We start from the raw sequence: 72,089 nt of genomic DNA, 5'->3' as shown, positions 1-72,089 counted from the left end.
GTATCTATATTATTATGTTTCATAATATTATTTATTCTATTTATTCTTTATATTATTTAATATTTAAACTACATTTATCTATAATATCTTTAATCGTAATTCCATTGTTGAAGAAGTACAAAATAAATAATATAATGAAATTAATTAATATGTATTGTGCATTACTCTATATAATGTTGTATAGGTAAAATCTTAGTGCGTTCAGTTTTAAAACATTTTAGTGGTTGTATAATATAAAAAGTCTAAGGATCATTACTATTTTAGATATATATATATAATATATATTAACTATAAAACTAAATAATGTTTGATAGCTTGAAAACCCAAAAGTACGTATAATGTATATACACATTTAATACTTATACTAATATATATATATATACACTCAAACTATAAAAGTAATCATAATAATGAAGATGTAATAAAAAAAAAAAATGTTTTGATGTTCTATATTTATTAGAAAAGTATAATAGATATAATCTAATTTTCCATGTTTGAACCGACGACTCCGCGGGAACTAATTTAGTTCCATAAAAAACAAATAGCACCTTACATTTATTTTTTATTTTTTAAAATTTAATAAATACTATGTTTTAAATTCAACTTCACTTAATTATTTTCATTTGATTGATGATTTATTTTTTTTTGTTTTAGCATTTAAAATTTAAAAATTGTTTAAATTAATTTAATTTATAACAATATTGTTATTAGATTATATTATTCAATGATGTGTTATGAAATATTTAATATCAAGTAAAAAATTAAGTGTTTTCCGTGATAATTTATAAATATCGTCATTTATGAAAAACATTTAAAAATTATTTAACAAAACTATTTATATTTTTTTGATGAATTTATTATCAATATTCATCAATATAATATTTGAAAATATTTATTGGAATTTATAAATCTAATACAAATAATTAAAATGATTATTGAATTTGGGTAGAATTATGATGGAATTCAATTGCCATTATAATTTATAATGAATATGCTCATTATAGTTAAAAACGTTATTTTTATTAAGCTATTATAAGATTCGTTTTTATTATTTTCTACATGTTTCCCCCTTAATTTATACAAAAAAAGTCTTACTGACTATTGCAAATAATGGATATAATATAGGTATTATATGTAATTTTATCAGGATAATAGGTAATTAATTATTGCTGCGCATAACGTGTAACGTATTAGATTTATCTTGAGGGTGGTAGTTTATATAGATTACATAATCATTAAAATTTAGTTATTATATAGTTCTTATATATTTATGTTACATTTAATTGGGAAATTAAAATAAATTATAAAACTTACCGACACCGTTACATTTAAATCCAGGTATTTTAACGGTCTTGCACAACTCAAACAAAATTGTGCGACAATAATATTTACAGACCCTTTAGGAATAAATAATAAAAGGGTAAAAAAATATTAATAGGGTTGGTGTGTCAGACTAAATAGAGTGGGGGTAGGCTTCCATGTTTTTACCACCGTTAGAAGAACGCTGGGGGAATAAGTCAGTGACCAATCGATAGTCGCCGTTGGAGCTATAATCGCGACTGGAGGGGTTAGGAAAAACATATCAATCGGCAGATCCCTTCCCTTGACTAAAAGACCCATTGATGATGCAAGGAGACCCCGGCGTTCCTTAGAAGACCGCTGTTCCATGTAATCGAACAACGATTCAAAGTACACACCACAAAGAGATATCTGCTGCTGCATTATACCGGAACATATTATGATATTATTATGAGAGACTACAAAGCCAAGACAATCGGACCGTAAACACTGTCCGCCATCTTTCGACTGGTTTACAGGCTAATTAAATATGTCTCATTTATTGTTTAAAATTAAAATCCCAACTACCGTATTACTTACTTGAAATATTAAGAAAGCTAAACGGCGAAGTCCTTAATCCGTATATAATTGTTATTATTTTTAATGAATTAAGTCTGAACACGCATGTCGAGTAAAAAACACTATTAGTAATCCTAAAATTGTTGGAATTATTAAATAATAAATAGGCGTCGAGGCTATACATTTATTATTTTTTATAAAAGAACTAATAAAAAAAGTATATTTTTTATGTGTATGATTATAAAATAAATAGTTAAGTATATGTATTATATGCATACCGTAGAATAAGCGTAATAACTATAACTGCAGTTTAATGTTCTAATCATGATAATTTGTGTATGTACGCAATACGCTATTATAAATATATTAGTGATTACAATTTATAAATATTTTTAAAACTTTAATACTTACCTTAGACTAAATTCTCGAACATAGTAATTTAATTATTAACATTTAAAGATAACTAATGTATTTTATAAAATTTAAAATTGTGATATTTAAAATAATTTATTATTAATTTTCATTCTATCGTATATCTATAATTATAGATAAATAATTTTTATAACTAATTTTTTTTACTTTACCAATCCATAACTTTATAAATTATAATCAAACTAATTGCAAATAGGTTAGGTTAGTAGTTATGTAATTAACGGCCAATGGTTCTGAAATCGTGAAAAATCAATAATAATAAAAATAAAAACCAATAAATAATATTAATAAACAATGTAATTATTTATACAATCATTCTTTGTGTATCATAACAATTTATTCATAAAATGCAGACTTGTTTTATTATTAAGATTACAATTTTATAAATTATGAGTTAATTGTCAAGAAACTTATTTATTAAATATTTCATATAAAAAAAGTGAATCGTTTAAGTGTCATAAATATGATATTGCTTACATTTTTTTTATCGTTATTACCTTTTAAATTTTTACTTTTTTAAATTATATTATATGTATATTATTTTATAAGCCAAAATAGAAGTTTTTGAAGTGCTTTGATATATAAAAGAATAAAATATTCTAAAATAATATTTTGATTAGGAATATAAAAACAAAAACGTATGATGTCATTCAAAAAAAAAAAAGCTTAAAAACTTGTATTATACATAATATATATTATAGGTATATATATATTTTTCAATGTTTTTCAATGATATGAGTTGTATAAAATAAAAATATTTTCAAAAAGTTCTTTCTTTTTCAAAGCGATCTCAAAATAATAAGCATAGACATACTAATGGATTATTACTACGAATATCAGCAATTTAGTATATGCATACATATAATTTGTATTTTAATATATATTGTCTCATTATAGTTATTTCTAGTAATTTATTTATATTTTATTGTTGTATACAAAATATTGCTAGACTATAATTTTTTAAAAATATTATACAAACGTTGTGGTACTAAAATGATTTAACATACTATTCATTTGTGTTATTATGAATGATTATTAAGATGTATATCATTTTTATTTTACTATTTTTAAAATATTTTTAGATCATATAGATTATAGATGTCTGACATTTCATAATACTAATCTATTATACCCCCAAAGTTCGATTTCATTCAATAATATTTCGTATTCAAATATTTCTTTTTACATTATGCACACATTGTTTAGCAAAATTGATTCATCGTATAAATAAATAGGTTACAAAAAATAATTACTGTTCAATAATTCATTTTATCTGAAGGGCTTGTATACTGTTTGTTAGTCAAGTTATAATAGTGAATAATATGTGTATTGATAAACATGCCGAACGAATTACTACAGGCTGGTAATACATTACTCGTGTATTAAACAACCTTAACATCTAACGACCTACCCTATTTGAAAGTTTTGTACGTCGTTTTGAAAACCAACTACAGGAGAGGTTTTTCTTTTCAAAAGATCCTTTCAGCTTTGTCTACCAATGATTTCGTATATGAATATACATGTATATTCTTTAATGTCTATTTAAGGGGAGATTTTTCCCCACCTCGAAAAACCAAACCAACCCGTTTTTAATTAACTGCTGTGCACAAAAACATACAACTTGCAGTAGTATATAGGTATTACGTTCATCAAAACTAAATTTCTGTCTAAGGCGTGCTATTATTCCTATTGAACATATAATCCGTTTCGTCAGTATAATATATGTAAACATTAATTCATTTTTATGTATACAATTACTCTTTCATAAATTATATGTGAAATAAATTAATAAATATAATATTAACATGTTCGTAGTATAAGTTTTTTATTCACCGAAAAAAATTAAAAAATATAAATTTTACCATAGGTATAGGTACAATTAAAAAAAAATTTTCAATTGGGAAATATTTTATTTGAAATGTAAAAAATTGAAACTCATGATAAATAATGTTAGTAAAATGTGATTGATCTTACACCGAGACAAATGTATACATAGTATAGTATAGATCGGTGTACTGTTTTATTGATGGTTTTTTCAATTTTATAAGTTATTAATCTGTTAAGAAATAATTCACCCAATTGTACGGGTAAACAGTTTTTGTGTATTATTAGCTACAATTTAGAACAAAATAATAAAATAATGTAAAATTAAACTATGTGTTCATATATTATAGATAACACGGTTTTACTAAATTACTACAAATTGGATAATAAGTAGGTTCTCATCGTCTCTTTAAAATAACGTAAACATAAAAATTTGGATAATTTAATTTAAAGTAAATGAATAAAAAAAAAGTTAGACTATTGCAACCTATTCAATTCAATATGATACATCAAAATATTATAGAATAAGTACTTACTAAAATAAATTCCATTTGTGATGTTGAGCATCTTTTATATAATTGTTAATTAGATATTCATTATTTTATTATATTATACATATTTTTATGATAATTAACTAATAAAATAAAATATTTTTGAAAAAATTAGTTTTTTCGATGTATCAAATTAAGTTCTGTAAATTAAATATGTTTGTAAAACAATATCTAACATAGGTATAAAATTATTTAATTGAACTGAACAATCGCGCAGAGTAAAATTAATCATGTGATGTAGCTAAACTTGAGGTTTTATCGACGGCATTACTCTCAATGACTATAATATTCTATTAGTGATGATTATGTACAACTGACCCGATAACAGTGACGATGCGTCGAACAATGTGGGGGAACTATTATATTATGTCCTTTCAAAGGGATGCTGGTCAAACTGGACCCGCAAAAACTGGTCCATGAAAGCAGATGCTTTAAAAACGTTATTATTATAGTTCTTTAAAAAACTGACATGAATAGAAACCAGTTAAACCGGGTGGCTTCAACATTCGTGCGGATTTTTTTTTTAAACGCATAAGATAAATGGGAGAATTCCATATCGAAAGCCTTGTAGCTAGAATTTATTATTTCAACCCTAAACGCGTGTTAACTATATCGGTATACGCATTTATTTTTACCGGTATAAATATCGCATGTTTCTAAGTGTAAAATAATATAAAACTTCATAAATCACTGAATCCACTGATATTGATCTATAAACTTTTAGTAAAAAACTAATATTGCATGGACGAGTATCTTGTACAAAACAAATATAGGACCAGCTGTGTATATGCAGAGGCGTAGGTAACTAGGTCTTTGAGTTTGGCAAGGAGAGGAGAGAGTGCGGGCTTGAAACTTAGTTATTTTATAACGAATATAGTGAGTTGTGATATGGTCGAGAAGTGAACGCCTCCACAATCCCTCTACGTCACCCATCGAAACGTTAAATAATTTTCTAACAGAACGTGATTTATATTACTTCATATATGTATAGTGTGTATATTATAATGTTTGAGTTAAAAGAAAATGATGCAGTAGCCAGTGGGTATAGACTATAAATATTATAAATATTCAATATCTATATTTATTATTACAGAATATATTACATTAGTATATATATAAAGGACATAGGTAACACTATTAATTGTTTTGTATTACTTTTATTGATCGATGATTGAAAACTTACGTTTTAGATTTACTTAAAGTTTTTAATTTTTAAAGATTCATATACTATGTACCTAACGTTATAGATGTTATGGTAACAATACGAATACCGGTAAAACCTATAGAATACACAAATAGTTTGATCAAATCCCGAATGATTTTTGTAGTTCAGACTTTTACAAACGATATTTTGTAAATCTTAGGATAAACAACCAGTGTTGGTAAAAATCCAAAATTTTTTACTAATTATCATGTGATATTTTTTCCCTTGCTTTATAAACCTATATAGAAAAATAAAATAATTATGATTATTTAAGTATATTAGCTGCTAAATTAGCTACTACCTACTATGGAATATTAAATATAGATATACACACATTTATATTATTATTGATTATTATATATTGTATTTTACTCTTTTATTATTATTACGATTTATTATACTGCGATCTACTCAGGGAATTTTAATTTCAATACGTCACTAAAAATGATAAAAACATTTTTGACATTACTAGTGAAAAATAAATATTACCTATAATGTATTACCTATTGAATGAAATCAAAAAATCAAAATCTGTTAATGTTAAAAAATCAATTCACCTAATCTAAATGTGTGTACCTATCTAATATACTAGTATAAGTAGTAGCTAATATATTTAAATAATCATAATTATTTTATTTTTCTACATACGAGGTATAAACAAAGGGGAAAAATATCACATAGTTGGTAAAATATATCGAACTTTCATCAACGTAGTTTATTCTAAAATTTACCATATTTTGGTAAAAGATCAAACTACAAAAATCATTCGGGGTTTGACAAAGTATTTTGTATATTCTAGGTTTTAACGGTATTTATACTTGTACCATAATATATTATGTATTATACATATATATGTGGTATTGTTAATATGCAAATAAGATTAAATTTTGTTATTGTATCTTAAATTATTATTTTTTCTTTTTTTTAAATCGTATTCGTTTGATACATAATACATTTGTTCGAGATGTAAATAATTCTGGGCATTCACATTGTGAGTTGTCTCGGTTTGTTATTTCTAAAAAGTTTTAATAAAAAAAAAAAAATATACAGTTCTATAATAGTAATTACTAATTACTCATTACTGTAGCTTAACCACTCACTCAGTAATAGAAAATGTAACTAGGTATCTAAAATTTTATATTTATTTATTATATTACTGATAGCCTTAGCCACTCTAAATTATTTTAAATATTTATATTTTTTAATTGATTATTTAATTATTTTTGCAACACAATTTGATTTCAATCAGTTTTATTTATATTAAATTAAGTGAAAACATATTCAAAATAGTATGTAATGTATTATAAGTATTAAGTTATTTATTTAAGTACCTACTCACTTTACATACGAACTTATAAAAAATAAAAATGTCTTATGTCACTTTATTTATAGTTCATATTTATAAAATAATCTAATATAAAACATTGATAAAGCCAGTTTAAAGATTTAATCTCAATGTCTTATGATCTTATGAACTTATTATTTTTAAATTAATATATAATACGATAATATTATAAACATGTATATTGTATATTATATACTATTTTTTTTTCCAAAATACTATAGAACTATTTTTTTTTTTTAAATAGTCTTAAGAGTTTCACTTATTTTACGGTGCTAAAATAATTGTTGAGGTGGAGGGTAAGTCGTATGATATGTAGTTATGATAAAAAAAAATGAGATAGATATACGTTGAAGTGTTGGACATTCTTATTATTATTTCATTCGTTTCGGCGTTATATAAAAAGTAAAAAAAAAAAAAAAAATATTGTATTCAAAAACCATTATCAGCAAAATACATTTCTTCGCAGTTTATTTTGGTTATAACAATTTTCCATCAAATTACCGGGAGGACACTTTGTTATCTGTATTTACATATATAATTAGTGTACATAAACTTGTATGTACACTATTGTTATTAGGTAGGTATACTAATTACTTTTTATTCGCCACAACATGGACATTAAACAATAAACAGTGATTGGTAATTGGTATTAAATATTTGAAATTGGATTTTGTGTTAGGTACCTAATACTGTATCGTAATATTTTTATGGCATAAGTACAGGTTTTTTATCCCTAATTAAAACTAGGTACTGTGTCTGCCAGATCACTGCATATTATAATTTTATGTTTGTATTTCGTGTTATTATTCAATACAATATATCCATGTCATCTACAGTTTGCGGCGTATTTATATGAGCGAAGAGGAATAATATTTGACCTCCCTTCATAATAAAAAAAAAAACTAAAAGGATCTATTCTTTAAAAAAAAAAAAAAAACATGTTATAAACTTATATTTACAAAATATATAATAATTAAACATATACTTTTTCAATAATCAATAAGATTATTTTATTTTTCTTTAAGTAGTAAGTACTAAGGACTAATCACTATTGAAATAGTTTCGAATTATTTTCAAACTAAAATTACGTTTGTTACCATGGTTCTGTTAATATTTTATTATTCTTAAACCACGTTAACAATTCGTATTTTTATTACTTACCGCACTGTTATTAGTGGTATTCGTGGAATTTTAACTACGCATTGGAAAAAACGTTTCTACATATTTTCTGGTTTAAATTTTATTTTTGTCATAACATTAAAGGTACATATTAATATGTATTACATTTTCAGCTTAATGAAATTGACTGCTGTCCGTGATAGTAATTTGTATAAAATACGTAAGTAAATATTATAATTATTTCTGTATAATGTAATGAATTGTATTTATAGTTTTACTTATTTATTTTATCAAGTACTTCCAAAATTATAAGGCATTTGCCATTTATTATTAATCATTTTTTCAATATTTTAAAATTGTCTATATTGTTAAATAATTTGTAAGATGTTTGAAGGAAACAATGATAAGCTTTTTTAAATAAAATACAAGATAGGCACTAGTCACTAGTCTAGTTTTATAGTGAAAAACTAGAAAAACCCATTGAAAAATATTTTACCCAGAGGCCAGAATACGTTAATGTTAGAATTTATAACGCCTTATAATTATTATATTAGTAAGTAGATGATTATAATATTTCATTCATTTAGTTAATTTCCCTCCAGCCTTCTCCATTATGTAAAAAAAAAACGTTTTTATGCTTTTACAAGGTAATACATCCTCTAATATCTATAATTCTAAGGTCTAATATTTTCAAGTTATACTAAATTATATTTCATTGATATTTAAACATTGTACCTACCTAACATATTTTTATCTAAGAAGTATCGTAAGGTTAATAGTTGGTAGCCAAGTTATATAACCTACCTGACAACAGGCATTACTCAGAATAAGATATTCAAATAAAACTATATTTAAATGATTAAATGATTACCTATTTAGCCTATTTAGGTAACATTTTGTCCAAATGATATTTTATAATTATTCGAATATTTATCAATAGTTTATTTCAATTGATTAAAGATTAAAGATATTAAGATTTATTATTTTAAACACGCTAATATTAAAAACAATAATTGGCTTGATATTTTAATAGTCACACCATTATCAACTTTATTTAATTCAGAATAAGTGTATAAATATTATAAACAAAGTATATTCAAAATAGTTTTGAATACCCTTTGTTTATATTATTAACTTAATATAGTTAGGTACTATAGAAGGATCTATAAATTATAATTTTGTAAAAGGTAATTGCGGCATTAATGAATAGTAGTAAATATTAAATTATAATAAAAATAAATAATAATTATAAAAATATTAATATACAGATTACAGAATTTTTAAATTAGTTTTCAAAATTATTTTCTTTTTATACATGTCATATAATAGTTTATTAAATTTCGATAAATTAGTCATAGTTGCAACATTGCAAGTATTATAAATTATATGAGAATTAAATAAATAGATTACAAATCAGCACAATGTTTGATTAATAAATTATTTAAAAAAATTGATTTAGTTTTTATATACCTAATAAAGTCCACACTAAAGTGTCTTTATTGGAAGTACCCTTAATTTCTTCATTCAAGTAGGTATATATTAAATTCATTAAATATCTAAAAAAATTACATTTATTGTAATAATATTTTTATATTATATTGTTTTGAATATTATAATAGAAACCTAATATTTCTAACCCATGGGTTATATAAATAAGCAATATTAATAAACAAATTGATAATTCGTACAGAATTTTAATAATTTACTTAATATAAATTTAATTTATTTATTTATTAATTTAAAAATAATAATCTACTTTTATACTATTATTAAATTCATAATATTTGTCTTTATAGGTGGGTTCTATAAATTTATTTATTTTTGTTTTTTTTTAAGTACCTAAGCCTGTTGCAACAGTGGCTATAAGATGATATAGCCAAGCCAATATTAAATTATATACTACCTAATAGATAATGTAGAAACTAGAAGTACAACAATGCACAAAAATATTTTTTTTAAATAATCTTATTTTAAACATTATACTATATCATTAGATACCAAGAACATGAAATATTTTATATACAACAAATTTCTTTGAATAGTTTTTAAAGTACAATAAATAAATTGTGTATTATATCATTAACCGCTAGGGGCTTGTTCAAAATATGATCACTATAAGCGCTACCCATATTGACTAGGTGGTTTCAATTATTTGTTTTTATTTATAAAACTAGATCGCGCTGTTGTATACATTGCGATTCGTTTACTTTACGTAACATTAATTATTTATAAAGCATATTAATATGAATAGAGGATATTCAATTATAAATATTATTTTTATTGGTTAATGGGAATCTTGGACTGCATCCTATAAAGTATGATATCCTTCTTTTAATCATTTCCTTGGGAAATAAATATAATTTCATTCGACTGATTCGTTCGTCAAACCCCTTATGTAATATTATTAATTTAGCTTTAGATTTTATTAGTTTCATGGTATTTTAATTAAAATATTTACTATTAATATGAGGAGACTATCACTTCACATTTGTTATTAAATTTATTAGTATACCTACCTACAAATATGAAATAATATTTACGATACTATAACATTGATTTAATTATTTTATAATTGACTGCACAAATTGCAAAAAAAAAAAAATATTAAAAAATTCTTTTTTGTCACTTCAGTCAGAAAAAGATTTTTAATTTTTTATTATTGTTGTATTGTTTTTTTCTAGTTTTAATTTTGTAATGTTTTAAATTTAAATTTTTCGATTTTAAAATGGATTAAGTCTTACTGTGATTTATCATATTTTCGGGGTTTTTACTTGAATTAAAAAGAAATTAAAAGAAAATTACTGATTATCATTTAAAGTATTTTATTAATATTAGTCAGTATATATATATATTTTTAAATTGTTTGAATGCCTGAGTAACTTTTAATACTATTAATTTTCAATCGAATGATTTTATATGGACAAGTTAACAATTTTAAGCAAAATACACTCGAACCAAACAGAATTTTATACTAACTATTAAAATTTTATGATTTTGCATTTTAAAAAAGTCCTCTCAACACTAAACAGAAGTAATCTGAGATTTTGTGTCCCGAACTAAAATACTGAACTTATCAACTCGCGCACCTTTTTGTACTAAATGTTTTTTTTAACCACATAAGTACTTACTTAGTAAATAAACCGACAGGTAATTAAATAATATTTCTTCGGAGTCTACAATTTCAAATAACGGGAAAGTATTATAACACGTATATTACTTTTATAGGTATTTATTATTCAGTGAATAGTAACCTTAAGTCATATACCTATTCATATTAAATAATATTTCCTTTTATAATATGTACAATAAGTAATTAAAATAGTAAGGCACAACGATGATGATTACATGAAAAGTAAGTCTCTGATTAATAAAACCTAGTAATATACGTAAGTAGGTATAATATTACGTAGGTATATAATTACTGCATGCATGACTTGGCATATAAAAGCGTTTACCACTTTTATTTCGTCCTATAGCTTAAAAGTGAAATTTTAAAAGTGATACATTTCGAAAATATCTGAAACTTTTATGTCTAAAAAAAACGTATTAAATATCGAGTATTCGAGTCGAAACTATAACTCTCGTAGCAAATATTAATATTAAAAAATGTCCATGTATTATATATGATTTAATACATATTAAAAAAAAAAAAAATTACTAAACTGTTATGTAGTAGAATGATTCTCATTTTTTAAAATCAACCGTATTTTATTTTTATTTTTATAATAATATATTAAAAATTACTAAATACTAATTACCTTTATAATGTGGATAATATTATAAACTACGTACTACGTCTGTACACGAGTTGGGTCCAAAAATTACAGTATCGTACATATTAGTTGGGTGATGGATTTATTTTGGTGATATATACTAGTTGAATCGTGGTTTTTTGATATTTATAAGTCGTTTAGTCGTGGTAATATTTTCGACATGCATTAAATATTGTACATAATGATATGGTGTTCGTATAATATAATTTATCCATATTATAAAGATATGTGTGAATAAATTAAAATTGTTCAAATACTTTTAGAATGTAAACAATAATATTTGCTTGAAAAAAAAAAATCGTAGACAATGGATATGAATCCAATTACCTTGCATCCATTTTATGATCATCTAAATGACTACGTTAAAATTACGTGACACAATTGTAGTATTTTCCCAAAAATATTTAAGATCTAACTAAATTAGTGTTATGCCTAGATAATTTAAAACTCAACTAGTATAGATACTTTTCGATTTCGAAATAAACGGTTAAATAAATTACGATTAAAAAAGGCAATATAATAAATTAATGTAAGTACTAAGTGTTTTATATTAAGTATAAATGATAATATAGTACCTTAAAATGGTAAATATTTTCGAATAACTATATTTTATATATTAATGTACGAGTATACTAATAATTATATTTTAACCAAATATTTCAGTAGATAGGTAGGAACTCATAATTTTATTCATTTAAAATAATATTTAGGTACATATTGTTAATTTAGTTTGGAAGAGTTTTCTAGTAGTAACTTTTGTAGACTTTAAAATGATCACAATATATTAAAAAATCTAAGTGTCATATTTAAGGTATTTATACTGTCTTCCCTAAATTGAGGTTTGCGTATGTGTGAGGGGATTCGTGTATGCGTTTGAGGTAGTATAATATTAATTATTATTATTTTATTAAAATTATTTACGGATTTCATCATAAAAACTACTAAAAACTATTAACATACCTAGTACTTTAATTAAATCTATTTGAATTTGTTTTTTCTTATGGAATTTGCGATATTTTTCCAAATTATCTTCGTTGGTTTTGGCATACTTTGTAGTAAATAATAAATATATTGCAAAGATATTATGCGCATTACTGCTTATTTATCTTTATTATACGTGTCCATTCATCAAGACTTTCGTTGATTGCAGGTATTGTTGATTTAATATCTTTTTTTTTTTTAATTTAGATCAAGCTAGACTTCTAGAGCTATTATTGTAATGATCCATAACCTAACCCAAGATGTACTATAGATAATTAAATCGTAAACTATTGATAAAATAATCACGTCATTAGTTGTATAATGTGTTTTCCAAGTAATTAATATAGTAATACTTATTATATTTAATAATTTAATACTATACATTGGATTATTTTATCCTAATTTGTAATCACTTTTTCTTTATTACAAATTATTATATAACCAGTAATAAAATCAAGTGTGTATATAATTATTAAATACTTTTTCGGTAATGATGAATACGTTATAGTTGCTTTAATTTCTATACCTAATATATCGAATTGTTTTTAAAACAAGCAGTACAGAAGTCGGCAACAGCATTTTTTAGTAATATTTCTATTTTAGTCTTACGTAAGGATCATGTCTCCACAAAGCTTGTACTAAATGACAATACTATTTATACACGCAGTAGCATATTGACATATATTACATTGTATCATACCTTGTACATTTATAAGATTGGTAGTATTGTATGGAGAAGAATCGCAATACTCGACGATTGCCGAGATCGAGACGCACGCACGGCGTAGAACGACAGATACGCGGCGGCGCCCGTCTTCTTTAAGGGGGTGTACAGTCATATTGATTATTCGGCTAAGACGGGTGGCGCGTGGGTTAGTGCTAAGGGACAGCCACCCCCTTATGCCGCTGGTTCTTCAAGATGGGGGATGGCAAAAGGCGCTTCTTGCGAGGGGTGGTCTATTTTGTGACGCGGGCCAAGAGCCGATGGTATAATATCGATCCATTTTCACACGCACACCCTTCATAATATACAAGCACGTATACTATTTTAAGTTCTATATATTTTACGATCAAATTTATTCAACATAACGTATCGAATTCATAAACACGACGTTTGGACCTCCTTTGATCGATATAGAAATCTCTAAGCTAATATATATAAGAAATAATATCACAATTTAATACACTTCTCACTTTTGTATGACAGACTAATTATTGCCTGATAAGAAAATCTTAAACATTATTATGTCAGTCGTATATATTCTAGTGAAATGTCAACTTTTTTTGTTATACTATTTGTTACTTTATGTTTCTATAGTAAAATAATATATTCGTATACAACAATTAAAGATATATATTTAAATGCTGTCCTTCAGAGGTTAACATTCATGTTTTTACGATTAGAAGAAATTATTAAAATTAATTATTAATATTATTATTCTTGAGATAATTAATTTTACATAATTAAAATTGATATTCTAAAAAATAAATTTAAGTTATAAGGTGTCTACGTTATGTATTTTATATATTATTATTTATCACTATTGATAGAAACAATTCTATTTCGACAAGTTCAATAATGCTTTAATTTCTTTAAAAATATATATAGTTGAATACTTTATTTTAAATTTAAGGATTATAATTGTAGATAGTCATTATTTAAGCATTTAATTAATTCAATATTTTCATAAATATTGTTTAAAATATTACGATGATTTATTTATATCTTATAAATAATGTATTTTAATACATTTTATTTTTAAATGTCAACTTAGTTTAACAGTAGGAACTTACTTTTTATAAGAGATAAATAATAAAATATTATTATTTAAGTAAAATGATGTATTATAAATTAGAATTAAATTTAATTAATGATAAAAAAAAACTGTATTCAGTTTTATTGCAGGTATTAAAATCGTTAAGTTATAGAATATCAAGTATTGTTAAATTGAATTAAAAATACAAATGTTTTTATGTTATATGATATTGTGGCATACAATTTTTTTTAGTAATTATAATAAGTTATAATGATTCTAACAGTTATATAATTGTAAATAATAAAAATTTACTTTCAAAAATGTTAAACACAATAGTGGTGGGTATTGATAATTAAATACATAAATGCGTACGTCTACTGACCACAATAAACATTCAAAATAAAAATTTTAAATGATAATATTCTCTGTTTTAATTCGTTTAATTAAATGCTTTACTTTATTCGAACATAATAAGCGGAGGCCATTATCACGCGCGCGAAAAAGGGTCCACTTCTTCACCCCCGCAAACCACCCTTACAAAATCATGAGGGATAGTCAGCAGCCATATTTTGTGCGTAGCCATAATGAGAAATGTCTATAAACTTCCTTTCTCTTAGATTCGAAATTGATGTGCTGATTACTTGTATATAGTTATATACTTATATTTATATAATTATATGGTTAAATTTTAGTATAATGCATATTATAGTTTTTAACTGATAGCCATAGCAACTAGTCACATATATATGAAAAACATACCTTAAGATAATTACCATTTTGTTACAATAGGTTATAATTTTTAATATATAAAACTTAATTTGTATGTAACAATGTTTGTAAATGTTTACAATATATTTTGTTTATTTTATTAATTTTTTGTTTTTTTAAAAATACATGAACACATATTATTTTTCAAATACACATTTAAAATAATAAATTCTGTTAATCGTTGAGTTTATAAATTTGTTCGTAAGTTATTATTTACGAAGCAGTAATATTAAAGTATATTATAAGGTACTACATATAAACTATTATAAACATAATATATTTAATATATTCTATGGTATACGTATGTAAAACTAAAACTAATATTTGTATCTAACTACGTCATGCAAAAGTAACTCAAACTCGGTATTTATGAATACAAATAAAGATAATAAAACGAATTCATGTGCAGTGTACTAAACTATAATTATAACATGAAGTAATAATATAAATATCATTAATGAAGTAATTATTTTTATCGATACATTTACTTGTGTGGAAAATAATAATTATTTATTATATTAAATTACCTACTAGAGTTATGTATTGTAGGAGAAAAATCACTTTAAATAATTTATAATTATAGTTATACGGTCTATAAGTATAATCTATGATATATACTTTGATATTATGATAAAGTTCAGCTAAAAATTAGAATGTAATACACAGATATTTAAAAAATCAATTATGTTTATTTAGTATTTAAAGTAGATATTAAACGTATTTAGTATCGTGTATAAGTAATATAATACATTGTACTATATTTTGTATTTGATATTACTGATTCATGTTTTGAAATGTTAATATTTACAATATATACAAATAATGGCTTGGGTTATTTAATTTAGTGGGTTCGGCTCAATTAATTGCGAATCGTTAATAGCTTTTCACTTCAGAATATAATATTCATGTTATTTAAAGGTACTAAAATTGTAAAAATAAAAATCGGATCAGTATAAGGTGAATATTAAAAAAAGTCATTGTGGGATTTTGAAATATATGTATATTGTATATGTATATGTAATGTATACAGTATACACTATACCCTTTATTGTTTCGTGTTGCAGGTTTTATTTTTCTCTGGATGGGACGTTCTACTTGTTGATTCCAGCGGTCACCGGGGTCAATCAAGGGTCCTGAACTGGAATATAACGGGTTTGAACAGATAAAAAAAAAAAGAAAATATACATACAGGTTCATATACAGAGTGACAAGGGATAAACGTTTGTTCCCACGATACAGCATCAATGATCCTGTGACCAGTGCATAATAAAATTACTATACAAACCACGTAAGTATTACAAAACAATCATACCTATAACGTATTTTTACAAATGCAATTTTATTAGTTGTTATAACTTATCGTTAGTGTAGTGAAAAATTATAGATATTCTATTAATTATTATTAATAGATCGTATTTAGTATGAGTGAATATTTATATTTTAATGACCTTACAACTTAACAGTACTTAATTATAAATAGACGATTCATTTTGTTGTATGAACGAATCTATTAAAAGGTTTTCATAATAATTTATATGATATTTCGTTTGTCATCAACATTTTATTTATGTTCTTTAAAAAAAAAAAATAAACTTTATAAAGTAATAATTAATAATGTAATGCATTTAAAAAAACATTATACAGTTGCAGTGTACGGTTTTTAGTTTTTTCTACTGATATTTTGTTTTATAACTTTGGTGCCAATAACCCCGTTAATTATACCTACAATGTATTGACATATTATTTTAATGCAACGTTAAATATTTAAGTAACATTTATGGTACTTATCTACTAAATAAAAATTGAGTAGAGTGGAAATATTTTCATTTTGTTAAAGTTTGCATATTTTAGTTATAATTTGAAGTTTTTAGTTATTAGTTTAGTTGTTTAGTATATATATTTTATCTTGCTTATTTATTTAAATTAGTACACATTTATAATTAAAAAAATGTATATTTGATTGATGATTTATTTTTTTGGTACCTATAATATACTTACTTCATCGTACATACGATTTAAAAATTATTAATTAAATTATATGTTTCAATATTATTTAACTTGAATTATTATTATAATATTAAGTTGATTTATTTTGTATTAAAATAGGGAAAAAATAATACATTTAAATTATATTTTAATATTTAATAGATAAGAATTCTTAAAACGATTTAATAAAATATTATATTGTCACTTCTTTATACATTTTACATATTTGGCATAGGTAGGTACTACTAAATAATTATAAGGCGTTAAATATGGTAGATAACGATAATTCTTGGGCTGAGCTCTATCACTGGGTCGCGGCGATTAAACAAAGTACACACTCGCAACAACTAACTAAAGTTTGCCTGCATGATAAATAAAAATGAATACGTGTTTACGATCAACCGGGTTAACCCCGTTATCTTGTCCTGCTATTTTCCACTGTCCATTATGATTATAATTATAATAATAATAGTAATAGTAATAATAATAATTTGGTGTTTCATTATTTCCTGTGGTGACGTCTAGTACGGCAAAATCCTGAACACAAATATTGGTTTTCCGTGAAAGTTTCGTATACTCGGGACAGCGCGGCGACGGCAGCGGGGAGCTTATAAAGGGTTCTCAGGAATATATCCGCCCGTAGGAACCGAGAGCAGGTTTAAAAGGATTCGCGTATACCATGCCATGTGTTAGACTGGGAGAGACTTGCGTCGGAGGGTGGTGTGGGGAGGAGGCGAGAGGGAGTTCGGCCTGTTATTATGTGGAGTTTTGGACGCGATGATTTATGAAGACCGCGCTTATTAAAGTCGCGCGCGACGTGCACAGCACATTACAGGGACGGCTTAAGTCCCGTGACGCCGTTTATTAATATTTTCCAGAGAACTTTGGTTGAGGATAGTATTTTCATTAAGTTCTTGGAGACAACTGAACTATAATGTAAAATTTGGAAGAGCTATATTAAAATGGTCTTATGTTCTTATAAGCATAATACCAACCCGAAAATGTATTAAAAAAGTCAGTATAAGGTTAAAAGAAAAAAATAATGATGAACTAAGAATGGGTGACACATTTTTATTATTTAAAAAACAGACGATAACGTTTCCAAGTATTCAAAATCACTATATATATTAAACTGTATAAGTTATACTAAAAGTTATTTAATTATTATTGGATTATAATATGATTTATACATTTTCGTTCTTCGATGGATGTATTATTATGTATTTACTAAATTCGTAAAATATTTTATGCAATTTATAAAATACCCGACTTGCTTTATTAGCACATAAAATCAAAATGATTGTGATTTGGGACTATATAGCTAACATATATATATATATTTTATTTAAAATTAACAAAAACTATATTGCTAATTTAATAGTAATTTATTGAGTTGATATTAATATTATTAAAAAATGCTTATAGATCGGTTGTACAAACCATTGGCAAATTATTTTTTTGTGTAATAAAAATAAAATATATTTAAATTATTTATACAATAACGTGTACAACGATATATTTCGCTTTCTATAATATGACTATTAATTATTTACCTGATAATTCCATAAAAATGTATACCACCTATATTATCTAATATATTTAGACCCTATATTGAGAATATTTTTTGCATGAATCGTTTTAAAATATTTTGTTATAGGTTGATGCACTTTAAAATTGTCTAATTGAAATATTTTACTACATTTGTAATAGTACATACCTATAAAGTTAGTTAATCAATCAACTCTGATGAAGTAAAAATATTCGCAATGATGTTCTAGTTGTTATTAAATTTTTATTGATGTAGTTTTTCAGTAATAAAATAGTTTAAAATTTTCTTATCGAGTGATTACATTTTAGAGTAGTAGTATAGTCGAAATGTTATTTAGAAATTGTATTTAATTAAACTTTTTACTATTTTTGATGTAACTGAATTTTAACTCTCGAATACCTATTATTAGTAGACAAATAACATTAAATACCTAGTTTAATTTTTAAATAAATGCTATAACTTATGTTATCTTAAATTCAATTGAAAACTAATATAGGTAATACGTCCAATATCATAGATGCTAAGGAAGGTGTTTAATAAATAAAATAAAAACAAATCATTAATATCATTAATCATTATTTGGTAGTACATAAAAGATTTGTTGTAAACAACAATTATATAATATCACATATATTGGTATTAATATTTAATGTGGTATTAATAATTGATTTTCCATATTTATATAATTTTTTTCGTCAACTTAAATTACATTTTTTAATAAAAACATTGGTGTTTTATTTACATCGTCTTGAAGTTTTTCATTTGTGACCTAATTTTAATATAGTGGCGATGAATAGTAATTAATTTTGCACATACGGGAAGTCGAGTATTTAAATATATATAGAAAAATACCTTTAAAATAATATTTAATGTAGGTACCTGCCGATCAAAATAAAATATATAACTAAAAAAAGTATTATAATAATATATTTGTAATTATCGAAATGATTACAATTGTGTAGATACCTATGGATACGTTTCTTCCATTAGTTGAATAGTTAACATTCTATTTGTAAATAATGAAACACAATGTATAATACATTCTACGGTATAATAAATAAATAATTTAATTATTAAACTAAAAACATTTGTTTATTTTTTTATTCTAAACTCAAGTTTTTGTCTATTTCTTCGCAAAACTTATGGAAAATTCAAAAAAGTCCGTTGGGCTTAGAATGTAAAAATGCTACATTTTAGAAATTATTATTATTATTTATACTTATGTACTTACTCTTCTAACCATAAAATAACCACATTTATTGAAGTCCGTTTATACATCATACGTTTCATAATATGTTTGTGCTTAAGAGCACATACAGAATTAGGTATAGGTACTACGAGTATTATTTGAACATTCCGAGTCCGACAACATATTTAATATTTGATCTAGTAGGTATTTTAATAAGATAATTATAATGTTTTAACTAATTAAATGAAACAATTAAGTTAAAATATTTTAAAATATTAATTAATAATAGTTTTAATTTAAAATTATTAATTTATTGAGATTAGGTTTAAAATGATTTGCAAATTATGTCTGTCTATCAGCTATCTAGTAATATAAAATAATTAAAATGTAATTGTAGATTTTAGCGGCGTATGGCTTGAGTCCAATTAAAATAATTAATTGCAATGAAGAACGCGCCCTTAAAATACACATCGGTGTATAAACTATCCCGTAGGTAACATGATACGTATATTTGTATTATTATTAAATTTGTGCTTACCAACTTCTAACGATAATTTTTTTTTTTATAATTTAAATATCACATATTTTGAGTTTAATATTGCGAACTATTTTTAAATAAAACCACTGTTATTGCGCGTCGTGTGTGTACGAATTGAAAACGGTAACTGACCATTGAATCATTGATTAGACTCATCCCGCGTTTGCTTCAATAACTAGTGGAGAACATAAGATTTACATGATCATAAAAATATTGTGTTTTCCCATGGGTCTTCCCACGGTCTTTAGTTTGATGTGTAAGAGGTCAATATGGGATTCTAATGTCCAGCGAGACGCTAAACCAGTTTTATAGACACAGCATCCATCGTCCCAGGAACGGGTTTCGTAAGGGTCACTATAACCAGGAGTTTCAATACGGTGGTGGGTCCTGAGATTGTTTCAAACCGGTTGATCTGGGAAACGCATCTTATACGAAAGCAACCCTTTTTTAGGGTACAATTACATTTTTGGTAGTGTTATAGTTAGAGTTATTTTAATTTTAATTTGACACAAACAATATAAAAATTAACCGAATTTAGAATTTAAAATCATATTAGACACTTAAAATAAAAACTGCATTTCTATTGTATATTATTATATTATGTTAATAAATTATAATAATACAAGTGCGTAAATATAATTGTACATGAAAAATATTGAAACAACATTTTTTTTTATTTTGTTTTTAATTCGGTCGGAATAACAACAATAACACGATTTAACAGTAAATTAACATACACTGCACATCTAGATAATTTAGACTGTTATAATATGTATATACATCGTTTTCCTACCTACATAAAATATTATTTTGTACACCGTTATTCAGTAGTATCTTGAAATTACCTGAGCATGTTTAAAATGGTATGTATATTTGGGGTACTATACTAAGTTAAAATATAAGTATCAGTTATATTTTATGAGTCTCACATATAAAACTTAATGGGCGGGTGCCTCCAAGATAATGTGCTCCCGCAGCACCTAAGAGATATACAGCCTATTTAACTTGGAACGGCTAGTTGTCAGTAGAATACCCTCCATATAACCAACAAAAGTTCTAAACGACTTACAGCTATTCGGGCTCGGCGCAAGTGTCGTATAATCTCAAATTTGTATATTACCATAAAAACTGCATCCCTCTAGATAGCATCATCGTGCATACAATACAGGATTAAACTTCATTTCGTCTTCAAGCATAATTAATTTTATCGGCATGTATATAGTTTTATACAATCCCTTATTGTCCAATGAAAACACAGGGACAATGGTTTAGAAAATATGTTGGATATCGCAATGTATTTTAAATTAACGACTTGTAGACATTATAATAGGAAAATTTGCTGATGTGTATAAATTGTCTTGATTTTTAAATTCATTATTTTACAATAACGATTTTATTATACAGCTGTAAAATTATCATTAAAACAAACTTTTGTTTTAATTTATTTAAAATAAATTAAAATTAAATATCTACTTTATCTTATTATAATACTATAATATAGTATACATATTATGTATACTAGTATACTATTGCCTAAATATAACTATTTTATTTCTATCATCATTTTTTTAAAATTTATTTCTTATGATAGTATACTTATTAATTACACTAATTTATTTTATAGTTTGAAAAATGTATCGACCAATTTAATGTTTTTAAATGGTTATTATACGGAGCATTATATGAGAAATATTGAAAATACAGTACAGTAATATAAAATAAATTTGAAAGCATACGCTGTTTATTCTGAACGTAAGTCATTTTAATTATTTTAAATAAATTAAGTATACTTATAGCCTAACCTGTTTATACCCACTTAATAATTTTATATATACATATATTATAAATAAAATTTCTATATTGGAACAGAGTTTAATCAAATTAAAGGATGTTAATATTAGTAAAACAATTCAACATATTTTTATACAAATTATAGATATTTATAAAAATATACTAACGTTTGCTTTGTAGATGTTGTATAATATATCAATACATTTTTTATTAAAAAATCTAGCTATTAAGAAAGAATATCAAATGTATTAAGGTTTAATATTTTTAATAATTGCACATTGTTACATACTTAAATTAGTTCTCCTCAAACGTGATAATTATATAATAATTTGTATGTGTATCACAAGAATATACTTAATTATATTACATTATTCTTGTTTGTTTACATATATGTAAAAACACTAAAACATTAATACAATTAAAATATAGCCATTTAGGTAGGTTATAGAATAATATGTACGTAGGTTAAATAATAGTTTTGAATTAGTTTTATAGATAATTAGTTATATAGTAATATGATTGTGTAAAAAAAAAAAATATATAATATAGACTAATATAAATAATATTTTATGTTATAAGAAAACATATTATGTTATGATAAATTTAATTAAAAATAATTAGAAAATAAAAGCGCATTTAAGATGAGAAAACAAAATTAGACTACCCTGTATAGGGTTTACCTATAGTTTTTCATATACTAGTAATATTTTTCTGTAATGCCTCGATATGATAGGAGTTACTGCAAAGACATAATTCTATATCATTATTTATATTATTTATCATAGAAGGGTTGTATTTCATTTTATAAATTAATGTTTATAGGTTTTCGTCACGACACTATTAAAATCATCCATCAACCATTACATTATTCATATTTCATACTATATTCTTCGTTTCTCGGTCGTAATTCTGTGTATTCAACTTAAATCGATGTCTCTATATACACATAAACCATTAATCTATTTCTGTGCTTGGTTTGAATGTGGCCCGCACAAACATTCCGCCGCCAAAAACCACTCGACGGACGCAGCCGACGCATTGGCGACTACTCTCCGTCGAAGGCGGTTTACTAGCATCTATAATGTATACATTTATATACGAGTGTAGTGCTTGTGATTCGACGGCGGCGGCGGCAGCTATAGTCCCGTCCCCGCTAAAGTGTGGTATGTGTATATATATATACTAATAGTAAATGGAGAGGGTAGACTGTTACTGTGACGGTGGCGGCAGAATGGTCCCCCTGCAGCTTCCTCTCACGTTGCTCTTTCACGTTCACACGCCCGTCCTCCTCTCATCCCCCTAGCTCTTTGGCATCCGTATCGTAATATTAACCAGTGGTGATGGCGATAGTAGTGGTGGTGGTGTATAAGGGTTCCTACAGAACTACTGTAAATACACACACACACACACACACACACACACACACACACACACGATAAAACACACATAGAGGAGATTGGCTATCCGCATCGATATTATATATACCTTCCACTATATATCGTTTATACGTATCTACAACTAATACTACTACGGCAACAACTACTACCACTACTGCTACGTTTGGGTGATATATGGGTATTAATACCGCGGGGTACGAAACGGGTATACAGACATATTCATCGTACATACACATACGTATATTCACACAAATTGGAGTTTGCCGGACAGTGAACAATATGTGGCAATTTGTAACTACCCCGTCACAGCCCATCTATATATATATATCGTAGATACTCGGTCTGCCGGTACACAAGTATACAGAGGGTGCATCGGTTTCATAGGTAGGTGTAGATAGGCACGAGGGAATGTGTACCGAAGTCACAATGCTTGTCACATACATGCGTTTTCATTACGGGCGTCTTCACTCAGACTCTCCACCGCACCCGTTAATTACCTCTGTGTTTCTCATACACAACAATATATATACATGCATAACGTGTATACAGTATATACTATATATACTATAACACGTGCAGTAATAATAATATATAATATTATGTCTATTGGATACACGTGACCGTGTATACGCAGGGGTGGTGTACAAGTAGTTCACGTATGCTTAGAACTTTTATTGTACAGAAACGACAACGTTACGACAAGAAGGGGACAGTTAAAAGTGATGTTTTGCATTTAGAATTCAAAAATCAACATTAATTATATTCAATTTTTAGAACATTTATAATTAGGTAAAATAATCACTAATCAGTATGACGTGAATAATTGTGAAAACACTACATAGTGTAATAGTGTATTCATTATACTTATCGAATATATGTGTGCATTCATATAAATTTACATTTATAGCTTAAATTAAGCAAAAATAGGTACGATATTAGTACAGTTAAAAATATATAATATACGTATGTATTATAAAGAATATTTTACCTTAAAAAGATTATTTCAATTTTAAAATATTTTATCAAGTACTTATAAATATTATATAATAACGTTAAAGTAATATTGTCGTAGCTTAATGGGTAGAATACAATTCCGTACTGATCTTATCAGGTTAAGTTGGATACATTTTTAGGTAAACGATTCTGTATATTTTGTTACTAAAATTTTAGTGCAATGTTGCTAGATTATTGTAAGGTTACGTAGGTATTTGACTATTTGATTTATTCATAACGTTTTATGTACGTTTTTTTACACAAAAATAAAATCAGTATCTAAAGGATGTAATCAAATAGTCTAGCCGACAAACAATGTAACGAATATAACGAATACTTGATTTATCAAAATATAATAACATAATATTTATCAAGTATTTGTAACAAGTTAACAAGTAACCAAGGTATCAATTTATAATTTATTTTTTTTATTTTTAAGTAGTTTGTAGTTAAAAACAATTTTGTACACAATTTATATCATTCAATCGACAAATTTTTAATCTTTGAATTTTTTAAATCAACTTTTCATCAACTTTTTTTATAATGTTATGATCTTAAGAAAATTAAACAAGTTGACAATAATAAATAATAAATGGTAAAATGTCTCAGAAAATTACGTAATTGTGTTGTTTTGGGGGTCATTTTGATAATTCACTGTTTGATCAAAATCTAACGGAATCGTGTTCCAAAAAAAGTAAAAAGTACGGAATTATGCTTAACTGAATTTAAGAACGTGTGGTAGTTATCACGATTTATGATTTTGACGTTTACATTTTACTACAATTATTAGAAGTTATTGTTTTTATGTTTTATTACAAGAATATAATACGTAATATACTAATATGTTATTAAATTGTCATCTAAACATGGTCGGACCCGTATTAGTACCATTAAAACATTGTTAAATTTTTTCATCTCAATAAATTTATCGATCTGTCGTTCTTAGTCATTCCTTCGGACACACATATTTGACAATAACCAGTAAGATTAGTGAATCAAAACCGGACGAGAGAAAGATTGGCTAGAAGAAAAGAGGTGTGTGAATATCTCGAACAAGGGAATTCATTAACAACCCTGTCGTGATGCCTCTGGGGATGTATAGTGTATACTATATACGTGTATAATGGTCACGACGGTGTGGTACGGTCTATATTAATAATTATTCGCAGAAGCCCGCGGTGCATGTGGAATGTGTGACAGCGACGGCGGAACGCTAAAACAGAACGAGAAAGGGACGCGCGAAGAAGCGGCGGCACAAAGAAGCTGGCGCTTTCAAAACCTGCACCACTACCACCACTCTCGCACCACTCTCTCGAAACCAAGCCCTTTCCGCATAGCCCATCGACCTAACCCCTGGGATTAGACGTATATCGGGAACTGTAGAAAGGCGGTGAAGGGATTGTATAGGGATGGAGGGTCGTAGCGGGGGTGTCCCTCAAGAAAATTAAACATGGCAAACACGCGCATATACGAAATACGCCCCGAAGGGATGAGTGAGAGGTGGGTGTACATTCTCTCTATACCTTCTCGTATATATTTATATATATATGTGCAGTATAGATCCTTTTGGACCCTTACCCGACTTTGACGTTTGTGGCTGCCCCGAACACACGTCACCCTCTTCTCTTCCACTACAACTTGTACTTTACCGCCTTACTCTCTCCATCCTAACATAAAACCCCTTCTTTCTTCTTCCACCTCATCAGAAAGTTGCGACTTTGGAAATGCTCGAGAAACTTTTGATTATGCCCAAGCCATTTTGGCTTCTCCGCTCACCATCACCACTAACCGACCACCTATCCTCGATAACATGACGTTGTAAACACATAAAATTAATTACTTCGGACCCCGAGAAATATTATCTTCGGCTAAAACGATACGAGGGTGATAGGCGTGTGTGGTTCAAACCACTCAATGATATTGAGGTAGCAGGAAATTGACGTATTAAACATTCAGACCGGTTTAAACCGTAGGCACTAGCCCTCAGATGGTTACTATAAAGTTCCGGTCTTGAATTATTTATATATTATATATCCTACTCATAGTGTTATTCGCATCCACGTATAATACTTCCTGACACATTTTACCTTTTTGATGATTATATTTTTTTATGCTCTTGTGTAGTTTTAAGCTAAGCGCTGATTAAATATTAAAATCCCTATGACTTTTATACTAATTTAGAGAATGAAATATAAAACAAACATATTATACCTATATAGCAAAAAACAAAAAACATCTAACGTACATCTCGAACATTTGCATTACTGTCTAGACTGTTGATAATATTAAAATGATATAAATTAAATATTTGTAAACATTTTATTTCATTTTAGTTATTTCATAGTATCTATTGAATTGCAGAATAGTTCTTACGGTATATCTATAAAAATATTATTTGTCTATTCAAAGCAAGTGAGAAGGTAATAGTTAAAGTGGTATTTTCTATGTTTAATAACGAAGTAGTAAATACATCTTAGATAAATTCGAGTATTTATGAAATAGATTTAAGAATTAACTTTATATGATTAGTATGTAAGTAATTCATATTAGGTTTTATAGTTTTATTAAAAAAAAAAAACAAAAAAAATTAAACAAATATATTAAGTTCTGTTATCAATATTGATGTACTTATTTAAAGACAGAACTATATGCGTTGAACAAAATACAGTTTAAATATTTAATATAAAATAAACAATATAATATTAGTAATAGGTACATAATATTTTAATTTTTAGATATTACATGGTACATTTAAGTTTAATTTTTTTTAACTTTGTTCGAATAAATCTTACAAAATCTATCATTATAGCAATCACGTTAATTCATAGTCAAAATTATACAAACATATTTTTATTTGAAACAATTTTGTATATTAAAAGTAAATATTATGTGCTAATGTAATGATTAGTAACAACTAATATACAGTTATAAACTTATAACATATAGAATTTAACATACCTACTTACATGATAAATGTATGTATAATAATTTTAAAGCTTGCAAAAAAATTATACAATGTCAAAATCATAAACTATGTTATTCATATTATAAGATAATTATAGTTGATTAATTAATTATATGTTATTATTATATATTATAATACTAAGAGAACTATTAAGTTTTTAAAAAGTAGTATTGTTTTATTTTAACAAGTATTTAAATATAGACAAGAGCTCAATAAGTTTTATATACTACATTTCAATGTTTATAAATTAAAAATTGGTACGGCAAGTGGTTTTTATAAAAATTTAAATATATTAGGTATATAATCAATAATATTATAAAATAAATAAATAACAATAATACAAGTATAATTTAGTAGATAATTGATGAAACTTAAGTATAAATTCATATGTTATATAGCAAACGTAGTAAACGTACAGATACTGGTAAAAAAAATTTCAATTACTGCCGGTTAATGTCAGAATTTCAGGGTTTATCAAATAATCTTGGTATTTCTAAAATAAATACATTTTTATTTTGGCTAATCTCGCTGATAATTGCTATATTTCGGTTTTTTTTATAGAAAGGAAATAATATGGTGAATCTTAGGATAAATATTTTGTATTATGAAAAAAGTCTTAGGTAATAGTATAAAAAAATGTTATGGAATTAACTGAGTTTAAGAATTGTCAAAGATATTTGAATTATTGAAAAACTTTATTTTCATTTTATATTATGTTCAGATTTAAAGTATCTTATCAAAAATTAGGATTATTTTCATAATTAAAAAAAAAAAAATTGTGATAAACATAGACAAAAATTAAATATCCGTAATAAAAAATTTGATTAAATGCATTTTATTCTTTAAAGATACAATATTTTAGCATAAACAACACTATAGTTTTTATATCATCATTAATATTTTACAAGTAATTGTTTATACTATATTAAAAATTCATTAATACTTTATATTAAAAGAAAAATAATAAAATTAGAAGAATTTTAAAGTACTTTTTCCATTTTTAATAATACATTTTATTTATAACTACTTTTATAATTATTTGACTATAATAGAAAGTTAGTTTTATGATTTACTATTTTTCATTTTCCAAATTATTTTATAACTAAATCCTGTATAGAATTTAATAAGATAAAACGGTAAAAATCCAGAATTAAAAAATGTATTGGTAATAGTTAGTTTAACCTACAGGTTTGTTTTTAAACAAATTACATAATATACGTATATACTATATAATATATTATACACATTACATTCATGAGCTTTAAGTCATATTATTGTTACCACTTCGCAGTAGGAGGTAGGTACTTCATTTATTTATGAAGATATTTTTTGATTAATATTGTATTTTATTTACTTCACTCTAGCTTCATTTAACAATTTTATTATTATTATTCTCTATATCTATAAAGTAATTCGTAGGTTGATTAATAATAATTAATTATAAATAATAAAACAAAAATTGTCAAAAATTCATAAAAAATATTATTTAAATTTTTATAACTTATAAGATATATTTATTTCGAAAAGTAATTTGATATGAGTATTTTTAAAAAATTATTTATTGCTTTAAATAATATTTTTAAGTGTAAAAATAATTTTAATCAAATGAAAGAATTATTTATGTTATTAATTATAAAATAACAATTTATATTATTCGACGGCGAATGTTTCTAATGCCTACCAATTAATATATGTATTACGTGTATATACATACTGTGCATTTAATTAAACACAAAATTAAACAAAAATAGTAAATACGAAACAAAATGTTAGTAATTCCATTTAATCTTTTGTTTTAAGTACATGAATAGTAGCATGCTTATTTGTTGAATGTCACCGGATGGGATGCTTGGACCGAGAAAGCTTTAAACGAATCTTTGACAATACCTATGCCCCGACATAATATAACAAAGAGATTGTACAAATCGTTATTTAACACGAAATACAGGTGTAGCGGTTTTATTTGGCTTCTAGTGTTTGTTTATTTACTTATTATTAATTAATATTGAGATTTCAGTATTTAAGTAGTTTTATAGTTTTTATAATAAATAATATCCTTAAGTCTTAACATATAATAAACCGTTTTGATGAATAAAAATGGTATTTTATACTTTTAAAATAATAAATGTAAAATATTTATAATTGTATTATTAGTTAATACATACCACATAATTTTAATGTAGTGTATTAAATATTTATACAGTAGGTACTAGGTAGTCATTTAGTAGGTAGGTACCTAAAGTATAAATTATTTAGGGTGGATGGGTGGTGTAATTTAATTATTTAATTATGATACAGATTTGTCATAATAATTTGTTGAAATATAACATATTTAATTGATTATTTCAATTATTACCTAACTGAAAAACATCCATCAGCAGTTACCTAATAAAATACGATTGTTGGGATTACGAGTGTAGAAAATCAATTGCAAAGCCATCGCATTAGCTTGAAATTACTTCCGGATTCAACGTAGTGTCGACCGGGACTATAATTTCCTTGCCAAATATGGGTACGTATTGCAAGTGAAATTGTCTACTGATTTTCCTATGGGATACAGTCACTGGGTTTTGTAATATTTACAAATAAACCCAACTCACATAATAGAAAATAAAAATATAGATTCATTTATGGTCGTAAATCAACAATATTACGAATACTTTGAATACCTTACTTTTAACACACCTGTAATATATGTTTTTAAAAGGTTTTCAATTGATTAAAATTATATTTCAATTCGATTTAATCAGTATTTATTATTTACGGCAATCTATAATTATGTTATTTGCAAACGAAGATAAATACGGTTTTTTAATATTTAATCATATTTCTAATTAAATCAAATATATATAATATAGATATATGATAAAATAACATGAATAATCAGTTTCTATGTATGTAAAGATTTGAGTACGGGATGGAATGTAGAATTGTGGATACTTATAACCTCCTCTGGCCGTCGGCCGTATGCGCGGGGCTCACCTCGTGCAGGTGGCCGAGGAGCATTGGACCAAGAGAGGCTATAGAGAAACCGGCCGGTCGTATAGTGTATAATAATTACATCTGACATACCTACTATTATGTTAAACGAAAACGTTCTAATGAGCTTATAAAATATGCATTAAACAAATGTTTGAATTTAACCTAACAAATTTAATCTGTCACGTATATAGTTTTAAATACTACAAAACATACATAATATAACTCATAGTAGATATAATATAGGTATATACCATGGATTATTATTGAGTTAGTAGTTTTCAAAATATTTTTAATACATTCAATTGTTACATTGAATTGTTTATGATTTTATATTAGATTTAAATTTCTTTGTACGTGTATTTAAAAAAATAACTGTTTGGTATAAAATATTTGAAAATAAGATTGTGACATTTAGTTTTCTTGAAACATGTAATTGAAAAATTTTAGTTGTTAAAACTTAAAAGATCCACAAAATCAAATCATCTAATGATCTAAGTTCAAAAAATCTGCACAAGATACATTAGTCCGGATATGAACACTTGTTTCGGTTCCTTCACCGTGACGTAGTATGTTTAGTGGTTTGTTTTTTACATTTTGAATTGTTGTGTTAATTTTGAAAAAGACAGGAAATTATAGCGTAATTTAACGTTTAACAAAGTTTTAAATAGCTGAATTGGTTTAAAAATATTACGCGCTATAGTCTTTGTCTTTATAATATGTATAACTGTTATATCATTGACTACCGTTCGTATTTGTTGAAATATATATGTAATATGGTACATTGTAGGAATATCATCCCCTAGTTTCTTTACTTTTCTCGATCATGCTTCATAATATAAGTACAGTTATAACGAATAATTCTCGTTAAAACATTTGGCCGACCGGTTGTGTATTTTGCGCATCTTGGACCCGTTTGAACCCCAGGAACGAATAGGAAGGAGGAATCGGGAATAACAATGCATATTATAATAAGAGTAAGTAATGCAGACAATTATTGGAGGACGTGTGTCGTGTATAGGCCACAGGAGATACGTTCAGACGTATTCAGTGTGTAAAGGGTTACATAGAAATAGATTTTATTTGACGATGAAAACGAATTAGATCACATCTATAAACAGAATTGTGAAAATATGTAAAATCGCATTTCGTGATAAACGTTATAGGTTTAGTTAGATATGAAATCAATTATATTATGTAAATTGTATACAAAACAAGTAAATTATGCGATCGGCAATCTCGAATTCTCGAAATAATTCCAATGTATTTTATTGTATTATTATTATATTATTATTATTACGATTTTCGTAAATAAATTTATTCCCGTGACAAAATTATACGTAGGTACTGCACCTAAGAGGGAGGCAGCTAAGAACAACGACGACCCGTCAACCGACCGAGGGTTGGAAACGAGCGAGCGCGTGTGCCTTTGTGCGTGCGCGTGTACGCGTGTGTGTGTGTGTGAAATTTTCGCAAACTTCTCGCGGGCTCCTCTGCCGGCCGGCCGGGTCGATTAAGATAAAGGGACGGAGTGCGCGCGGTCTCCGCTCGCGGTGGACGCAGCTAACGCGCGCGGATCAATACGTGCGGCGCTCGGTTTGCGTGCGAGTGTGCGGCGACGACGACGGAGGCGGCGGCGTTACCGGCGGCCTGGGGATGAGCCCGTCTTAAGGGCGGCCGGCTGCGGTCTCGGTGGCGTGCGCGCGGAATATAAGAAACGGCGAGCGGAATTTTTCTTATGACGGCGCTCGCGACCCGGACCGTAGCGCCGGCCGGCGGGGCGGGCGGACGGCGGCGGCGGCGGGCGGTCGACCGGCGGTACCCGCGCCGGAGGGCGTGTAGTAATACCCCCACGCCGCCGCGTCCACCCCCGCCGACGCCGTCTCGTGCACCGCCGTCCCTACCGTCGCCCGCCGCCGCGTCGTAACCATAGCGACCGCATCCTCTGACGGCCATGAATAATGAAGGCGAAACTATATACACTATATATACTCGCGGACTAGAGTAGACGAGTGCTAGTGTGTGCGTGTGTGGGTGTGTGGGTGTGTGTGTGTGTGTGTGTGTGGAACGGCGACCGATAAGATTCCCTCGGCGGCTGCTGCGGATGTTGCTGCCCGCTGCCATCCCTTCCTTCTCCTTTCGCAATCGTCGACGATCCCCGGATGAGCCTCCTGCGGAATACATGTGCACATAGTCCTTTACTCTAATATATATATATATATATATATACCTACTACTATTTCTACGCGGCCGCTGGTTTTCCGTATAACGAATAACATTATTTAAGAGACGATTTCGAGATTGATATAATAAATATATAGGTAATTAGATATTAAGTATATTTTTAAGTCACGTCGAACGTCGAATCGTTTATATGTTGTCTCGAACTAAATTTAAATTCGTCTGAAACCGTCATCGTAACAATTCAAACTTGATAGGTGTCTCAGACTTTTTCGATACTCCAAATTCTTTTCTGATCTCTTTGAGATCAATTGACATAATGAAATAGCCTAATGTGCACTTATCGCATGTCGTTCCCCCGATCGCATATGAACTCGATCGTCGGTCGTCTTCTGTATTTTGTGACTCATGTCCGTACAATAATATATTAATCTGATCCTGAAATGAAATAATTTTTATGATTATTGTATAATGTATATATATATAAGTGGGTAAACAAAATTTGGCTTTTATATCATTTTTAATTATCCATGTATGTAAGTAAATGTATACAAATAAAATATACAACTTATGGTTAATTAACGGTAATCGCGTCGGTCGTAGATTTATTGTGTATAAAAGCTATTTGACGATACATATTACATATCAAGGGTTGAATAAGTCTTTAACTAAAGCGATTATTATTTTCTAAAAGACTTTAATATTTTTTGGAGAAATTGAAAAAAGCCACGTCATAACGTGTACACCCAAACAAAAATTTTTAACGTAATTCCAAATCCAAAACATTCTATTTTGAAATATTATTCACAGATAATGTAAATACATATAAATAATATATAAATCATTGTTTTCAAAATTATTGTAATGCATATTTTTTAAACCTTATTGGTCTTAGTAGATGTTATATATTAGGTTGAACATATACTGCATACATATTTATTTTATAGATTTTACTAACACATTTATTTTAGCTAAGCATACAAATTATAGTGATATAGTTATATTTAAATTATGAATTGTTTAAGTATTTATTATTATACAAAACCAAATTAAATCTGTTTATTAATTACTTTTAATACGTGTGTATATCACACCGTTAATTGTTTCGTTTAGAGTGTTTAGATTACGGTTAATTGGTGGTTAAAAAACCGTTTTTATGTAAGGCACTTGACCTACGAATCGAAATATTATTACGATCCACGTGAGTTTATATATAAAAATAATATAACAAAATACGAGAGTGATATAAATATATATATATACGTATTTGTGTGAGTATTGCCCATTCATAAAACCTTACTAGTGGTAGTAGAAAGGGACGACAGCGTTTTTATACATACGTTTCTGTATAAGGCGGAAAAGGGTAAAAACAACTGTTGCTCTGAACTTTTTTCCCTACATGCCACCACCTCCGCAACTTCCGCCGACGTTTTATTCACGTGTTTCTGACCTTTTTCACGCGAATTCGTCGTCAAAACACCGACCGTCTATTGTTTTATTTTTGTCCACATTAGTTCTCAGTTGATTTTAGTACATTATTATGTAGGCAGGTATGCACTATTTAATTTAGTAAACAGATTCGAATATTATTTTTGACTAGATATACAAATATAATTTTACTACAGGTATAATATTCATTTTTAAGAATCAATTCAATTTTATTAATATTATAAAGCATAATTTTTAATTCTCGTAAAAATAAAATATAGATTATATTATAATATTATTGATAAGTTGTAGTTGGTAGGTTTCTTAAATAGGCTACCTTAGATAAAATACAATTATTTTCTATTCATAAAACATTAAGTTTGATTCGAAATTCTTTAAAACTGCTGTTATTTATTGAATTATACCTATTATTTATTTATGTTTAGTACATAGATATGAACAAGATATATAAAATAAATTATAGTTTATTTTCATAATATTGATTATAATATAATACATATTTATTTCATAACCAAATTAATTATTACCTATATATTTATGTACAATTTATACACTTGTATTATTTAATATAATTTTGAAATTTTGTTTATAATTAATATTATATACATCTACGTTATTATACGTCTTATTTGAATAGCACAATTTCTACCAAAAGTAAAATAATAACCAGTTATATTGGACCAATGACTTACAATACCTATATTGATAATTTTTTACACTTTTTATAATTAATATCTATATATTATTTTTAATATAGTTAATTTGTATACGTATATTATATTTTCATATAAAAAGTTATATTTTGTTTAAACTTAAGATTTAATTTACTTAAACAAATTAAACTAATTTAAACAATAATGAATAATTGTTTTAGGTATAATATGTATAATGTTTACTGTTTAGATAAATATTTCTTAAACTTATAAATAATATACCTTTTAATATGAAATAAATTGGTTGTCCATATACACACGGAAATATATAGAAATCAATAATACTTTGAAATAAATATGATATTTGATTATATTCGTACTTATTAACTATTGTAACAATGATGTGCTAAATAATAGGTATATTTTATAATTTTAAATATTTATATATTATTTATCATTAGTATATTATAGAGTTGATTTTAAGTGTGTGTGTGTGTATTGTTGCGACTATCTACCATACTGTTTATTACGCTTTTGAATAGTTTCTGTTAATAATGTTAACAACCCTTTTCATAATGTTTCTATAAATACAGAATTTTAAGCGATAATTTCTCTATTACGGGGGGTAGATGGCGTTGTGTTTTTCATCCCTTCAAATAGAAACATTGATGGCGTGAGTGCGTGATACTCTCCGATTTTATTTTAGGGATGAAAATTCTTATTGTCACTAGATGGCGGTCTATCATACGGTAAATAACAAAATGACAATAATTCACTATAATATTATCTACCTACGAGGTAAAATCTTGAAATTCCATTTTCTATAGGCACCTACTTTCTTATAACAGTGTTAAATATTATACATATTATAGTATACTATAACTTATAAATAGCATTTCGAAACAATTTTTTTGTTGTATACTTATTAATATTTAATTTATAATTTCTTCAGAGCTTACTTTAACACTTAAAAAGCAACAATGTATTTTAAACATCTCTTCTCTTTTTAACTCATGTAGTATAAAACATTGTGTATAGAATTATACAAATTACAATTTTCTAATTGTGATATTTAAAAGTTGAAATTATAAATACAAATTGCTTATCTAATGGTATATTTAGTTGTATTTTTAAACGAGATAATTATACTTATATTTATTGATCATTTACAATGGGTATTTGTACAATATAATGGTTATGACCATTATATATATTGTTATAATCTTAATCTATACTTATAGTACTTACACAATCAGACATTTAATTACAATAGACATAATATTTTAGATTCTGAACGGAGTGATGAATGTATTGATTTTACAATGATGTGTGTTCTTCTATTGTAGCTAAAAAAAATTAAAATTCGTTAGTCACAATTTTTTTTTAAGCGTATAAAGTTCAAATTTTTACGAAATCTGTCGAAATCGTGAAAATATGCAAATAATTTTGAAGTTGAAAAATCATAAAATTTTTTGTGTTTATAACTATGGATTAAAAATACAACACTAAGTTTTCCGTAAATTTTCCTTTAAGTAGATATAGAGAAAACTTGAAGCATCATTATAGGAAAAAATTTAAGGGCGTTTGAATTTTAAATTTTTACGAAATAGCATAACGATAACGATTTATCCTCAAACTATTTTAAATATTTGTTATTATTCAAAAAGTATAAGTCGTAGATACTTGGAAATTTCACCAGTTACTTAGATTGGCATTTTCTTTACACAATTTAATTTTCAAAATATTTTGAGTTTTTCGAGCTATTTATAGACAGTTGAAATTTTCAATTTTTCTGAAAATTTTTTTTTGAAGTGTCGATAAAATTCTTTTAGCCCAATCAAAATACTTGAAAATTTAATACGAAGTTTCTCATAAGTTATTCTTATAGTGATTAATAAATTATAAGAATAGGTACATAGACACATTTTTTTTTATTAGCATTTGAAGTTCAATTATTGAAAAAAGTTGGTCAAAACCATGAATATTTTTGTAGGTATAATTCATAAAAATGTTTGTGTAAGTAGCTAAGAGTTGAAAATTTAATACAAGATTTTCCATAAGTTTAGCTTATAATAATTATAAAAGAACTTAAGTTTTGGTGTATTCAGGTCATTAAAACATAAACCACTTTTTTTACCAACCACTGGAAATTATATTCTAGGCTAACAAATCATCTTCGTTCAGAATCGTTTTTCGTATACAATAATACATATTATTGGATTCAAATTTAACACTCCTATAATATATTATACCTAATAGTGATCCACACTGCACCTAATGTACAGCAGAACGGTACCCACTTACCCGCTTTTTTTTTTTAATTTGCATCATGTAATGAAGTAAAAAAATAAAATAAAAATAATTTCCATGGGAAAGGACAGTGGTCTTATGAAAATGTGTTCAGCATAAAAATAGGTAGATACCTACATATATAATATATATATATGTATATATTATACCTATAATGGACGAACAGTTTTTAATTTTATTTATTGAATGTACCAAAAACAAAATATTGGTATATAGAATATATAATAATAGGTATGATAATAACTACATGATGAACTCGTCAGGAAAAATGCATGTTCTGTCCATCTCTAATAATATTATATTATTATAAACGTATTTAGTGTCTTTATTACATTCTTGTGTCGTGTAGTAAATTTGGCTATTCATTTACCTGTCATGCTTGTAGTTTGTAAATATTTTATCGCCAATGTTTTAGGCAAAATATAATAATATAATATATTATAATGTGTTACGTACATTTTCGGTTATATACACGTATATAAAATATATGCTTGTGCCCGGGGTACCATTGCACGATTAACAACACAACTGACCGTCGTATAAAAGCAACGCGGCAAATGGCCGGTAAAAACAAGGGTTTACGTTTAGGATGAGCGGAAACACAATATCACGATACCCGGACGTTTTTAGCGATTCGCATATTTAATTTTACAAAACCTAGCGCGTGTTTGGGTATTCACAGGAATTATCGCGAAATTCCCAATTCACTACGTTTTCTGTGCAAAGGTTTTGTTTTTTAGAACCACCACGATGTATTAAAACGTTTTTACCCATGCACGTATGTATATGTAATATACATTAAATATGTAGAGATAGGCATATCTAGTATAATATGACACGTTGAACATGCGTTAGTGGCGTGAAATAGGTACCATGGATTATATTTTCATTTTTTACTTAAAAAATAATTATTAATAACTTTTGTGTTAACTTATTTAAGAAATTCTTTTATCTAAATGATAAATGAATAAATAAATGAATCAACATTTGATGTCTTAATTTGGTTTTACACTTTTAATATTCCTTTGACAAACAGAATTGAAATTCTCTGTCCATGTAAGTTATAATTTTATTAATAATACCATAAATCTGATTATATAAACTATAATAGTATTATAAAAATTAAATTGGAATATTCTAAATAAAAACTGGCACATTAATAACTCAATTTTTCTTGATTCAGTTTGTAAAATATTAAAAAATTATTCTTTTTATGATAACTACGTTTTAACAAATAAAATATTTAGAAAATAGTTAATACCAGTAATACCGTATCTGTACCACATATGATTATTTGTAATATCTCCATTATAACTGATAGATATTCATCTAGTTATAACAAATCCATTGTTATTCCATTGTTATTCCATTTTTTTTTTTATTTGGTGATAAAAACTGTGTGAAAATTATAGATTCATTGCTCAAACTTTAATAATTTGAAACATCTCGAAAAATTTTTGAAGTTGAGGAATGCATTCTTTAATTAAAAAAAAAAAAAACTATTTCAACTATTCAATATATGTTTTTTGTAGAAACATAAATTATCGATCTCCTAATTAAACTCTCACTTTAAAAAATTTAAAAGTTCTTGAAATTTTTCTAGACTTAAAAACAATCTTTAACTCAGTTTATTATGACATTGTAGTAAACAAATTAGAATACATAATATAGAATTAGAAGATACTCTCTTAGTTTAATAAAATATTTTTTAAAAATAGAGTTCAAAAATAAAGGTAGAATAAATGGGAAATTTGGTGAAAAATATAGTAATTAAATTATCTTTACTACAAGGTAACAAAATTACTAAACCGTCTTAGGTATTATTTTTTTTATAATTTAGATTTACAATTAGATTCTTGCATTATATTTTTTGCAAATGATATAGTTATACTCGTTGAACTATAAGTTTGTAATGATTTATTTAGCATTGTCTGATTGTTGACTATTGAAATTGTTATTAGCTAGATAAATACGAATTTGTTATACATAATTATTATTATATCTATAACGTACTGTAATTTTAACACAGTATTTTAAGATGTTGTTCTTTAAATTCCAAGCACATAGATTACATAATTTTGAATGCCTTGTACATATTATTCTAAAATTTACTTATTGTATCACTTGAATATAGATTTTAAATAATTTTTTTTTAAGAAAATACGAAAATTAGAAAAAACTACTTTTAATGATATGTACATATCATTATATATATATATTTAGTATTTTTACTATAATTTTATAAGATCATATTCTACTTAATACTTATATGCTGTTTAGTATTTTATAAACTGTAAGTAATATACAAATATATTTGTAATAAACAAAGTTTGATTATCTCGTAAGCTACCACATAGTATACAATAAAATTATAAACTACAATTACTTTTTGGACACTGCCTAAATTATACGTATTTAAATAAAAATGTGAACTCTGTATTATTCAAGGTGTTTTTTTTTAAACCACGAAAAGTAAAATAATGACGTCCCATATACAGAAGTTAAAATGGCGGTGGAGTCCTGAAGTTATTTTTTTCCCTTGGCTACTAACAATACATAATCATTTACCAGAGCGAATTCTACTACGGTATTATATTATCATGACGACCGTAAAATGGATGGTCGGGTGGTCTCCGGCCGAAGGGGAGGGGTCCGACCAGGGTTGGATGAGGCCAAAGAAAAACAAACAGACGTTGATTAATCTTGCACTTGGGGTCTGAACAATGTTTTGGACCGTCAAGTGCTTATAACGCGGGCTTTTTCTACGAAAAAATAAACTTTATACATACTGCGCACTGTAAGCCCGCCGTAGTATGTATATATATATTTTTTTGTATTTTCCCACCCCTCTGGTTTCTCCCACTCATTACACACACAAACACACACATGCGTTTTCCCTTCCCCTATAACGCATACATACGCGCGTACACATATACTCTTCTCCCCGTGACACGAACAGACTGCCGTGCCCCGGAATTAATGAAATGTCAAGCGCAAACCCCACTCCACCCTTCTTCCCAACTTCCTCGACCACCTACAGTTCGTACAAAAATAATAATAACGGTTTCGCGGGCTCTTTCGCACTTCATTTGTTCAACGAGTGTACAATATATACTATATAGGTATAGGTATATATGTACATATATGGTATATACGTATTACGTATACGCACATGCACCAACTTTTAAAATATATACAGTTTTGTATTGGCATATATAACTGCAGGTATGTGTATTTGCATATATGTATGTGGACTAAGTGCGATATTGTAACCGTCGCGACCGAATGACCAAATTTTATTAATATTTCAAATTTAATTTTAGATGATTGTATAAACCATATTATATAATTATACTTAATAGATGAGCGCGAGTGACGTGTGACCGACGAAAGTCCATTCGAAAGTCACGAAACCATTTTTGTATTAATTTTCTGCAGTGTGGATTAATTTTAGAAAACTATATCGTATTTCGGATGAATAATTTAATTTTAAATTAAATTTTTTTTTATTATTTAATAAATAATAAATACCTACGCAAAGTTGATTATATCTTATAGGAGATCAATCATTTTCCGAAGATAACTATATTATTATATTAACTTTATTTTTTGTATTTCTTAAGATATTTTATAGTTTGTAGTAAAAGAATAATAAGCATAATATTACATCAATACCTATTAAATAATAGAAGTATATAAGTAAAACATTTTAGTATATTTTTCATTTGATGACATAATAGTATTGTTGTTTGTTAAAAAATTAACATTTAAATTTTTATTAAAAACTAATAATCATAGCTATCTATTAAAATGTTAGAGGAATAATATCGATACATAAATAATAAAATAGATAACTAGTTTGAGTATTTTCAAATATTTAAATCTAGTATAAAAAGTATTTTGTATAGTAAAAAAACAAATATTTATTTATTACAATAACATTGATATGTTCTGGAATGAAGTATGATATCCAAGATTATATTGATTATATTTTGTTTTCAAATATATTATTTTATAAAAAGATTTGTAAAAATGAAAAAAACGTATATCTGTACATTGCCTACATATTATTTAATATTTATGTGTAATAAAATAGATCAAACTAAGAAGTTAAAAGAAAAAGAGTTTTTAACTTGAAAGTTAATAACTGTAATTTATTCCTATTTTTATGCTTTAAATTATTACTTGCAGTCCATCAATACTGTATTTAGTAATTTGCGTCATCTTTTTAATTATAGCTTTAAGGTAGGAAAAAAGCATCTAATAATTTATCGGTTATTTCATAAAAATAATTCAATTATATTCTACTACCATTGAGCATCTTTATTACATTATAATATGAACTCTAGCAATATAATTAAGTAACAATGTATGTTATAATATTGAAACATTATCAACCTACACGTATTTATGTGCCTTTAAAGATAATTTTAAACTTTTCATAAATTATAATAATAATACAAATGTAGAAATTAATTGGTTATTTGATACTAAATTTTAGATTTTTATCAGAATAAGATCAAACGTGAATACATTTTTTGAACACTGAAGTAAGCTTATTTACATGGCATAAATGAACAATAAAAAAAAAAGAAAATATAAAATAGTGAGTACAATGTATATGGTGATTCAGCATGCTCAGTGCTCACCTTTATTTTTTTATTAAACTTACTTTAATTTTAGCTTTAGAATATTTAAGTATATTTGGATCATATTTTCAATACATTGATTTTTATGCTATTATAGAACTATAACAATACTGTATTGTAATTTATAAAGTCTATTTTTTCAAATGAGTAGGTATAAAATTAAATTAATATAAACATTTGAATTTTTATTTTCTAAATAATTATTAAACTTTTTGTACTAAGGATAACAGATAGTAGATTAAAGATAAGAGTACCTACTATAATTATTTGTAAATAATAGTACTTAATTACTATTAATTTATTAGTATTTTACAATTTGTTTAATATAATATAAGAAAAATAATTAGGTACTACTGTACTAGACTAAATATTCAATGAAGTATTTTATACTTGATTTAAAACAATTATTAAAATTATTCGTCTCTTGTATACAAAATTTAACAACATAGAAATTATTCGTTCGAATTTTGATTTAAATGCGTTGACATAAAAAAAAATCGTATGTTTAACAATTTATAGAGAAAAGTTCTTTAGTAAGTAATTTTTATTTATGTTAAACAATTTTACAAATAACAATTGTAACAGATGCTTAATAAAATTAAAGATTAAAGAATAAAAGATAAGTAAGCATACTCTGTATGAATCACACGGTGTAGCTAAATATCATGGTTTTTAGTTAATTAACCTATTATAATAATCTCACTTTGCGTACTTTATTATGTATTATTATAAATTGATCTTCTTACCAAAATTAAAGGTTTTAATCGAAACTTTCACGAAACCTTTTTTTGATCTTCTTAGGAACCTAAACCAGTTCCAGTAGTTGGTACCAATATTTGTTAATAGAGAATTTTTTGATTGTTTTTGGTTCCAATTTTATTTAGCTTTTTATTTTATTTAGGTAACATATGTAGGTATTTATTTGCACATGACTCATCAGTTAGTCAAAACCTTTTGTCATAATTTTATACAAATATATTTTAATATACGATCATAATTAATATACACCCTTTTAAATTTTTATCAGTTTGTGACATGGACTAACGATTAGTATACCAACTATATTGCTAAAAGTTTTAAACCTATTCATATACATATATAATATAATATTATACTTTTAATAATTGTTCAAAAGTCTCTTATAAAAATAAAATAGGCGTAATGTGTATTAAAGTAACAGGTTCACAGCTATAAATAGAGTAAGTTGACTAAGAAGCTAGAAACTGTATAAAATGGATAATATTATTACTTATTTGAGTTATTTTAAACTAATACGACATCTTTTTTTGGATCTTATTATTTTTAGTAGTATAAGTGTATAACGCCTGTACTTAATTTTTTTTTTTGTAACCTTTTAAAAATGATATTCATCTAAAATCTAAATGCCAATATTTATTTTTTATGTATATCTTAATATTTTAAAAATTGGAGCCGAAACCGGTGACTACAATGTCACTTGCGCATATTTACCTTTTTTACAACTCTCTTGCGCACGATATACTGCGTTCGTATACGATAAATTGTTCATAGAAATCTTTTTTTTAGAGAAATTCGACCACGTTTAGAGTGTACATAACCTGCATAACCAAATTTTCTAATTTTTCATTGATGGTAGAACATTATTATACTCATACAATATTTTCATTCACAATATTTTTTTGTTTTTAAAAAAGGTTTGGACTTTCTGTTTAATCATATTCTGGTGTTATAAACTGGCGAATTAAAAATTTCGTTTGAGCTATTCAATTTAGCATAACTTTCTTAATAAGCCATTATTTTTTTCAATTTTTATTATTAAAAAATAATTTTTTTTTTTTTAAAATACAATCATTTTTACAATCAAGTAATAACATAATTATAGCTACATGTTTATTGTTAATTGATATGCGCTTTAATTAAAAGTATTAAAATGTGTAGTTGTGTAGATTTTTAATCAGAATATTATGTTTTCATATATTTTTGTTTTCTAATATTTCTCTCCTATGGGTATTTTCTTTACTTTTTTATTTTAAGAAATCAATTTTCAAATCACTAAATCAGTATCGACTTAGTTGTAGGTATCTGAATAATTTGGTGAATATGAGGGCGGACGGTAATAAAAGTATAAATTGACTATTGATGTGCATGTGAAAATTCTTAGCTCTGTTCTTTATTCTTCGGATATTGTCTAATTCACTATCCCATAGTTTTGGCTAAAATTTGCATCAAAATCAATATTATTTTTTAAAAATGTAATATTGTCTGAAAAATCCATACTTATGTTGCATGTAACTATTGAAATTATTTCAATTTGTTTGGGTTTAAGTAAGGTAAATCGGAAAAGTATTTTATAACTAAGTACCTTCAAATTTCAAAGTATTTTTTTTACTTATAGTTGAAACTATGGAAAATCGTGATTAAAAATATACATTATTTTTTAAGAGCATACAGTCACTTGTAAATCCAAAATTTTACCTATAAGCTGGTTTTCATTGCTTACATTTTTGTGAACAAACGAGTTGCCGTAAATTTAAAAAATATATTAATATGTGCGCAAACGAAGTTCTACCGAAACCGGTACCGACATTTTTTTTTTCGCGAACTGAATTGTAATTGAAACTGAAAAAATGCTTAAGGTTCCAAACTTTGGTATTGGTATCTATTATTTAAACTTATACTATATGTTGTGATAATTAATAATAATAATTATATTTAAATACACAGTGGTTTTATATTAGTGTATTTTGTGTAGGTATTTATCTATATAAAATGTTACGAATATTAAAATATATATTATTTTTTTTTGTCTATAAAGCTATAAGGTAATAAGTACGTATATATATTTTAAAAAGTGCTATCGTTTTAGAATATCTCTCCACTTATTTTTAATATGTTTACCCATCGCATTAAGGTCTATTACAATAATGGCATGGTTTTTTAATTACCTTAAAAATACGAGACTGCAGAGGATAAATTAAAAATTCAAATTACCTAAGTTTACAAGTATAATACTCACGAAACGGTGCTAAAAGCCCAAGTGCGGACAATGCTGATAAGGACAAAATTATTGTTGCGGCAATAACGAAAATACCTTGACTAGGGAAAAAAGGTTTATAATCTACATTTACGTTATCTATAAATACCAGTGGCCAGTTGGTTATACCTTATATAATAAATAATATCATATTTAAATAAGTCTAGTTTAATTTAAGCTTCAAATTTATTTAAGATATTTTCCATCGTAGTTGTATAGTAGTTATGTAATTATAATAATATAATAGTACATACGTACTATAAAGTGTATTAAATTATTAAATCATTTTCGATTTAAAAATGTTCTCACGCACAATAGGTAGATATTAAAAAAAAAAAACTCAATTGATGAATATGTTCACTAATGATTATTTTGTATTATTTATTAGAAAGTAAATATGTTCTAGTCCTACATGCAATTATTTTAGTTACGTAAATTATAATTATTATACGCTATTTGGACAACAAAATAATATTTTTAAATGTAAATTAATTAATAAATATATTATGTATTATTTAAGTTACTAGGTATAGTTATTAATTCATAATATAATATTTTTAATATTTTCTATTAAATAAAACTTTATTTCCAGTTATTCTTTAGTACAGAACGTTTTTCACTTATAAAATTGTCATATTTAGTTTTTAAACTCCACCAGAATATTGTTTTACTACACGCGCAATAATAACTGATATATAATATATAATTTGTTCTAAATAAAAATATATAGGTAGTTTTTATTAAAATTACAATTAGAATAATTATTATACTCACATGGTACACATTATTAAGTATATTAAAATGTAATAAACATCGTTAAAATAAAATATATGCAATGACTGCTAACTTTCAGCTAGATTAATTTAATTTTTGTGTATTAACTTGATAATTTATTATAATATTAGTTATATCTATTTACCGTCAAATATTACAATACACTTAAATCTGTTAGAAACATATTCTTGATGGTGTTAATGGTTTTTTATTCGGAGTTCACGAAATTTTTTTTAAGGATATAGCTAGATTTTATATAGATGTGTAACATGATAAATAAATAATATTTTTATTTAGTATTTGTTTATAATACTATTTTTTTCCACCCAATAACGGAGTAAGTATAATAGGTATATATTATATATAGTGCAATGTAATAATCTAAAACTAGCTTTCTATTCAATAGTAGTGGATGGTTATGGCGAATCACATCACTTTGCATTCTTATAACTTTATAATATACTATGATTAAATGTGGCATTTAATATAGCTTCCATTTAAGGTACCTAACACCATATATAATGTTCGACTGGAATTTTTAAATATTATTTTGTACCTATATTGTTAGTGATGTTTAAACATGTTTAAAATAGCTGGTAATAAAAAATATGAACTATTGAACTAATATTTTTTTTGATCACAAGATAATTTTGATTCGTGTTTTGCTATTAATTAAGTTTAATAGGTATTTGCATTCCATACATTTAAAAAGTCAACTATTAATGTAATAATTATAATAATGTATTTATCTGGTGAATATTTTAGAGATAAAATTATATTTTGACTCTGATGAACATTATAGTGGTTTTATGGTAAAACGAGTGATAGTTTCCGGTTCACCTAATATTAGCACAGAGCAGATTGAAGTAAAAAACAAACAGGTTTTCGTATGCAAATTTGATGAGGGTCAGTATAATGGGTAAAAAAAATGAAAATGAAAAGTTCGGTACGTTAGCCGTTGGGGTACGCGATTATCATTTTATTTTATTTTATTTTTTTAGAAAAAATTTAAATTTATATTTGATTCCCAGAGCTAAGTATATTTTGCAACAGAACTGATGGTTTTTTTTTACAACGGCACACAGGCACAAAGGAAACCCTACGGGGACGTGTGTAAGATGAACGAGCGTACGACTATACTACCCCTGAACCGCACACCGTATACGCATTAGCTTTTTTCCTCATTTTGTTTTCACCCCCATTTGCACGTATACATAAAAACAAGAGCCAACCGAGGGATCTCTTCTCCACCTCTTTCCTTCGCAATCCGACAGGGGTCTTTTCCCGCGGACGTTGCTAAGTCGGTTTTAATTAGGTTTTCTCCTCCGCCGGCGGCGTATCGATCGAGCGGGCTGTAAGGACCTTTGCGCGCGTGTCTGCATGCATAGTTATACTTTTATATGTATTTATATAATATATATATATATAATGTAAATATGTGTGTGTAAACATATTAAATGCAAAGTATTTTTGTTAAAATAATATTACCAATATATATATAAGTCTTAAATTTTCTATGCGTAAATCGAGATAAACGCAATAGTAATAAAAATACAATAATCGAAATACAAAGCTGCAAATGTATTCGTTATATAAGATCATTTTGGTTTCTACATGTCTAGAAAATAATTATTTTTATAAGAACAATTAAAATATTTTTATTCAAGTGTTAACCTAAAGAAGAGTCGTTACTTATAATAATGAAAATAAAAGGCTTCGTAAAAAAAATTATAACGTCTTTTATTTATTTTTAATAACATCGCATTTAATATGAGCTTTTCAATTATATATTTTATAATGTTAAATTGAAAATGAGATTACAAAAATATATATTGGCACATTTTATGATACTATTTCAGATTAAACAATTGATTTTGTAGTTAAAAATATTTTTTGTTTCTTATCAAATTGGAAAATTGTGTTTAGTAATTATAAATATTATAATACACCTCTTAAATACCTACTAGGTATATTATAAATAAGTAGGGACCTTCACATTTTTAATATTAATTATTTTCCATTTTATATTTATTTCAAGCATGTTTGACTTCATTTTAATTTTTCACTCAATGAATCGTTAATTTAAACTATCTTAATATTTCCACGTACCTGCAAGTATATAAAGATGCTTCTGTAAAGTTTGGTTGCTTGAAACATGTGCATGGACTATGGTCTATGACTATCCACAAGTTCTGTCTTCTTTTATCGTTTTAATATTAAGCTGTTAAATAAACAGTTCAAAATTATTTTCTATAGCTAAATTTGATTAAGTTTTTAAATTAGAAAATATTTAGTAAAATTTAATAAAAATATTGACAAATAGTAGGTACCTTCATGTAGTAGCTACAATAAATAGGAATATAAAGCATATATATTCATTCGAACTGAAGTTCTCAAACTGATTAGGCAATACTCCGCGATATTAATACATATAATATAAAAGCAGTTCTTTTTTTCTGAAATTGTTCTCACACAAAATAGCATTTAATGGTATTAGCAATTTGTAAAGAAATAATGTAATAATAAAAAATATAATAATTCTACTAAAATTAATTTAAAAAATAAGTAATATTACGCATACCACGTAATGTAGTAGAAATATATACACGCACGTCATAATATTAGTATTATAATGAAATGTTGATAATATAAATAATAATGAGTCGGAAATAATATAGTATAGAGTAAATTATTTACAGTACTAGTTTAAATCATTTCTATCTACATTTACTTAACTACAAGCATACTGTTATAAATATAAATTACATTTTAGTGAATTGTGAATTTTGACTATATAAGCTTATATTTTATTAGATTTGTATGTATTTTGAATAATCAATTAAGTACGTTTACTCAAAAAAAAAAAAAAAAATGAAGTTTTTGATTAATTAAATTGTAATACTTTTCTACTAAGTACTAACTACTAATGACTACTAAAGACAACAATGATAATATTATATATTTTTTTTTATTCTAATATTTATTGTGTAGCGTGTGGTTTGTTTACTTTATAATTGAGCTTTTTATTTTGCAGAAGTTTTTGAGTGAATGGTTGTATACTATAATATGTAATTTATAAAAATAAATGTATTTTATAATGTGACTGGTGAGTAAATAATATTGGACTTAATTACTTTTTCTAGTACACAGGCTATAAAATATACTATTATTAGAGTTTTAAAAAGTATATATATATATATATATATATATATATATTTAATATACGAATATATTTACGATAGTTCTCTTTTATATTGTAACATAGTAATTAGTTAGTCAATAAAAGTTATTTTATAAATGAATTCATAATAATAATTTTTGTTTACGTATTAATTATTATTGAAAAAAAAAATAGAATATTAGAAAGAAAAATAAATATAATAAAGTTTCTATTTATTATAGCTACACAACTAAGTATATTTTTAAAGTTATAAATATATATTTTGTATTTTAGTAATATAGTCGTATAGTTTTGTGGTTGTAGTTAGACGAGTAGAGAAGTTACTCATTATTAATGATACCAAGTATTTAGTACAATACTGTTTATAGAATAAAATCTATTTTATAATCAATGGTACAAAGAAAAGTGTATATTATTAATAATTTAAATGAAAAAGTGCATTTATTTTTGATTTAAAAAAATGAGGTGTTTAAAATAAGTTATTTTTACATATTTAAAAAGCATCACTATAAAAAATTAGATAAGAACTTTGAATTTTCTAACCATTCATACCCTTTAAAACTTTTTAATTAATATTTATTTACTAAGTATTTTTTTGCATCCAAAATATTATGCATTTGAGATTTTAATTTGTTTGTTTAGTTTTGTAAACCTAATTTATATTACCTATACCAAACAGATTATCGTATTTTGTTTAAATTTTTTTGAAAATATTTATACGGGTGGGTTATATAAATAATACGATTTAAGACTTAGAATGGTTAGGACTTGTATTATTTTCAAAAATATCTGTATTTATATTGATATATAAGATAAAAAAAAAATATTGTGTATTTGATGTGGAAAAAAATCGATTTTTCTATTTATCCATCTATTTTTATATTTATTTAAATAATGTGAAAATGTTTTTTAAAATTCGAGATTCGATTAAAATTAAAATTTGATTTTTCGGTTTGTAATCCTGAATTTTATTATGGCTAATAAACTTACCTATTACTTTTATAGAAAAAAACTTTGTTCTAAGATATATGAATATGTGGATAAAATATGATCAGATTTTTAAGGTATGCAGTAGTATCATGTAACTGGTTAAATCATGTTATAATATAATATTGTTTGTAATACTGTAGAATTTGAACTATTCCAGCTGCTATCGTGTGACTCAGTGACTGGAATAAGTACTATAGATCATTTATTTTAGAGACAACATTATACACAGTATATTAATATAATAGGTGTGTAGGTACGCTATATAATGTTTATTAATATATAATAATAATATGATCCTTTCGTCATAAGATTTAGGACACGGGTTTTCCAGAATTAGTTTGTATTATTCCATCGATAGTTTCGGTCTTCCGCGTATCGTGTACCTAACCTTGTAAGGGTTATTCATTCGAAAGGGTGTTATTATATTGTACGTATATGCTATTTTAACATGCCCAGCGATATAGTTGTAGGCACTAATAAATAGGAAATAGGATACTCGAGAACGCCATGTCTATCCTAGACAAGTTAATAATGATGATTATGCATAGTATTCGAAATGTATTTAAACCACGAGGGCTTATTCTATACATATAGACGGTACACTAGCTCTCTACTTCCTATTCTAAAGTAAATAATGTAAAGCAACGTTTATAGCTAACAACGGGTATTATTATGTAAAGGGTCGATGCTTCTATATTTGTGTTGTGTAGCGTTCTATTAGATGAGTACATTATACCTAAACTATTATGTATATAAATTATACATAGTCATATTCATGTGAATTTTGACATAGGTTCTAAATGCAATTAAAACGATGATATCCTATTAAAAAATTTTTATAACAAATAATTATATAGTTAAATGATAGATTTTTATCACATTGTATTTTTTAAGTAATTCAATAATATCGGATTATTCATTTAAGTTAAGCAACTTAGAGTACTCAGTAGGTTAATTGTTTTTCTCGTAATTTTAAGTCGTTAAAAAGCAATATTTTTGTATGAAATTATATTTTTTATCTTTATAATTTTTAGATTGTATACTTTTTTAATAGCCACGATTATTTTTAATTCCTTATTCTAAATAAGATATTTTTGGAGATTTTCTATACGTAGAAATCGATTTTTGGACCATTATTATATTATTAGGATCATTATTTATGATTACAATTTATAAGTATTAAAAGTTAGAGCGTAATTGAGTATCACCAGGGTACCCCATAACATGTTGGTTCACTACTCTGTTCACAAAACTAAATTTTGTTAATTAAGGAACCATTTTTATGAAATTTTATGGATCGAAAAACTCTTTATAATAATTTGTTTTGAGATATTTTATAAAAAATGTAATTTAAAAAAGTAAATACTTAAAAATAATATAACGAGGAATTAATATTATAGAGTTTCGTAATGATCAATGACTTAAAATTATGTAAAAGAAATATTTTCAAAAAATTATTGTTTTCTGAAGTAATGAATGTCTACGTTAAATGGATTACCATGTATAGTACTTAATAAATATATTAAGCAGTTCATATTATTTTTTATTCTTAAAATATAAGTTAGAACAGTTGTAAAAAAATTAAAAATATAGAATAAATTACCTACGAGTTATAATAATTATAGTTGTGGACGACTCATCTATTCATGTATTTCTGTGTAACCAATTTAGTTTTTAAATAAAATACGTTTTTTTAATGGAAAGTATTATAAATATTTTCACTGTATTTTGTTTATATTTTACAGATAACAATATGTACAGTTAACAGCCTTCTTTGAACGCTCGTCACGGTTATGGTGGCTTATGCATAATTAACAAAAAATTAAAATTAAAATGGACATGTATAATAAGGTAAAATCTAAATATTTATTTATAACAGCGACAGTGTTAGAATGTTATTCATGTTAGAATAATATACGAAAATGTTAGGAAATAAATTAAACAAAATACATAAAATAATAATTATGTTATCGATGTTAAAAATAATAATGCTTGTATTATAATAACAGGAAAAAATAACTTTGGCGGTTATTTTTCCATGTTCCAATTTTTTGAATCTTTGATTATTTTTGAATATTATATTCACACACTATTTGGTTGTAATACAAAATTATTTGTTACGCTTTGCTATTGTACATAATTGAGATAAAAAACATAACTATAAGTATTTACAGAGAAAAATATGTAATGGAGTTAAAAATATAAACAAATATGTTCTTTACTCGCCAAATTATGTAGCTATATTATACAAAAACGAAGCCAGGGTAGGTATTTTGGGTGTTATGACACATCTAGATATCCGTATTTTTAGGTTTACAAAAAATATATTTAATATTAAATGTTTTAGATATTTAAAAAATATGTTGTCATATTATTATGATTCTATTTCATGTTTAATATTATATTATTATAGAGATTGATTGATATAATGGAGAGTTGGTGAACCGGCTCTCAAGTAATATTTCATATTTAAATATATAATTAAAACAATCCCATACCAAAAATCCTGGCTGTAATTAATAACTACAATAGATTATAAGAATAATACATATTTAAATCAAAATATTGATTGGGCTTTTACTCAGTTGCACAGTTGTACCTATGTGCGTGTGCATTTAATTTACCGCAATAGGACATGAAGGATTATTGTAAAACATGCATTATATATTTATATTATACTACAGCTGTTAAACAGAGAAAAATGTTTGTAGATAATATGTTTTTTTCAAATCTAAAGCTATGAAGTGGATGATTGATTACAAATCATAGTTTTAAGTTTAACTCTAGGGATATCTATTTACGTATATATATAATTTTAGCCTATCGCGCAAATGTTTAGCAATTCAAATATCGAATGTAATTTTGTTTAATGATTACATGTAACATTATCTTATATAAGCAGAATAACGTATGTTGATGGAATTTTATACTTAAATTTGTATTAGGTATTTATGATATATCCATACTTTATTGGTAAAAAGTATATTATGATGATGATGTTTATCATAGTCTATGTAAGTTTCCTATTAAAGCGTTTTAAAATACAAAATAACATTACGTCAGTGCATTATAGGTTTTACCAAAATGGAGAATTGAGTACGACAACTTGGTGAACAGTTGATTTTGACACACTGTCGCATTGCCCCGCAACATATACCACCTAGTCCACGACCTTTTGTAGTCATGTGTATTGTATATATAATTATATATTATACAGTATACACGTGTGTGTTTTTTTAACATTGCAGGTTTTTTACCAGTTGTTGCGCATAAAACATTAATTATTTTCTTAATTACAAAGGACACGAGTTTTGCATGCTCTGCTTTTTCCCCGATGCGCAAGCCGAGCTTTTTGCCTGCAAGCCCCTTTTGTCCGGTTCTTTAATAGGATTCTGCTCCCGTTCTCCATACATATATATATATATAAACACACTGCACATACACAGGCATATGAATGCGCTTATGTTTATATATATTATATATACTGTATATATACATATATCTACCTATATACATGTAGTCTATACAGTACACACCTAAAGGATGAAACAAAACGCACATAGGTTTTCAGCAATGAACACAATTTACATCCATATACACATGCACGCACTTTGGTCTGCAGACGGAAACAGACCATTAAAACTCTTATCCTTGTATGAAACTCTGCAGGTTGTGAGTAATGGCGTTAAAATCCATATACATTTTATACATAGCGCAATAAATAATTAGAAAAAATAATACCCTTTTATTATAATAATGTATAACACATTTTTGAAAGTTTAAGTACCTATTTATACATTTTAAATTAGACAAATTCTTACATTATTTACCAAAATTACTGAATTAAAAACACAAAATATTATGTATACCTAAAATTAATTTGAATAATATGTATAACCATATATCTATAGTTCTACGAAAATAAAACATATAAATAACTTCTAAAAATAAAAATTATTTTTATAATATTTAAAATACGTATTAATTTATATGTGTTATTAACTGTTGTTAAATTCTACGTTTAATATATACAATAAAATGTCATATTTCGTAATTTTACATTGTAATAAAAATCATTAAAAGTTATAAATGACATGAAATTTGTATTTTTACTTTAATCTCTTAATTTATTATTGTGTCATATCATAGTTTTATAAAAACATCGTTTAATTTATATTATGTAATAGTATGCATAATATAGTAGCAATCAGTAAAATTAACTTATGGATTTAAATCTGCGCAAAGAAAATACGATGATGTATACAAGGTGATAATTTTAACGGTAAACACTCATTATTTTGAAAAAAAGATTGAATGTTTTTGAAAATATTTATTTTTTACTAATTATATTAATTAATTTTTTTAATTAAAAAAACAGCTATTTTGGAAAAATCTGTATTACTTTTAAAATTATGTACTTCACGAGTAAAATAAGTTTTTTTACTTTCTTAACCGTTAATGAAACGAATAAATGGATTTTTATTTCATATTCTACCATGAAATATTAGAAATTATATTTTCGGCAAAAAGTAATCAACTAAAACGATTATATATATATATATATTTTTAAATGTATTATTAATTCAAAATTATATGTAAAAAAATATTTATTCTTATTAGAAAGAAAATACAATTATAAAGAACGATATAGCGATGTCTTAATACCGATGAAAAATTCACCACCCAATATATTCGTATTTAATTATTAGATATATGGTTATACGATAACAATAAGGGTAGATGGATGAATTATTTGTAATAGCGGTAATAACTTTTGTCAAGAAAAATGTTAGGTACGTTTTGCAAGTACTGTGCAGAGCGCGCGTGAGATTCGTATACATATAAACATATATACACCCCTTCCACCATCAACACATACGCGGAGTGATTAATGCTATCGTCACGTTATATCATACCACACGATATACGAAATGTATATAATATATGTATAATATCTACCTATATAATACCTATACGCTTCCATATATACACACATACACACGATAACGCACAGTGACGATAATTAAGGGATTGTATTCCTGCGGTACCACCTACGTGCGTACGTGTATACACTCGCATACACACATATATATATACACGTATATTATAATAGTGTTTACACGCGGTCAATGCATATTATAATAATGTTCATACTTCTATTATATATTATATATACGCATATAGGTGTATGTACACGCTATTTTATTCGTTTCAAGTGTTTCGGGGGCATTCATTAGAGCACAAACTTCCGGGTACAGCGCATAAATAAAAGAAGAGAAAAAAAGAGAGCGGAGAAATTTTCAAACAGCAAAAATATATATTTAAAAAAAAACGTCAAGAGAGTAGAAACGCCAAAGGTGCGCGGGGTGTGCCCACACATCTCGGGGTCCAGTACACGCACACACACGAGTTCGGTCGCACAATAGGAGAGTTTTCTGATTACTGCATTATGAAAAAGTGTATACAGCGGCGGCGGCGGCGGCAAGTGTTTAGCAATGCGTGTACATGAATAATCCCACGCGGCGACGCTATTATATAATATAAATATTATAATGTAGCGGCGAGAGTGTGCGAGTATGTGTACGCGATAATATAATAATATTGTGTGCTGTGCGAAAATTGCGTGAGCACCGGACCGATGACCGTTGTCCAGGTTCTTCTTATGACTAGCTGCAGCGGTACTACGTATAGTATGTATAATATTCGAAATAATTAGAATTGTAAATTACATAATCCCCGGGCCAACACCAGTGTCGGCGGCGCCGTTCTCTCCTCCGCCCGCTCATCAGTCCTTTACATTTAATAATATTATAATATATGTATATATTTATAACGTCCTCGGAGCCTATATAGCTCGCAAAGGGTGTACGCTGTGCCGACCGTGCATTGTACCTATATGCATATAAGTATGTGTGAGTGTGTATGTTCACACGGTGTGTGCCCGACACAGTGTTGTATTATATACACAACGCGACGGCAACGATGACGATAACGACGACGACGACGACGGAGACGACGATGACGGAGATAACGGGGGTGGTAGACACGAGGGATGAGCGGCGCGGACGAGCGGTGGTGAGCTCTGGACCGGACCGCCGGCGACCAGAAAATGGGGCAGGTACAAAGCGGTTTTTGCAAAGGCTGCCGAATAAATTATGGCCCAGCGTGTGTCCGTGTGCAGTGAGTATTCGTATATATATATATACACGCGCGCGAGAATTTTCTCTCTCCCTCCATTATATGCATAGTGCATACACACATTTTATATACGTGCGTAATATAATATCGTAACTTGCTGTACATAAAAGCACGTGATATCGCGTACTTTTCGCCTTAACATGTATGTATATATACGCGTACACGCCACTGTGTGTGCGTGTGTTTGTGTGTATATCGTACCCACCCGTTCACCCCACCGCGGCAGTTTAGTTTAGTTGGTGTTTTGTAATATAACTTGTTTAATTTGTGTTATAAATGTAATAATACTTTACAGTGTTAACTGATAAGTATCATAATTATTGATTACTGAATCCATCATTTCAACCACGATTATCTTTGATAGTTTTATTGAAAATTAAAAAATCGTACATTGTGGTCATCAAACCACCACCACCACCACCACCCCCCCCCCCCCCACTAATATATTGGTGGTGTATTGAACCAAAAATCGTGTACTCAAACCACCTCGGCGCGTGATTGTGTTTACACATATTAATACTATAAGAGCTATAACATATACCTAGTGTACTCGTTAATACGTGGAAGGCTCAAGGTTTTAAAAATAATCCTTTTTTTATTGATGCACAACAAGCATGTCTTATCGAAAAAAATATTATTTTTCCTTTGTCGATGATTACTTAACTTTTATACCCATGTTATTACTACACTAATTAAAATCTTTCCAAGTTTCGTCCTCAAATGAATGATTAAAATACACAATACGCGGATTTTGTACGATATATTATAGGTATTAGGTACATATTAAATTACACGTTCTTGCATCAATTAATTTACTGTCATTTTTAAAACTGGGTTTTACTAAACTGTAGAAGTATATGATAATTTAATATTTTATGTTAAAGAGTGTTATGTGTTTGAAAATTTATAAAATGTAGATTGTAGATACTGCGCGTAATTTTATCGTTGTAACGTTGACTAACGATGTCGTCAAATAATACATTTTTTTACCCTTGCTGTCATTCACTTATCTATTGGACTTTACTTTATAAAGATTCTTTAGTAGAGATATTAAGTACCAGCAGCTATTACAATGTATGCTTTCGAAGTGTAATTTTAAACTATGCCAACCATTTTTATTCAAGTCCTGATTTTATGCATACCTAGTATAACAAATAAAACTAATAAGTCACTTTTGTAGATGCTGATTAATATAAAATCAAGATTTTTACTTTTTAGTAACTCATTTAGTATTAATGTATTATATCTGCAATTTTCATTTTATTTCAACAAATTTAATGGAAGTTAACGTTTAATTTAAACTTGTTGGAAATTTCTATACTCGTTATTTTGAAAAGTTATTATTCCAAAAATATTATTACGTTATAATGTTATAGTTATTATAATATTATGTCTTATTTATGTACCGTATAGATTTATTATTAAATATTTGTTATTTCTTTATAAAATGTTTCTTTTATAACTATTTAGGTATATAGGATATCTTATATCAACCAATAATATCACTATTTCATTTTTATTTGTGAAATATTTATTTAAGTTTTTACCTTTAAATTTTCTAACCAGAAAAAACAATTTGTTTATAAATGACTGTATTTTTTATAAGTAGGTATAACTGTTAAGTATGTTATTCAAGAAATAGTTTGAGTGAAATAGCCAAATAGTGTGCATATCAAAAAAGATTTATTTATATAAGTATATAATATACTTTATAGTTTATATGTATTAGATTAGATTTACTGTCGCACAAATGCAATATATTATAACACTGTTTTTATGTGTAGGTATGTTAACTACGAAGCCGTATATTTACTAATAATTCAACAACTTAACATTATAAACTACAATAATAGGTAATTTATAATTTATAATTTATAAAATAAAAAGAAACATAATTTGATAAACTTTTAATAGGTAATATTTTAGCCTTAAATATTTACAATGAACATTGCTTTACTAACGTGCATACTTCAAATCTTTGATACTTATTTTTGTGATATACGGAACGAAAGCCAAAACATTGTGTTTTTTGCGCTGCTAACTAATAAAAACAATAATTTTTGAATGAACATAACAAAAATAAAATGATAAACTACTAACTATAATTACCAGCAAAGTAGTCAAAAATGAAAAAAAAAGATTATTTCTTACACAAATAATGATATGATCATATTAACCTATAATATCTAAATAAAATACTTAAATTATAATATATTTATTTATTTAAACTAGTAGGTATTGAATTAAACTATAAAACGATAATGATATTTAATAACCTTTTTCTTATTTTTTATTAACGTGATTCGCTTTAAGATGTACATTTTTTTGGTATCAAAATATATCATTAAATAAAACAAGCAACTAATGTTCATTACGCTGTATTATAAGTGTATTAAGGGATTACTATATAAAGCGCGAGCAATAAATCCCTGATGATTAACCACAAATAAGCTCCGAGCGCATGTAAAGTATACCCTAACATTTATAGTATATAAAAACAAATTATCCAAGAAGAAAAATATAAAATTACAAATTTTAATTATAACTGACTAATTTATATCGCGGATTATGCTTTCTGATGGCTAAATATTAACAATCAAGCTATTATTTAATATGTTACAAAGCTTTTTATTTGCCGATAAATAAATTATAGGTTGTGGTGAATACAATCAAAGCCTTGCGAATGTGGTTTATCATTTAAATTGCACGCACATAGAATTTAGTAAGGCGCAATTCAAATTAAATAATATTATACAACTTGATCACAAATCGAATCCTCATAGCTAAATCAATTACATACGCTTCTAAACGTTGTTGGGTATAAATTACCCAACCAACACTTCGATTAAGCCGTAACAATGTGCGATTAATCCGTTCGTATTCGTTTACTGTGCGTTGTTTATCTATTTGCACGGTTCTAAATAGAATGCAATAGAACACTAATACATAAGATAAATACGACTATATCATGTTTTAAGTTACAATTAGATAGTACTTTATTAGACATAAAATAAAACAGAAAACATGTCCTAGCTGTAATCTAAAAATCCACTAAAGTTAAAAGCAATTAATGAAATTTTCAAATAACAAATATATTTATTGATTATGTTGCAACAATATTTTCGTTTTTGCACATTCCGTTTATATAAACTATATAATCTAAATATCTACTTATACGTAAAATTAAACGCTTAACTAGTGAAATAGTTTGTGATTTAATAGCAGAATACAATAGTAAGAAAATATGTAGTACTGAAATTCGTTTATTAAAATGGTATGTAGCAATTTTATTATAATTTTATTTTTACATCTAGGTACTATATACATATATTATACTATTTTAATATTATATAGTGTACTATGTCAAGCATAGAAATACCTGTGCAATGTGTAATAAATAATATTTTTGTATATTCTAAAACTATTAATTATCATTAAGTCACTGTATGGATAAGTTTAGATTAAGTTAATGTATTTTTTTTATCAATTAGGATTTATTTTCACTTGTTAAAAGTATTTTAATTTTTAAAAGTTATTAGGTTTATGCCTTATATATTTATTTAGTACTATTGGTAAAACATTTTTTGAGTAATTTTGAGTAGTACAAAAAATTGTCAATTTTAATTAATTATTTTTTTTTTTTTTGAAAATTTAATTATTTATACAATTAAAGTATATTATAAACATTTTAAAGTCAATTTTTAATTTAAGTATAAGTATTCATAAATGATTGTATTCATTAAGATGCTATATTAGGTTGTGAATAGTACTACAAACAATTATTGAGAATTTTCTTGACTAAATTAAAATTAAATTTAAATATTTGTGTCTTAATTAAAATTATATTTATAATTTTCCTTTTTTAAGGTTTAAAGATGATACATCCAGTGTTAATCAGTTAAACTCAAAACAATTATCAAAAACATATTTTTCGGGCTATCAGTTTGATTGATGACTTTGAAATATCGTAATTCGTAAGTACCTTATTTTTAATTGAAAAATATATATTCGACTACAGATAACTAAAAAGTTCAAAATCTTTAAATGTTTTCTTGATTAAGTCAGTGTATGAATTTTTTAGAATATATTTTTTTAATTGTTATATATATTATTTAAAATTAAAAGTTTGTTTAAATAGTCAACATTCAGTGCTTAATATTTAGATGAAAAAACATTTGTAGTTGTATCGTACATTTTTATGACAAAGTTGCATTAATATTTCATTGCAGTTTAATTATAATACTTTATTTGTGCCTTATTATTGTTATATTCTACTTTAAAATAAATAGCAGCCTAGCTACAAAGAGTAGATTCTACACTCAGAGTATATTATAGGCATTAGCTACCTATTAACTTATATGATGCATTGTTAAATTGCTGCAGCTTTAATTAGTGAACTTGATAATTAATAACAATGTTGTATATATTTATAGCTTTAGTAGTATTTACGTTTACGTGATAAATAAAATAATAACAATTACAATAACTTCTAACATTCTATAAAATAAAATAAAACAAATAAGAACTAATATGTGTATGTATATTAACTATTAAGTATATATAACTAATTATACTGCCATTAAAATAATGTTTTTAGTCAAATATAAGTTATCAAACATTATATTAGTACCTGCTATAACTTGTATATATAGGTGCATTTTAGAATTAAGCGATACGCATCATGATTTATAATTAATTAGGATATAAGCAGTGACAAATTAAACTGATTACCTATATATCGTTATATATTATCGTTAAATGTTAATTTCTATATTCTAATAATAATTATAAAGGTCTAAGCACATTGAAATATTGAATGTTTCTTTGCATGACTAAAGTATTGTGTTATATACTTATATAGGTACATACTGAATGCGTTAAAATAAATGCTAAAAAACTAAAATATCATTTTTTTTTAATTGTATTCAACAAGCGTATTAAAAATATATATATATATAATTAGGAAATAGCTGGCTTCAAAAAGTGAATTTGATCGTTCAATGTAATATTATGAAAAATACTATGTGGCTTCGAATACCTATATGTGTGAATGTGTGATATGTGTTTTATAGATATTTATGTTTAAGTATGTTTGTCCACGTTTTGAAATTTGAAATAATATATTATAATATATAAATGTATAGGTAAATATTGTAGATACTACTTTAGAGCAATACAGTATTTAATCAAACACAAGTTATCACATATAGATACTCAAACTATATTCTGTATATACAACGTTTCATTAAAATTAAGCAGTATGGTCATTAATTATACCTAATCTATATGGCTACCAAAAAAGCAGTGATAAACTCTAATTAGTGATAAAACGTCATATTAATATACTATACAGTATACATGTTATTAAACTATTAATAAAATGTAATTTTCTAGGTTAGGTAAGGTGCATTATAATAGACGTAAATTTGCATTGAACTGTCGAAAGCTACTTCGCACTACAACTTAAGTTTTTGTGAAGCAACTGCAGTAAATATCATTATTTTTTCAGTTATATATAATATGTAACTGTAAATCGTTATACATTAGCGTGATGCACTGATGCTTAAAGCTTAAGCATGAAAGGGTTAAATATTGGATCAGGAAACAGTCTCAGACAACTATGAATCATTTTATCGATTCGATACAATATATTATGAAGAATATTATAATACGGTGGTGTACCTATAACTATAATACGAGTAAAATGTAAATTATGCATTTCAAAGTTATTTATGTACGTATATTTGTACGCATGTTTTGAAATAATAACTATTACAGCATCAATCTAGCACGTCGTTCGTGGATTGTACATGAAATCCGAAGGGGTGGCCAAAATAGTTTCAAGAATACTATACTCGTATAATATTATGTACGATATTATCGTATGAACACGCGGGTTCTTTTTTTTTTTTTACTTCCCCCACGGTAGCGGCGGTGGCGACCGCCGCTACCGCCGACATTCGCGTGCGTCTGGGTCGATACCGAGTGAAAATCCATAAAACGGCGGAGCTACGAACCGCACGTCGGCCAATCTTGTCACTCGGTTAAACCCCCACCCTCCACACCCTTTCGTCGTGGTTATTTTTTTCCCGTACTCCCAGTTTGTTCTCAGTGTATAATGCGTAGATCAAAAAGAATAATATAATATAAAATACAAAATCATGTAACCTTACCGTATACTCCAACAGGGTACGCCACAATAATAATATATTATTATGTAAAAATATGGTGAGCAGTCGATATTTTTCACCGTCGTTTTTCATTATTTTAAAACTGAAACAAAATTGATATTGTTTTGTATTAGATTTATTACTTATAATATATTATTGGGCGTCAATGACCAAACATTATCAAGATAAGATAAAATATAATAGATATAAAAGTAAACAATGCATATTACTGAAAATGTCAACATTTAGGAAATAATGACATTTTCTAATAAGAAAATGAAATTTTATCTTAGCATGGTACGAATTATGCAATTATTATTTATATATATCAAATCTACTTAGAATGCTCAAGTCAAAAAAAAATACAAAATACATAGGTACATGTCAAAATGTATTCCTTATAATATATTAGGTATTATATCACCATAATATGTACACATAGTTGTACTCCCTTACTATTTGGTACTCATGATTCTAAGAATAAAGTTAATTTTATATGTAAATTATTATAATTTATCATGACTCATGAGTATAGATGTAGGTAGCTAACTCCTTAAATATATTATATTATATTACACACACACACACAACACACACACACACACACACACACATGAGTAAAAATAAATGTCGTATACTATTATAAAGAAACAGCTATATCTATGTGTATTATAAATATTATAATATTATATAGGAAACATTTTTTTTTTTTTTTTATAGTTTGAACTAAATTGAGATAAATTATTTTTATATCATACGTCAATCAATTGGCAGATTACTAAAACTTAAAGGTTTTATAGTGTCTCTCTATGCATTATAATATGTATATTTATAGAATATGGTAAAATATAGTATTATAATATGTTATAGGTAGATATTATTTATTTTTTATATGTATTAATTTATTCTAATAATATATTTATACTTATTTATATTTCAACTGTATGTGAAATTTTGCACTTCCAAATGTAATTCGATCAAAATGTGTCTATAATATAGTTCAAATAATGATAATGTGTGCTGAAATACACATAGAAATATGCATTCCATATAATATAAACGTACAATTATGACTGTATTATAGTTATATATATATATTGTTAGTCTTTTAACTCTTAGTAGTCATATACTACTGGCAATTTATAAATATTATAAAATATTTGTAATTTATTTAAAATTATATAGCTTATGGAAACTCGTATTCGTATATTTATGCTATATACCTATATACCTATTATACCTATGTGTGAAGCTATTAGCGTATAGATTATAGATATCATACCTAAACGTCTTATTGTGTTATGGATAGTTCATTTTCTAGAGTAATAGTATATATAGATAACTATATTATAGTTTATAAGTGATTGTAATTTTTTTTTTATTTTTTATAATTTTAAGTTCTTAGAACACGGAGGAGATGGAGGAGTATGAGAACCCGAAAGTAATCAAAAAACAAATTCCATGTCAGTTTTAAATACAAACATTCAAAATGTATTACAGAAAGTGATTGTGTCTAAATAATGTCTAACTAGTATAATAAAGGTATGTGTAACACTATATGTCTATATACAATACACTAAAGTTTGCAGTTCAGGTGATTATCATGTATATTTACTTCAAAATAACATTGTATTATTGAATAAGGTATATGTATAAGTATTATAATCCTTAATATTTATGATCCACTCAGGTGATAGAATTTTTTTACCAGTGAGTAAGGAGTGGAACAGATACTTTTTTTACATGAGGTAGGATTGTTTTTAAAAGTATAGTGATTTCTCAGATAAATAATTATACTTCATTTTACATAATAGGTATAGCTATGACTATAGGACACTTTTAACTTTTTTAAATACTGTCAGTAGTTTAAGTTCTAAGTTTATAATATCTATGAACTTTTAAATAATTATCAACGTTTTTTAAATACTACCTATATAATGTTTTTTGTGTGAATAGAGAACATTTTAACATAGACTTTAAAGTACATATTGTAGAGAGCTACTATATAATTGTTATAAAATATTATAGATCTATTTAAAATAATACATAGACACATTTAAATATAAATACTTATGTGTTCTTCTTAAATATAGATTATTTTGAAAATTTGAACTAAAAATAATTATAAATTTAATGGACTACTTATATGAACAAATTTTTTTTCATTACAACCAAAACTTAATTATATATTCATTCAAAGGTTATTAAAAAATGCAATTAAATATATTACTATATTCTTATACTATACAGCTTAAAAAATAATTATTAACTTATTAAATATGTAAATCTACAATCTAAAATGTATGAACTAGGTATGAGGATATGACATTCTGAAGTATAGTGACGTCATAAAACGTCTGAAATGATTTAAAAATAAAATGCATTAATAAATAATAAATAGTAGCATAATATAATGGTGTAAAGTATAATAATATAAAGTACTCAAGGAAATTAAACTATGAAAGTAATTATTTAAATTATCAATATTAAAAAAATAATAATTTATAGTTCTTGTAAAAATAACATATGACGTTGTGTTTCATTTTTTCTTTTGTGGGGAGAGGGCTGGTGAGAGTGCTTGACAAATTTTATAGAGGGGGCTAAAGCCATCCCTGATACCCCTTAGCGCTGTGTATGAGCGCACCAGATTTTAAGTACCTATTATACCTATTATATACCTATTTATATATATCATGCAAGTATTTATAAAATAATTATAAAAATCATATAATAGATATATTTACTATCCATACAATTGAATATTTGAGTAAATTTGAGTAGGCATACTCAACTGATTTAAAGAAAGTCAATTTATATTCTATTATAAATAAAACGTTTATTAGAAGTATTATAAATGAATCAGGTGATCCACTGGTTAGTGATTACTGATTGAGGAATTTAGAAAATATCTTCTATAAGATAACAAGATAGCTTTTCTTTATCGGAGTTTATGGCGACATTGAGTTTAAATTTGTTTGACTGTTGTACAAATATTAAGATCATACAGTTATAGAATAATGTATTATAATTTTAATATATATCATATAATTTATATCGTGATGCACAATATTATATTGGATGACTAGGACACTGTATATTATATAATGATGATATATAATATAGGTAATATAGCTAAGTACACACGCATAGTGCATCAGCCGATGACAATGTTAACGAAATAAATTCTATGAATTATGTACATGCATATTAAGTGAGTCATATATTCGGTGTTTCTGGGGCATTTGTAAACTTATCAGCTATATTATATTGTATACTCAGTATAAAGATATTCAACAATTCAACATATTATATGGTATTTGTACAATAAAATATTTATAGTATAGAGAAACACTTACAAAAGAAGAAATATCTAAGATGATTAGACATTTTTGTTTTTTTTATTTATTAGGACGATTTTGGAGGTAGAATTTAAGGAATCCATATGAGAACTTATATTTTTTTTTGTGATCACAATGTCAAGAACTTTTGGATTATTTCAATACATAAAAAGAGAAATTCAAACGAATAATGAGTTTTGAGAAGTATTAATCAAAGTTTAGGTGAGTAAAGTTACAGACCAACATTGTATCCTGTAGTATCTATGCTATACATTGTACGGCTATACTCAACTCCGTTTATGAAAACTTTAATACGTATAACTTATAACTCATAAACTAAGGTATTTGTCTGAATTTTGATTTACATTGTATCGAAATACTCCGAAAAAAAATCTTCACATTAGGATTACAAACATGACGTAGGTATAGGTTATCATTTGAATTTCTAAAGTTGACTTACCCCCCCCCCCCCCGCAAGTAAAATATATTTATAAACTACTTATAATTTTAGGTATTTCAGGACGAAAAAAAAAATTGACATTAAACATTTTTCTCTATTATAAATATTTTTATGATAAAATATAGCTGTAACATAAATTTTGAATCACCCTGCAGTATCTTTATACATAAATTGGAAAACCGTTCGCAAAAGTATAATAGGTATACATGCTATAATATTATTTTTTAAGTATTTCGTGCCACTAAAAACACGCATCGTCGTCGCGTATATCTGCGTATGTACAGCGAGAAGTTAAACACTGTGCAGTCGAGTAAAACGACGGCGACGTTTTCGGCGTACGTGTTTTTTAGTTTGCCTGTCGAGAAACGGGTGGAAAAAAATCGGCGACGGCGGCGAGGGTCGGAAAAATGGCCGTTCGAGTCGGTGTCGGTCAGCCGCGGGAAACGTCGAGATCGGGCGGCGCCGCGACGGTCGTCTATTGGTCGCCAGACACGCCTCTCTGGTTCGGTTCACACCGCGCCGCCGCGATTTTTGCTTTCTCACTAAAGCCGCTTCTTTGCCACCGCCGCCGCCGTAACCCTCTGTCACACTTTATTATTATTATTATTGGGACTTTTTTACCCATTTTCTTTCTACCGTTTTCCTGACGCCGTCAAACACTATGCACGTATAGAGTGATAGCAGGGTGACCATTTCTTGCGACGAATACAATAATATTTCATCGACGTCGATTTCAACGTACCTACGTATACCTATATATATATTATACAATATTGAATATACATAGGTACCATATAGTTATAGGTATATTGTAATTGTGATTTTTAAAGCCCTTGTAAATTTTAGTATATATTTGGTACGTCGTAAATATTACTGCGCCGAATTTGCGGATATTTCGTCTTATTTTGCACGCTCATCGTACACAAATATTATACACACATATATTATAATACCTATAAACCCGTACATTATATACGTTTAATCATCATTACGATGTATATATATATTATATACCTACGCAGTACGTTTCTACAATATTTTGCAAAATTGGCGCTTATACGTAATAATATATACACGTGCGTCCACGAGTACACAGCACAAACACTCGTACACACGACGGCAATGCGCGCGTCGAGAATAGTAATTCGTAATCCCGTTGTCGAGAAAGGTTGATTTTATTAATTACCTATATTATTATTGACAATGACTGTGCAACGTGCAGTGTACGGTTTTTACTATATTTAGCCATTTAATTTATAAGAATTGATTTATATAATATTTTACAGGATGATGATTCACCAAGCGTGTTTTTTCGATTTTATTCTTCATCGACTAAACAGTTATTCAAAATTTAGTTTTTGAAACTTTTAAATACATTCAAAGATTATATTTTATCGAATTCCTTAGATACAAACTTTTGTTTTTCAAATAATAACCATTCTTTTCTACTGTAAATTATTTGGCAGGTATTATTTTCTGAAAATTCTGTCGTATATCAAAAATAAAATCCGAACAATTCATTTTTGAATTATTTAACTTTGTGTACCGAGGATAATAACCTAAATTAACGTAAGTGCATGATTATATAGGGTTGGAAGACATTAGAACTATGGTTATTTGAACATTTTAATAATTGATGTTAATCTATAGGTACCTAAGATTTATAATATTATCTAAAAATAATAGTCCAAGTATAATAAATACTTGATATAATATAGTAGGTATTATATATATTTTTTAAAATCATTTTTATGAACTTAAATTATTATTATTGTTACATATCTAACTATATAAACATTTCAATAGGTGAAAAACTAATAGTACTTAGACATTTTTAATTTTTTCAGAAAAATGATCAATTCAAAAATTTATGGTAAAAACGTGATGTCTTCATTTGAAAAACTTAAGATTGAATCATCACAGGACACTACTTAAGTAGTAAATAAATCGCAAGAATTGGAAAATACATTGTTTTAAATTATATTTAAAATAAAAAAAAATTAAAAATGTTTAATATTTAAAAAAAAAAAAAAATGATAATGAAAATCATCATATTGTATACCTACAAAATGTCAGCCTAAATACAAGGTGAATTCACAAAAGTATGCGTTGCTCAATACTTTCCCTCCCCTGCATTTTCACTTTAAAATTCAAATTTTGATTTTAATAATTTTCAGTAAGAATAACATGCAGTTAAAGAGGTAATGTAACTATAAGTATCCTATACTATAATATCAAATCAAAATGCCAATAAATAATTAACTAAGGTTAGTAAAAACAATAGATAAGATAAAAAATCTAAATTATTAAATCTAAAAATTGAATAGCCTATTCAAAAATAGATAAATAATGTTTACACTATCTTTATGAATAATAAATAAACATAAAACATAATTCAATTATTCAAATTCGAATTCAAAACATATGTAAGAAAAATATACTTAATTAACTAATAATTTTCTATTGATTCTTCAAGTAAACTATTTGTACAGACTAACGGATTGATAACCGGCTAAGAAGAAAATACGATTATTAAGTAATTTGAAAATATTATATTATTTAATAAATATTAATCAGTTGATATTACAAATTATATAAGTATAATATAAATACTAAACTAGAGACATATATACGCATTATGTATCCATTGTATATTGTTGTATTTATTATGTAATAGGCGGTATAACATATTATATCTTATAAAGAACTAAAAATTAATTTAAATTTTACTTCAAGCAAATTTATAGTATTGATCTTTTCCATACGAGCTTTTTAGTTTTCATAACATACAAAAGCTTTTCTGCAGTCTCAAATTATTTACAAGTATATAATATATATATATATATTATGAATATGAATTGATGGTTTCATGAACCATCATAGTTATTATTACTTTGAGATAGTATAATTATACACATGTATTATACAATGTAAACTTTTATAAAACGCCGAAATATTGCAAAATAAAACTCGTAATTAAAAACGAAAATAAATTATTAAAGTCGTTTGTACACTCAACTGATGAGTTAAAGTGAAACTTTCTATATATATATCATATATTTCTACTTATATCAAAATCGTATATAAATGCTACCCAAATCGTTTTTGCAATCGTCAATTCGTTTTTATTATTGTGTGGTTAATGGTTATGATGGTTACCTTATGCATATAGTCTTTATTTTAATCCATATTTCAAATTAATGTTGTAAGAAAAGTGTCAACGTATTAATCATGAATATTCACTGAATGATTAATATTTTATTCAAAGGATTGAATATAATATGGGTATAGTAGATAGTATAATGAACTTTCCATAAATATCACTATATACTAATTGAAAATCCCAAAACACCCTTTTTAAAAGTCTGTATTATTATATTATATATTATGCTGCATTGAAATAAAATATATAAAGGTCCATCTATTAATTATTATTTCAATAAGTGAGAATAAATATGATTTTTCAAGTTTTAATTTGTTTTGAAAATCCTTAAAGTCTTACATATTATATTAGTTTATAATTACGTTATTATACTCGAGAAAAAAAATTCATAATTCGCATTTATTTATTTTTCAACCTACACATTTAATTAAGTACTAATGCACTATTCAATACATTACAATAAGCATTATAATATTTTTTCATTACCTATATTTCTACATTTTTATCTTTTCATCCAATGCTGCGATAAAAATATAATTTTTAAGTTAAAATTAAATGTCTATAATATTATAAAAATACAACGAATTATAATACTATTACCCGTGTGATAAAACGTAACAATATATAAAGTAAACGACCGATTTATTTGAAGAAATTAATGTCCCATCAATATATTATACTTGCTAATTTAATTTGATTTTTAAGATTACGCGGGTAATTACAAATAATATAACACCTTCTAATAATAATGAATTTCTATATGATATGCAATATATTATGTCATTATGGACTTAATAAAACAATTACGTCATTCAGATACAATCATGATGTGAACAATTAATATAAAACAAGACGACATAGCAGAGAATCTCGAGGAAAAAATCGGACCCGATACTCATTTGATTTCCCAAGGTATCATAATAGAGAGATATTTTTAACAAATATATAATAATCGTACTCGTTTCGACAATAGTAAGTCAACGAAGTGTTTTTTGAGATTTCATAACGGTAGAGAAACGCATATTATCTATTTATATATAATGTTTTATGCGAATAACAGGGCTTACCTCTGATGGTCGATAACGCGTAGTATGACAGCAGCAGCAGCAGCAGCAGACAGCAACAGAATAAGCAGCAGCGGTAGACGTCGTTGGAATGGTATCGACACCGATACAAAAACGGTAACAACCCGTCTCGATGGCTTATATAGGACTGCGAAAATTACAATAACCGTCGTCTTCGTATGTAGGTATATGACGTATATGCTAATTACGATATTACTATATATATGATGCCGGTGTCCAGACAAGAACGTATGTATACAATATACATATATATAAATAGGGGGTGTACACGCGTAATATTAATAAGTCTCTCTCACCGTGCGAAATGTTTGTAGTGTTACCTTTCGGCGGGATGCTGCGCGGTCCGGGGACCGGTTCGCCCGGTCCATAAACGCCCCGACGACTCCCACGGTGCGTTCGCATTGTCCGCACGTATACCCTCCCGCGCCGAACGTGTGTCTTCTTCCCACACATACGCACCCGCCACACTTGCGCAAATAATATAATATATGTATATTATGCATGCACACTCGATCGGCGTATAGGTACCCGCACAAATTACGCGTATGTCTATTATATGCGAACCCGCCGTATTATAGCGTCGGAATTCATACCCCTTTCGAGCCAACCACCCCCTATAACCGGGTAGCGGACCTCGTCTTTTTGGCGCGCATTCGTTATTATTATCGTTATATAAGTACGACGACGACGACGTGTCCGTATGGAAATTTCACGGAGATTTTGCAATGTCCGTCCGAAGGGGGACCGGTTCTCTTGAGACCTTTTGCTCGCTCCTGCGCGTTTAACGGATTTCCCGTTAAAATATAATACATAATATCGGCCTATTTACACCTACGTCCTACATATATATATATACATACATCGTTAGTTTTCGAGCTTCTGCCGCCGCGGGCGAGTAGGGCCCACGCGTTTAATGACGACGGTTGTTTCCACATCACACGTATACACAAACATAATATATTATTATCATTATAATTTTTTTTTATTATTATTTAACGATTCCGTCGCGACGGTTAACCCGCTTACAAAATCGGGGTTTACATATAGTACTTACCTATTGACCGACAAAAAATATAAACTTTATACGATTTTGAATTTAAGTACTATTCTTCTTCGTGCATTAGATATGCGTCGTGTTGGTTTAAACAAATATATATTTTTATTTGATGAGTCGTAACTCGTATATAAACGTTTTCTCGGAGTTGTATAGGTACATAAAAAATTATAATAATATTACTTTTTCCGATCATTATTTTTGTCCTAAAACTATTTTTGATATATATTTTAACACCTAGAGTTTTTTAAGTTAACATCTTGACTAGGAAAACTAGAAATATAATCAGTATACATTTTGAATTTATTTTAATAATTATCAACACAAATAAATTGTGTGAAGCTTAAATTTTCAAATTTTCATTTTCATTAAATAAAAATTGTATAATGGTTATTCTGCATTAATGGCTTTACTCATAAAGTT

At 26.3% G+C, this 72,089-nt stretch overlaps 2 long non-coding RNA genes across 5 annotated transcripts; one reads left to right on the top strand and one right to left on the bottom strand.

Annotated features, from left to right (window-relative positions):
• Positions 1–16,765: 16,765 nt before the first annotated feature.
• On the top strand, positions 16,766–68,604 carry LOC126550246 (uncharacterized). Of its 3 annotated transcripts, XR_007604287.1 has the most exons (8): positions 16,766–16,899; positions 22,498–22,625; positions 42,093–42,197; positions 51,944–52,049; positions 60,264–60,370; positions 61,791–61,883; positions 63,965–64,108; positions 68,212–68,604. It is a non-coding gene; the product is annotated as an uncharacterized LOC126550246 (long non-coding RNA). The 3 variants fall into 3 exon arrangements; XR_007604286.1 differs by lacking the exon at positions 61,791–61,883; XR_007604288.1 differs by lacking the exons at positions 63,965–64,108; positions 68,212–68,604 and adding an exon at positions 61,944–62,035.
• Positions 29,560–71,873, bottom strand: LOC126550247 (uncharacterized). Of its 2 annotated transcripts, none has more exons than XR_007604289.1 (5): positions 70,595–71,873; positions 62,570–62,669; positions 48,137–48,248; positions 33,229–33,617; positions 29,560–33,169 (listed from the first exon to the last, which is right to left on the bottom strand). It is a non-coding gene; the product is annotated as an uncharacterized LOC126550247 (long non-coding RNA). The 2 variants fall into 2 exon arrangements; XR_007604290.1 differs by having other exon boundaries at positions 33,233–33,617.
• Between the last annotated feature and the right edge of the window lie 216 nt (positions 71,874–72,089).

The sequence above is a fragment of the Aphis gossypii genome, chromosome 2 (genome assembly GCF_020184175.1).
Source record: "Aphis gossypii isolate Hap1 chromosome 2, ASM2018417v2, whole genome shotgun sequence".
NCBI lineage: Eukaryota > Metazoa > Arthropoda > Insecta > Hemiptera > Aphididae > Aphis > Aphis gossypii.
The sequence above is the reverse complement of the archived record's forward strand: the minus strand, read 5'-3'. Positions and strand labels throughout refer to the sequence as shown.